Source organism: Echinops telfairi, unplaced genomic scaffold, assembly GCF_000313985.2.
Source record: "Echinops telfairi isolate 266 unplaced genomic scaffold, ASM31398v2 ScPeMD7_7424;HRSCAF=8462, whole genome shotgun sequence".
Classification (NCBI taxonomy): domain Eukaryota; kingdom Metazoa; phylum Chordata; class Mammalia; order Afrosoricida; family Tenrecidae; genus Echinops; species Echinops telfairi.
The window spans coordinates 66,095,648-66,156,644 of NW_022111324.1; the positions used below are offsets into that span (position 1 = coordinate 66,095,648).

At 42.3% G+C, this 60,997-nt stretch overlaps 1 protein-coding gene and 1 pseudogene across 1 annotated transcript; one reads left to right on the forward strand and one right to left on the reverse strand.

Moving 5' to 3' along the window:
- Window positions 1–23,084: 23,084 nt before the first annotated feature.
- LOC101639499 lies at window positions 23,085–23,556 on the reverse strand (annotated as a pseudogene).
- Window positions 23,557–24,017: 461 nt separating this feature from the next.
- RRP15 (ribosomal RNA processing 15 homolog) lies at window positions 24,018–51,262 on the forward strand. The gene is given in 8 exon segments (XM_045298197.1): window positions 24,018–24,050; window positions 24,117–24,225; window positions 24,228–24,409; window positions 27,938–27,966; window positions 27,968–28,018; window positions 39,401–39,581; window positions 50,903–50,961; window positions 50,963–51,262. Coding segments are annotated over 8 exon segments (687 nt in total). The 3' UTR covers window positions 51,006–51,262.
- The last annotated feature ends 9,735 nt before the right edge of the window (window positions 51,263–60,997 follow it).

Here is a 60,997-nt window from a genome sequence, read left to right on the forward strand (position 1 = left end):
ATACTGTTCTATAATTTGAGCATTCTGTTGGGTCACCTTTCTTTGGAGTAAGCACACATATGGATCTTTTCCAGTCACTTGGCCAAGTAACTGTCTTCCAAATTACCTGACAGACAATTGAGTGCTTCTAGTGCTTCATCAGCTTGTTGAAACATTTCAATTATTATTCCATCAATTCCTGAAGCCTTGGTTTTGGTTAATACTTTCATTGAAGGCTGAACTTCTTCATTCAGCACTGTTGGTTCTTGTTCATGTGCTAACTCCTGAGATGGTAGAATGTCAACTAGTTCTTTTGGGTACAGTGATTCTGTGTATTCTTTCCATCTTCTTTGATGATTCAAACATCATTCAATATTTTGTCCATAGAATTTTTCAGTATTAGAACTTGAGATGTGGATCTTTTTCTTGATTTTCTTAAGTTTAAGATGTGCTGAGTTTGTTCATCCTTTCAGTTTTCTAATTCTGGGTTTGCACATTTCATTATATGTGACATCAGTTCCTGATAATCTGCTATTTACTGTTATAATATTTGTTAAGTATTACAATGGTGTAGTGATGTATGTATTTCTTTCATCTTCTCTTGATGTTTCCTGTGTTGCAACTTCTTCAGTATTGCAACTTGAGACTTGAATTTTTTCTTCACTTATTCCAGCTTGAGAAGCACCGAATATATTTTCCCTTCTGGTTTTTAAAATATAGGTCTTTTATATTTTATTATTGTACTTATAATAAGTATTTTCTTAAGCATTCCTTTCAAATCTTCTGTTCTGCTTTTACTTCATCATTTCTTCCTTTCATTTTAGTCTTTCTACATTTTAGAACAAGCTTCAGTCTCTACTGATATCTTTATGGGAAATTTATTTCTTTCTCATAGTTTTTTGGTTTCTTCATGCATTTGATCTTATTCCTCAAGTTGTCTAATCTTCAGTCTTCAGTGTTCATCGTGTCAAAAATGTTCTTGAGACGGCCTCTAAATTGAGGTGGGATATTCTCAATGTTGTATTTTGATTGGACTTGCTTTTATTTTTTTCAGCTTTTTAACTTGAACTTGTATAAGGTTTCTCAAGTGGGTAATACCTCGGTTCGTGGCTTCACACGATGAAAGAATTCACAGCAAAGCCTGTTTTGACATCCCAGTGGGTATTTATGAAGAACTGCACAAGTTTCAGGTTTTGTAGCAACCACAAGCAACCATGTGGAAAAGAGCACCCACACATGAGGAAGTGAGGGGGATGGGTAGGATCACATGAAGCCCAAAGCCCAAGAACCCTTGAGGATAAGAGCATGTGGGCTCAGAGGCTCTAGGCCCCGAGTAGACCTGGAGTGGGTGTATGTGGGCCCCAAGCAAGCCCAGAGGAGGCCCTGAGGGGGTACGCCTGGGTGGCTCATGTGCACTCCCACCCTCCAACCTGCCACTGACCAGGAGCAGGGTAAAATGGAGTAAGAGAAACTGTGAGCCCTGAGTAGACCCAGAGCGGGCATATGTGTGCCTGCATCAGGGAGGGAGACCCTCACCCTTCCCTGCAGCTAGGAGTCAGGTAAGAGAGCCCCCTTCCCACAGCCAGGATATTTCAAGCCTCTGGGTAGTAGCATTGTTGCTTATATTGGTTGCACCTAGACTGGGTTGAGCCCACCTGGGTGATTTCATGGGTCTGGGCCTAGTTTGGACCACCCAGGTGTATCTCCCCCCTGGATAAGGGGCTTGAGTAGGAGCATGCTCCGTTTGGGGTCTTCATAGGCATCTAATGATTGCCTGATTTCTTTCCAACCTCCTCTACAGGGACCTTGGCAGGAATGGGAGGGACAACACCCCTGTCCCTAAATGTAGCTACCTAATGTTTTCCCAATGAAGAGTATGGACTCAAATATTTAGGGAACTGGGTGGTGACTTCTCTGGCTGCTTCTTGATGACAAAAGGGACAGAGCGTGGGGCTTTTGGGTCCACACTCTTCCTACTCTGTGAGGAGGGGTTGTCAAATTAGGGACCCACAGTGGATGAGGTTGGAGTGATCCAGGAGCTGGTAACCCTAGGGTTAGCAATCTTGGCTTAGGGTTGATTATAACCTGACAACTACTGGAAGAAACAAAACAGGTGAATAGTTTAGGTAAGGCTGGGGCAAAGCTGTGAGGTAGCAGTGCCCTTGAAAATATGGGTCACATTGAAAGATTGGAAAAAGAAATTGTGGTAGTTACATAATCTGTTGTCAATTTGAGACTTAAGAGTGAAGGGGTGGAGTTTAGCCTGTTAATCAGGTCCCAGCTTGATGACCTCATTTGCAGGCACTAAAGAGATACATAGCTCGCTGGAGCACAATCCTGTTGAGAAGACACATGGAACTACCCTAGAGTCCTGGAGCTGAGGGAGCCACATGGAAACCCCTGCCAATGCTGAAATGCTTCCATGGTCACTGGATCCATAAGATTTTCCAACCAAGGGCTGTGATCTTCCTGCAAATAGTGTTTTTTGTGAGTCTGAAGAGGAATGTATACATTGGTATCAGACATACAGGCTAATATTTGACTCACAGACTTGATTTAGACTGGGTTGAGATGTTTTCTTAATATACAATTACTCTTAATATAAAGCTCTGTCTTATACACATGAGTGTCTATGAATTTGTTTCTTTAGTCTACCCAGACTAACACAGAAATCTTAAGACTGACAGGTGTGGGTGCCAGTTTGCATTAAACCCAGGAATTGTGTGAAAGCATTTACTAGCTTAAAGACTGTTGTGGGTCTGAGGGAAGATTTTCTGTGGAGCACTTATCTATCTCATGGTGGTGGTGAAATACCATCTTAAGACCATCCAGTAGTTCATAGGAGTACTTATCCGTTTGCTCCACTTCTGAGAGGTCTGGCTGCAATGGCTTCCACGGTTTCACCCATAAATTGTGGATCCAAGCACTTTGTCCTGGAACTTTAATGGCAGTGGGGGTAGAGAATTACTTGTAAAGGACCATTCCAGACTGGCTGGAGCTGGGAATTGGGGGACCCATACTTCTAGATTTTTATAAGACCTAGGTTTCCTGGCAGGCAGAAGGGTGGGAACTTTTCTTCTCCTTGGGCCTAGATGAGCCCATACTGATGCAATTCCTCCTGGCATTGGGCTACCCTTATGGCACATTGCTGTTTTGAAGCTACCTCTGCATCTAAAGCTGGCTCTGTTACAAGGAAAGGTCACCCATATAAAACTTCACAGGGGGTTAAACGCCTAGGTGGCCGTGGAGCAATTCTGAGATGTAGCAGAGTTATTGGCAGTGCATCTTTCCAGTTCACCTGAGTTTCTTGTGTCAGTTTCCTGAGGGTTAGCTTGAAGTGTTGGTTAATCCTCTCTTCCTGCCCCTGAGGACTGCGGCTTCCTGGCACAGTGGAGATGATAGGTTATTCCTAAGTGTTGAGACACTGCCTGAGTGATTTGGAAGATGAAATCAAGCCTGTTATCACTGCAGTGATTTGGGAAGCTCAAATCAAGGAATTACTTTCTGAAGTAAATTTAAAGACACTTTGTGAGCCTTCTCAGTGTGGGTGGAATATCCTTCAATCCACCCAGTAAATACTTAAATCTTTGGATGCTGGAACCTGGTAAACTCTATCTGCCAGTCTTCCCTAGGGGAAGATCCCTTGTGCTGGGTGAGCTGAGCAAGGTGACTTCTAAGTGCCCCTTGGGGACTGCTGGTCTAGCAGGTGGGACAGTGAGCAGTTACTGACGTGATAGTCAAGGTTAAGTTGTCCCCACAGAACTGTTGAGTGAACACTGTCAAGGAGGGTGTATACCTAGGATGGGAGGACAACTTTCCATAGTAACCTTTGTGACAGTAGGAGTTTGTTGTTTTTCTCCCACCATCCATCAGTTCAAAGGCAGAATTCCTGAGTTTTAGCTTATTCCACTTCTTCCGGTGAGTAATCTGGAAGAAGATGCTGGCTTGGGGGAATTAGGCACTTATGGAGGCAAGGGTTTTAGGCCCAGCGCTACCTGTCTGGCTGCCCTGTTGGATGCTCGGTTGCCCAGGACAACCTGAGTTGCCCTTCTGGTGCCCTCAGGAGTGAACTACTGCCACTTAAGTAGGTTTTCGGACAGCTTCTAAGATTGCCCTGATTTGGCCCTGATATTTAATGGAGCTTCCCCGAGGCGTTAGATATCCTCCTTCCTGCCAGATAGAAGAGTGTGCATAGAGAACTAAAAACCCATATTTGGAATGCGTGCACAGCATTAATTTCTTTCCCTCTGCTAGCTTGAGGCCCCGTGACAAAACTATGAGTTCAGTCAGCTGGGCTGACTGAGGAGCAAGAGATTGGCTTCAATGATTTGGTCAAAGGAAACAATGGCAAAACCGGCCCGGCGCACTCCATTGGTCACAAAGCTGCTACCGTCAGAGAACCAGACACAGTCAGCTACAGCAAGCGGTTGGTCTTTAAGGTCTGGCCGAGGCAGATTGTTAGTAGACAGTAGCTCAAACCAGGAATGGAGGGGCTCAGAGTCCTCGCCAGGGCCAGGGAGTAAGGTAGCTGGATTGAGGGTGCTACAAGTCTGGATGGTGACATCAGGGTTCTCTATAAGAAGGATTTGGTATTTTAATAGGTGGCTGGCAGAAAGCCAGTTATAGCCTTTATCTTGTAGCATTTCATAGATCCTATGGTTAGTCAGGACCTCTAAAGTTCCTCATATGGTAATCTTAACTGCTTCTTGGACTAAGAGCTACTGCTCTTAGTATACTGCAGCTACTGCACATAGGCAAGGTGGCCAATTGGCTAGGGTAAAGAACATTTGGAAAGCTATAGTGGGACTAGGATGAGGGCCTCTGACTATGTAGGTGTGTAACTTAGACATTTCAGCCTAGAAGAGCAGCTTAACATTCAGGGACTGATAGGAAGCTGTGAGAGAAGTAAAAGGTGTCCATGAGGCACCTTCAGGTTTCCATAAAGTGTTTGACTGCAGGTTTTCCTGACACTCCCATGATAATGCAAGTGGGTGGTGCCAGGGGTGGTGCCAGGAAGGAGATAAGGACAGAGTAGGTGGCCCCAGTATCTAGGAGAAAACTTACTGACCTACCTGACACATCTATGCTAACTGAAGGCTCCAGACGAGTAATGGTGATCTCCTGCTGATGGGCTATCCGGGCCGGCTGTTTAAATCCTCATTTAAAAGCTGTACATTAGCCTGGGGTGGCTCCTCTCCTGGCTGTCTCCCATAAGACAGAGTGCTGTCAATGCCCACTTGTTTGCAGTGGTAGCATGGCCTTCATGGAGGCCTATTTCAGTTAAGGCAATTTCTTGCCTGTTGGGAGTCATCCCAGCCATGCTGTCTAGCAAAGCTACAGCCTGGTGGAAGAAGCTTCTGCAGAGCAGAGCTTCCTAGGGAGGGTTTCCAACATCCCTCAAATATTGGCTGTTGTTAAACCCATTCTTGAGAATTTTTGTGCATTGTCATGTTTACCGCACCTGGAGTGGATGCGAGGGCAGTCTTGAGAAGTACGAATGAAATCAGATCTAAAACTTGCTTCAATATGATGGGGCTTTCTTTAACTGAGGCATGGGAGAGGCTTAGACAGTGAGATATCTTTGGGAATTTTGAGAAGGATATATGAGAATTGAGTGAGGAAGAAACCCCAAAGTTGAGGTCAGAGGAGAAAATGAAACCCACTAATCCCCCCCACCCCCACCTCCGGCTTCCATTCAGATTAGGTAGTAGGGAACTCTTTTGGCCTCCCGGATATAGAGGACCTTATAGACTGCCTCCCCCAACTGATGCCCCTATACCTTGGACGGGGGCTTACATAGATGGAGAAAGAATGGTTAACATTAATAGAAAACACGTAAAAGGTGAAACATTAAGTCTTTGGCAAAGAATCAGACAGTTTGGCTCCCCATGGTGCCTCAGGAGCATAAAAAATAAAAGAGACATAGGTAGACAATGGAACAGTTACCATGGGAGGATTTGTAAAGGAAAATATTTGAGAAGCATTTAACTCTGCTTGCAGATATTAGGCTTTGAAGTAGCACATGAGGTAGTTTCATTGTGTTAAGTTAGTTGATGAGAAAAGGAACATTGTGAGCAAAAAATAGGGCAGTGAGTGGGATATGAGTCTAACCAAATTTTCTGAACACCTCAATCAAGAATAGCATGTAACTTATAAGACAAGCAGTACAGAAAGAAAGAACCAGGAAGAGGACAGAAAGTGATAGGGAAAAGTACAGACCTTATAACGGTCTTTTATCCGGTTTTAGTGGAAACAATAAGGGAGGGTGACTTTGGAGTTAATCATAAGGCATTGTTTTTATGTAGGGGTCTACAAAACTTTTTATGGTATGAATAAAGCTCTTTGGAAGAAATCGGCAGAGATTGCTTCCACCAGAACATCTGTTGTGTCTCTTCTGTGTTCGCTGACTCCACACCTCCTTCAGGTATCCAGTTCAACCTTACTAGAGCTGGACTCCAACCCTTGCCCAATGACCTGGGTGACAGTGCAGCATAACACTTGGAGTCTTGTTCAGGGGTCTTGGAAACCTGGGAGGCAGTCGATGGGCATTGGTTATCAATGGCAGTCAGTACCTGTGCATTTAATGTTCTTCCTTTTCTCCTTCTCCTAAGCTTGGACTTCCTGCTCTTTGTCCCTGTTGTCAAAGGTTGCATTGACACTCACTAGTGACCATCTCTTCTAGGGTAACTCCTTCAGGCTTTTGCACTAACTTCTGGACCTTTTTCTGAATGTCTGGTGCCACCTGTGTGAGAAATTTGTCTCCGAGTCTAAGTCTACCATAGTGTGATTCCTCAGGGCTTCTCTCAGACACTCTAAGAAACTTACAGGACTTTCATTAGGCTCTTGATAAATAGCTGTCAATTTAGTGTAGTTGATGGCTTTTTACCATGCTGACTTTAGTCCATTGTTGGTACACAGCAGAAAATGTCCCCACATCCACCTCTCATTGAGATCATAATAATCCAAGGTGGGGTCAGTTGGAGGCACAGCTATCTTTCCTATTGGATACTCACCATTCATCACGTGTAAACCTCCTGCAAACTTTCTGGCTCCCTTCAACACTCACACTTTCTCATAGTCTGTCCCAGAATGATCATTACATCCTTCCAAGCCAAGTCAAAGGCTATGGTGAGGTGCTGAATGGTTTCTATGTACTGTTCTGGACTGTCTGAATTACTGCCTTGGTCATGCTTAATCTGCTTGAGTTCAATTAGGGTGAAAGGCTTGTGAATTACCTGGGGACAAAACTACCCAGCTACCTCTATTAAGGGTAGGACTTTGACAGGGCCACCTTTCCACCCAGCTTCTACAGGTTTAGGGACCAAGGGTGGTGTGGTTGGGTTGGGGGTACAGGGGCCTTCAGCTTCAGGGACTCTTAGACGGTCCTTGTTACACTTGGAGCAAAGGTCTTTACTGCTTCTCAGGAAGAAAAATGCTTTAACATAAGGGATCTCCTTTGCAGAAACATTCTAGCTGAATCAGGGTTTGAAGGGAAAATGTGCCATTCTTTGACTAGGATTCCCCATCACCTAGAATGTACTGAGGCCAGATGGTGTGACAGAAAGGTATTCGCTTCTGTTTGTCTAGGGTCTGTGGGTCAAATTTATGCCATTTAGACAGGATATAATGTAATGCCAATACCATAGGGGCAGATCCTTCATTGCCCATCTAGAAAACAAAACAACACAAATGTTGCAGAGCCTCGTACCTTGGGGTCATAACTGGAAGTGCTACCATGTGCCACACTTAGGGCGCCATGAAACTTGATCCTAGAACAGTCTCCACTGTCCGTGGGGTGCATCAGGGGACCCAGTCTCTGCTGCTAACTGGGCCCCAACCATTTTCTAGATGGCATGCAAGGAATTTGTGGGCCACCAACTCAGGTAACCTTACAGGGCTGACAGAATGTCTGTGGGTCAGATCTGTACTAAAGGACAGTTACAGTACACAAAACCATTCTGGGAATGGACTCTTGAATGCCTATCTAGAAAACAAATAGAAAAAGTTACAGAGCCCAGTGTTCTAGGTCATAACTTGAAGTCCCAGTGCATGCCACACCTAAGACACCATGAAATTTGACCTCCCAGACAGGCACCCCTGTTTGAGGGGTGGGTTGGGGGACCCATGTCTGCTGTTGGACTAGGGCTTGACTGTGTTCTAGACAGCAAACAATATGCAGGCCACTGGCTTGGGTGAAGTCATACGACTGACAGGAAATTACTGGCAGGAGTAATTCAACAGTACCTCTGAAGGCGGGACCACTGCTTGGGAGGGGCCTCACAATTGCTTTCAAGTGGCCTTTTTGCAACCTTGGAAGGAGACAAGAGACCTGTCAATTGGCTCAGTGCACACTCAGCTACTCTAGGGAAATTGGAATCTGTGGCTGGACACAGACTGTCACAGCAGAACTGTACCAGGAACGTACATGGTCCAAATCCAGAGGCCAAAGGCAGGGAGGCAGTTGTGCTTACAAGGCTTTCAAAACAGCAAGGTTAGCAGTTACTCAGTGGCCTTCATCCCAAATGCCTTTTGCCAAATCTCGGCAAAAGGGAAAACCAACCAGTAGGAGAACAAAAACAAGAAGCTAGCAAAAAGCCACGGCCAAACACCCAGACAGGCCCAAGCTACTTGTTTGTGAACAGGAGAAAACAGTTGGGGGAATACGTGGGAAAACCCAGGTCAAAAACTCTGGGAACTGGGTGGGGCCAAGCCCCATGGGAACTGAGCAGGGTCAGCCGCTAAGTCCCCACCTCCCCCACTTGGTCGGAGCACTGGATGCCATCTTGGTGAGGTCGGTAGAAGACCTCATGCTCAGTTGCCCTGCAACAAAATGGCAGAGGTGCCATCTTGGTGAGGTGCCATCGTGGCGAGGTCTGTGAAGTCACGTGTCCAGCTAGCCTGCAAGAGAAAGCCCGGGGAGCCAGCATCCTGCAGAGACCAATGGATTTACGTGAGTGGCAGCTTGCTGGCAGGAACACGGAGAGAACCACTGGAAACCAAAGGGCTTTGGGGACCAGAGTTCCCCAAAACTGTAGGCTGTTGTCTTCTGACTGTGTCACAGGAAGCGAAGCTGAGGGGAACCTGGAGGCAAGGATTTCACTGGGGAGCAGAAAGGCAGACACTCAGGGGGTAGGGGGAAGGGGCTCCAGCAGCCATACATTCCCCATGGCCCCCCTGGCAAACAGAACTCTGCAACAGAGTTGGCTCTCAGATGGCAACAGCTTCAAAAGGCAGGATGGAATACCATAAAATCAGCAGTCAAGTCTTAGAGGTATGGTCCAAAGGTTTTCCTTCAAGTCACACACACCACAATGTAAGATTTCTTGAGTGGATAATACCTCAGTTCTTGGTTTCACACAATGAAAGAATTCATACCAAAGCCTGCTTTGTATTCTGGTGGCTTTTTATGAAGGACAGGACAAGTTTTAGGTCTTAAAGCAACTACAAGCAATCACGTAGAAAAGAGCACCCACGCATGCGGAACTGGTGGGGTGGGGATGGGGATCCTGGAGACCAGAAATCCAACAACCTCACCCTCCTCTGTCACTAGTACCTCAGTAAGAGAGCGGCATTCCCAAAGCCAGGATAGAGGCACGGTTGATGGTATTGGTTGGCCCCACTGCATGGGGTGAGCCCACCTGGGTAATGTCATGCCTGGGTCTAGTTTGTACCTCCCACCTGGCTCAGGGGCTTGAGTAGGAGCATGCTCAGTTTGGGGCCTTCATAGGCATCTAATGGTTGCCTGATTTCTTTCCAACCTCCTCTATGGGGGCCTTGACAGGCATGGCAGGGACAACACCCCTGTCCCTAAATTTAGCTACCTATCACACTTGCACATAAAGAACTGATGGCCTGGGATGGAGTTGATCCCTGGCCTTCTTATTATTATATTGAGTTTTTCCACCACCTCTCTTTACAGAGGTAGTGTAGTAGATTCTATAAAAGTTTATGCAGGTAGAAAGCTTCACATTTCTCCTCATAAAGCAGCTGGTAGGTTTGAACTGCTGACCTTCAGTTAATAGCTCAATACAGAACACACTACGCTACTATAGTGCTTTCCAATATTATTGATCTGGTTAAACTACAAGATGCTTGTCCTGCGAAAGTTTCTCATGCCGGTGTCCTTCCATCACCAAGGTGACATTTCGAACTGTTGATTCTCCCTCTTCGTGTCCCTTTCACATTCTAACTGCCAGGAATTATTCATTCCTCTTGACTCCATGTTTGATCAATTTCAGATGGCAGAAATTGGTAAAAATCTTCAACACCCTCATCTTTGACATTAGTGATTGGTGAGTAAATGTGAATAATAGTCATATTAGCTGGTGTACCTTGAAGGCATATGGATACTATTGTTAGGTTTCTGGGTTAAAAAAAAAATTTTTTTTTAACCTCAGTTCTGGCTTCTCATTGATGGAAGAATTCACATGGCAGAAGTGCTTTTGCAAATCCAGGTAACTTTTATGAGGGAAAGGAAGTTTTGGGTAATACTGTCTCAGATAGTACACACTATCCCTGCAAAGTGTGCAAGACTGCATGGTGGGGGCCATGCGAAAGTCCATGATTGAAAATGGCTGCTTCAGGAGAGTGGGAAAAATCACATGGAACATGGCCATTAGGAGGAGTCCACAGAGCCCAAAGAATGCCTGGACCAAAAAAAGAAGAAACGTTCGGGATAGAGAGAGTGCAGGCCCTGAGAGGACCCCTGTGCTTTGCGTGCACATGGGAGAGGTCCTGTGCTCAGACCTGTAAGCAGGCACATGAAAGAGAGAGAGTGGCGTGCCCTCAGTCTGCAATTGAACCCCTCCTATCTCCACTGGCTGGGCTGGAGGGGGCAATCTTATTTGCTGAGTTTGGGCACATGTGTGATATAATATTACTGAGGCCTGGCATGGTGTCCAGGCTTCCCTTCACCTACCCCTAGGTGACTTTGGTCTGAGCATGCCCAGCTTTGGATTTTCCCATAGGTGTCTAGTGTTTGCCTGATTCCTTTCCATCCCCTTTATTGCAGCAAGGCCAGCTAATTTTCATTTTGGGTAGACATTTGGTTGAGCCAACCCCCTTTATCCCTAATCTATCTACCTGTCACTATCATTTCACTGTAATCCTATTCTTCAAGATAAAATTGTGTGCGAAACTAAGAAACTGGATGAAAATATAACAGGCCAAATTCTCTACTCTCATAGCCACAGGGTTTGGAAGGTTTGTGAGGGAAGGCTCTCACAGTTATGAGATAGTGAAGAATAATAAAACCTAATACCATTCAGCAGACAGAAAGAGTTCTTTCCACAACTGCCTCCCCTTTAAGAAGCTAATGTAAAGGTGTTCATTTAAGGGCAGCTGGCTTTTTGCTACTTGGCTGTAAATGCCGATCTCTAAAGCAGACAAGACTCCTTTTCTCCCTGCTAAGGAATCACCATTCCTTTGTATCTTAGCTGCCTAGTACTTAGTAGTGAATGATCCACTCCTTTCCTGTAAATTGTCAGGAAGCCAAATGCATAGGATTCTTGGGGAACAAACTCTTGACATGTAGTCTATATAATATGATGTTACTTCCTACAGATATCTAGTATTTCTCACATACTGTTAAGAATATACATATCTCTGTAGCATCCAATGTTTGCTGTTTACTATCCTCATAAAGTGATTGTCACCATTTTGACACCATTTGTTTCTTACCTTCCAGCCACTTCCTTTGAGATGTTCCCCCAAAAGAAGTGGGGCTATCTGAGATTCACACTTTGCTCAGTCTATTGTGTGTAGGACTGATGGAGGTCTGCGTACCTCCCTACTATATATATACTATTTAATAAACTGGCCCCTCTTTCTTGACTGTGATATCAGGATAGGTCCCTGTTGCTTTGCCCTTTACCTGTGTTTTTCTTCCACAGCCACACATGCTGCTCCTCAGGACCCATTCAGTTGTGGGGCTAGACCCCACGAAATTGGAAATATTCTTTTTGATGATGCACATGACTTTTTAATTTGTCATTTCCCCACAAAGCAGACTATAGAATCGTCTGATTCAAATGGCTGATACCAATCAACTCTAGTTTACTAATGCCTATGATGTAGATCTTTATTCACCCTGTTTCATTTTTATGACTAATAATTTCCTAGATTCATAATTTTAAATTGCATATTCCAAATATTAATGTATGGTGGGAGCCATTTCTTCTAATTTTGGGTCTTGTCACATTGGTAAGTGAGGGTCCCAAAACCTTTCCTTCATCCGGATCACTAAGGTCAACTCTACTTTGAGGAGGCAGCTCTTCTTTAGTTGTATTTTTGAGTGCCTTCCAATTTTTGGGATTCTTCCCCTAAGCAATGTTCCATAGTTTATCCATTAGGTCTTCAGTGGACAATTAATTTAGAAGTAGATTTCCTGGTCCTTCTTAGTATTATCTTAGTATAGAAGCTCCCCTGAAACCTGTCCATCATAGGTAACCCTGTTAGTATTTGAAATACCGATAGCATAGCTTTCAGCATCATCACAACATGCAAGCCACCACAATCCAAAAAACTAACAGAGGAGCGGTGGATTTTGAACATTAGAAATATTGCATCAACGCCTTGTTTTCTGCCCTTTTCCTCAAATTAATTCTGATGTGATTTTGGTATAAATAAATAAATATCTTTAGAGTATTTATTTGGTCTTTTAAGAAAATGGCGTTTTTCTTTTCTTTATAAGTTTTCCTTTACATCTATCCTTATTGGCCAGGTTAACTAAATTTTGATTATTTCTGCTGAGAGCAAAGGAGAGTTTAATATTGATGACAATCTGCACTTAGGAGGAACCTTTGCTATTCGGGCTTAAGGATTTAGCATTTCTGTGGTGTAATGAGCTTCCTTAAATGACCTTTCTTTCTTTTCTTTTTTTTAGGAAAATAGCTTGAGGAGCAAACCTTTGCATAATTTTATATACTAAAGGTTTTGCTGCTTTTAGCCCAGTTGAGTAACATTTCCTAGACAGTCTCTAAACAGCTTGTGGTTATGATAGCTTGTGTGGTCCTGAGATCCTCCTGTCTGCCCTGTGATTGGACCATTTTACACACGTGCAGGGATTCATCAATATACTTAAGCATGTGAAGTGACTATAACCCACTATGCACGTGAAGTATCTGTGGCCTAGCGAGAGGGGATTGTGAGTTAGTAGCCATCGAGCCAGGACCAATATCTTGAAACTGACTAGTTATTTGCTTATGTATGTGGCCAACTCCACAGATGAGTTCATGGGACGGAATAGAAGGAGGAAAGAGGAGAGAAGGAGGACAAAGGTGACAAAAATCCTCCTAGAAGAACCCCTCAAAGGACTGTCACAATGAAGACCTGAGAGGCCCACAAGGGGTGCTGCCATGGGTGGCAGAGCTGTTGATGACAGGCCTGGATGGGGCTAAAGTCAGTGTTGATGGCGAAACCAGCTGCTGCTTTGATTATGAATCTTCACAGGAGCAGACAGCTTCATCTGTCTCCTCCTTTAGGGGCTACCTGTGCGAGTGGCTGGTGGGTTTGAGCTGCCTTTTCGTGGGCAGGTCAGTGCTTGAACCCACAGTGTGAGCAGGGCTCCACGAGTACCCCCAGAGCTGAGAAACAGCACACAAGGAAGAGGCCCACTGTCCACTCCTGGCTGTGATCCATACCTTGTTGAAAGGACAGAATTTGGCTCACTGACTGGCAGAGTAGTTGTTGTAGCAGAACTTGCTAGAAACCCATCCTCCGGAATTGTCTAGAAATCTGTGCCTCATATAAGTTGTTGGGAAAGGTTATTGATGACAGGTATCCCAAGAGGTGCTTTGCTAGAAGGCACTTCCTGCTAGAATAGGAATTACTGTAGAAGGAATTTATGGAAGGACACTGCAGGTGCTGCTGACCACTGTGAATTGCAGGGACAGGTGTTGGAAGAGCCAGAAGAGTCTACAGCGGGAGGAGCCTGCTGCTTGAGAACCCCCAAACCCAAACCCACTGGCACTGACTTGTTTGCAGCTTAAAGAGAACAGGTAGAACTGGAACTACTCCTTAGGGGTTCTGACCCTATAAATCCGTGGAGGGGCAGACAGCCCTGCCATTTTCCCTGAGGAGGAGTTTGAGAGTTTGAGCTGTCAACCTTGTGGTGAGCAACCAACACTTAGCCCACAGCGCTACCAGGGTTCCTGAGAAGCACAGGCAAATGCTAAGAAGTCACAACTGGTCCCTTTAGAGGTCCCTTTCTAGTGAAATGTCTCTCTAGTGCCCTCTACTGCAAAGTCTGAGACAATAGCAGTTGATAAAGAAAAAAAGATTTAAAGGAACTAGCCCCATTTTCACAGAGCAGCCCAGAAGGATGAATTTGGAGATTGGAGGCAATAAATTGATAATTAGCTCAAGTATGTTTACTGAAACCCTCACACTGGCATATAGGTGACTTTTACTCTTTCATTATGTACTGGACATGCTGTTTAAATCCTGACAGTTACCGTATTTTAGTTCATTGTAAATATAGAATCCTGCTTCCCTCCACCTCCATTTTTGAATTCTAGGTGAGCCCTGGTGGTGCAGAGGTTATGCGTTGGGCTGCAATTCGAATGACCAACAGTTCTAAACCACCAGCAGTTCTGTGGGAGGAAGGCTGGGATTTCTACTCTGGTAAACAGGTACAATCTCAGAAGCCCACAGAGGTTGCTATGAGACAGCATTGACTGGATGGCAGTGAGTTTGGCTTGGTTGGGGTGCTTGCTAGATTTGTCCATCACTTACTCTCAGCACATACTTGTTAATTGCTAAAGTATACCAGTCTGCAAGGCAGTGTAGTTTGGCCTTTCAGCAGACTCTGTAGCTAACTGCTTAGTTTTGAGTGTGAGTCTGCTTCTGTGACATTTAGCAGACATTTAATCTCTCTGTGTGAGTCTCATTTTCTCATCTATAAAGTGAAAACAATCATCATACTTGAAACTCATTGTTTTATTGTGAAGTTTAAGTAAGCTAATGGAGGTAGGTCCTATGTAAAATGAGTAACTAATTTCTGTAAGCTAGAGCTCTGCATGAAAACCCCACTTTTAAATGGAAAATGTTGAAAATACAATGAATCCATCCAGGAGCCTGAGTAATGGAAGCAGTTTGCAATCAGCAGCTAAGCTAAAGGCTAGTGGTCAAACTCACCGGTGACTCCAGTGGGGGAAAGACATGACAGTCAAGAATACCTTGTGGCGCAGTTCTAGTCTGTGACACACGTGGTGACCAGGAGTTCCAGTGGACAGCTGCTAATAAGAACCCGTCAATGAAATGCCCCGCCCCATCCCCAAACATTTTCTTTAATTGCATCTCACTGCTGTAGTGTGGATTAGACTCATAGCAACCCTACAATGGGTTTCTGAGACTCTTTTATGGTAACTCTTTATGGTATTAGAAAGCCTCATCTCTCTCCCTGCAGAGCATCCGGTAGTTTGTAACTGCTGACCTTGGAGTTAGTAGTCCAACAACTAACACACTATACCACCAGGGCTCCTGCTAATTGCAACATAACCCATTAAAATTCCTGTATGTAAATAAAATATTAGATCAGGATTAGTTCACAGGAAACATACTCAAAACACTACTTATTTGTCATCAGTTATTAACAAACAATGATTCATATGTAGGACTATCTTTTTCCATTACAGTCTTTTTTTTTTCTCATTTAGCGCTCTTTAATGCTTTCCCAACTTTGTGTGGAACTGATTGTCTAGCACAAGGCAAGAGTAAAGTAAATAGAAAGGCAGCAGGAAACAAGCTTAGAACCTTGAAACCCAAAAGTCTCACTGCGGTAGTCCATTTCAAATTATATGGATGCTATAGTACAAGGTCGATTTCTGAGTCAGGAGTAGAATGCCTTGTCTTTCTAAAACTGAGTGGATGGTGGTTTTGAATTGCTGATTATGTGGTTCTCAGTGCAATGGTAACCATGAGGCCAGAGTAGCAACAAAAGGGTCACACTGACAAGATCACTTCTGAGCACCAGCATCATCCAGAGGTCCACCTTTAAGGTGCTCCTCTTTTGTTGAGAATAATTGCTCTCTCCCAAAGGTTCATGGCAGATTCTAATCTTTTCCTAATTCTATTTAGAATATACATTTTTCCTTTGATGTAAAAATTATTCTCTGGAATAATTGGGAAGTAAAAAATGTCCCGTATATAAACATCAGCTGGAATGTTAAATTGGGAAATTCTCTTAGGAATTTGGATATTTAAAATGACGCAGCTAATGAGAAAACGCTAAGTTTAGGGAGTTTTTAGTAACACCGGGCTTGTAGAGCACAGCTAATCTAGTCAATAGTTGTATTCATTCATTCAAAAATTATTTCTTTAGCTCCAGCAACCTGTCAAGCCTCATGGTAACCTTGAGGGCCCAGTGGCGTTTGAGACGTGACCACGCCTCTCAATGACCCAACCCTTAAGGGTCAATTCTGGAAGCTGCTGCAAAAGGGTGAGGGGTTGGACGGTTGGAGCCAGAGGCCGACCTCAGGGAGAAGCTGGCCAGTGAATCAGAGCTCAGAGATGGCATGATCCAGCTTGTAAACCCACAAGCACCGCCATAGGCCCCGTTAGATCAGGCACCACAAAGCCTGGGCTCTGGAGCTAGGACCGAGGGAGAGGAATGTGGTGGATTCCGAACAATTTAGAACACAGAAAGAAACTGAGATTATATTCGGTTTGCAATTGGAAGGAGACACTGAGAGGGCTATTCATAAAGGAATCTAATGAATGCTTTAAGCCAAGATCTTGAGTGTTGTGAATGTTGTGGGGTGGTGATGAGGGAGACAGTCCACTATTAGTTGTCATTATGTAGGCTCCGGGGATATCATGTTCTAATGATGGTTCTGGAACACATTGTCCTCGCTTTCTAGGGGCGTTGTCTCAAAAAAAACCATCTCTGCCCTCGGGTCGATTCCACCTGTAGGCTCCACAAATCCACACTACACAAGGCCGCGGAAGAAGGAAGAGGCCTGGGGAGACGGGGTGCGGAAGATCCTCCTGGCTCTGGATGGCAGGGTCATCGGCCGAGCCCTTACGCTCACTGACTTTCGTCCTGGTCCTAACTCTCCCCACTCAAACCCCTTTCCAAACTACACGCTGAAGATCGTCCCGGAAATCCAGTGGCGACTTGACCCCGGACCCTTGTGCCCCGGAAGTAATGCTGAAGTGTCTGACCTTGCCTCCGGAGGCAGCAGCGACGCCTGTGGTGGTGAAACGTTCGGGAATCCGGTGTGAGTGTGGGACATGAAGATGACAATGGTAGCCAGGGCCGCATCGGGCCGGCTGGAGAAGCCGATGAAGCCGCGTGACAGACGGGGGCACACACTGGGCTGAGGGTGGTGGGATGAAGGGCCTGCGGAGGTGGGGGCCAGCGCCAGGGAGGAGTTGAAAAGGAGATGGTCACGTGTTTATGCTTTCCGGATGTCCCGAGGAGCTCTGGTGGCGCCGCTGGTGAGCGCTGTTCTGTCTGTGAAGGTCGGTGACGAAGGTGAAGGTCGCTGATGGATGAGGCTGATGGCCAAGGCAGTCGGCTTCCCTGAAGATAGACAGCCCCAGAAAGATACAGCCGCAGAAGCCTTTAGAGCGGCTCCACCCTGCCCTAGACAGTCCAAACATCGGAGTTTTTGGTGTCTCAGAAGTGCCTTTGCCTCAGTGAGGGGACTTGGGGAAGTGGATCTGTCAAGTGTTAACTTTGAATGTTTATGTGGTTTTTATTAGACGCTTCCGGGGTCAATGTTATTTAATGGGACAAACTGATGGTGCTGCGGAGAAACCGTAGCAAAGATGGAAAGAAGGGTGATGTCTGCTGTTGTAAAGGTGGCATCCTTCATGAGGTGTGCCCTAGGTGCCTTCTGATTTGCATAATGACAATCCTTGGTATTCTAGAAGCAATTTTTTTTTAACTTCAAAAGTTCATGGAAAAATTTCCATTACCGTTTAATTCCATTTTCTTTCTTTTTTAAAATCATTTTATTGGGGCTCATACAACTCTTATCACAATCCACACATACATCAATTGTGTAAAGCACATTTGTACATTCGTTGCCCTCATCCTTCTCAAAACATTTGCTCCCCACTTAAGCCCCTGGCATCGGCTCCTCATTTTTTCTCCCTACCTTCCTGTTCCCCCCTCCCTCATGAACCCTTGATAATTTATAAATTTACTTTGTTTAGAAGTAAATTCTATTGTTTGTTTTTCTGTGTTACTGGGATATCTCACTGCATAGGAATGATAAATTTATTTACATAAAGCATCACCATTTTCATTAGCATCAAATGCTTGACTAAAAGCCCCTGAACGATTTTTATAAAACAATAAAATAACAAGTTGTGAATTTTTTTCCCCTTGGTACGGTGAGTGCAGGCTGTGTAATCTGATGTTGTTAAACTTCTCACGGATTGAGTACACTAGTCAAGCCAGATAGGAAGCATATCAAAGACAAGAAGCCAAGGTTTTGAAGTGCCTTATCCAGTTGTGAAGGCTGACAGAGCAATACATGACAGTCTGCGCCCTCAAAGATCACAGCCTTGGAAAACCTGTGGGGCAGTTCTGCCCTGCCCTGCAGTGGGCTTGCTGAGTCAGGATCGACCCAATGGCACACAACAATTCACAATCATACAGCCTGTAATGGCCTTTACAGTGTGCCTGAAACACCTAAGATTTGCTGCAGTTTTTGTGTGAATTGAGCAGCACAAAACACTAGATGTCAGTGTTGTAGTTCTGACAGTTTACTAGGATATCAAGACTTTTTCTGCTTTTAATCACCCAAGTAATTCTTTAGTCTTGCTTTTTCATGTTTAGAAAAATGCTTGCTTGAAGCAGTGTTTTGAAAGAATTACTTGTTTTATTGCTAGTATCTGTGTGCTTCTGCTGACCCTGGGGAACAAAACGTTTGTCAGTTTTGTATAAGTAGTTTTCTTTTTTCCCCAATCATTTTATTGGGGGCTTATAGAACTCATCACAATACAGCCATTGTGTCAAGCACATTTGTACATCTGTTGCCATCATCATTCTCAAAACATTTTCTTTCTACTTGAGCCCTTGGTATCAGCTTCTCACTTTTCTACCTCCCTCCCCCACCCTCCTTCCCTCACGAACCCATGATAATTTATAAATTAGTATTATTTTTTTGTGTCTTACACTGTCCGATGTCTCCCTTCAGTTACATTTCTGTTGTCCATCCCCCAGGTAGGGGGTTATATGTAGATCATTGTGATCCGTTCTCCCGCTCCCTTTTTCCCCTTACCCTCCTGGTATCACTATTCTCTTTATTGGTCCTGAGGGGTTTATCAGTCCTTGAGTCCCTGTGTTTACCACTCTGATCTGTACCAGCGTACATCCTCTGGTCTACCTGGATTTGTAGTGTAGAATTGGGATCATGATAGTGTGAGTAGGAGGGAGCATTAAAGATCTAGAGCAGTGGTTCTCAACCTTGTTAATGCCGCGACCTTTTAACACAGTTCCTCATGTTGTGGTGACCCAGCCATAAAATTATTTTTGTTGCTACTTCATAACTGTAATTTTGCTATAGTTATGAATCAGGAGACCCCTGTGAAAGGGGCATTCAACCTCCAAAGCATCGCAACCCACAGGTTGAGAACCGCTGAACTAGAGGAAAGCTGTATGTTTCATCGGTGCTATACCGAACCCTGACTGGCTTGTCTCCTCCCTGTTCTTGTGTTGAGGAAGTACTTGAGTGGAGGCCCAATGTCCATCTGCTACCTTAATACTAAACCTATAAATATATGCACATAGATCTATTTTCCCATCATCCTATATAAATATATTTACATATGCACATACCTGTATTTAGACTTCTATAAATGCCTGTTGCCTCCTAGTTCTTTCCTCTATTTCCTTTTACTTTCCTTTTTTCCTACTATCATGTTCAGCCTTCATTTGGGTTTCAGTAATTCCTCTCATTACATTGCCCTTGATCAAGCCCTACCAGGCCTGCTATACCCTCCTTGCCCTCAATTTTGGATTACTTGTTCTTCCCTTGTCCCTGGTCTTGTTAACACCCACTTCCTTTCCCCACCTCCCCATCTCCCATTTCTCCCCGGAACCATAGGTCCCTTTGTTTTCTCCTCCAGATTGTTTATCCTTCCTGTCTTATCTAGATAGACTTGCAGAGATAATAATATGCAGAAAAAGCAAGAGAGAGCAAAACAAAGCAACAACAGAGAAGAAAACAACAGTATGTGTAGTTTTCAATGAACAACATTTTCAAAAGTTTGCACCTCAATGCGCTTTCCAGAAAACACTGGTCCTATCAGATGCTTGCAGAGGAAACATTTTTATGGCCCTGGAATCTGCAACATAGTAGACAGGCAGTTTTTGTTGATATGAACGAGAACACTATTAATTTTTTTCTTAGAAAAATGGATACATTTAAAAAAATACTCTAGGTAGTAATATAATTCTTATATCATCCATATTCACACATTAATGCCTAGGGCTATTATACACAAAAGTTTCAAATTAAAGCATAGTGTGGGGTACCAGCCCTCAGAATTGAATGGGTCCAAGGGGTGGTTGTGTAATTGAGGGGTAAATAAAGGAGACATCAGACAAGATAAGGCATACCAGGCCTCACCTCCAGGACCTCTGTGACCTAGGTCTCCGCAAAGAGAGTGAATATATTTCCAACCAAGTCTTATATACACTTGGGGGCATGCAAGCCCTCCTAATCACAGGTAACCACATACATAACAAAGTGGGCTGTACCCTACCCGGAAAAGTCCCTGAGTAGATTTGAGGAGTAACCTAACACAAGTGCTTAGGGCAGAAGGTAAGGGGGAATGACTGTCTACAGAGCCCAGAGAGCAATAGTGTATGCCTGCCTCTCTTAAAACTGCTGTCTACATAGCCATCAGCTATGTGCTTGTAAGAGGTAATTTTAAGGTAGCACTACTATGGGACAATCTAATGGAGAACAATATTAATTTGAGAAAGTAATTGGGACTCATCTCTAACTCACAATGGTGAAGGCCTCCCTCTACCCCAGAAATGCAGCCTGCCAGGCTTCTTCATATATGAGAATGAAGAATTCATCAGTATACACTCTCTTCCCATTCTCTGTTTCCCACTACATAGCAAATGCGTTTCCATTTTAAAATATCTTTCTCTTTACTAAGAAGCATACAGCTGCATTTTTGAAGTAGGATTATTAGTTATTTCTTGGTTTTAACATTTCTGTAACATTTTTGACACATTATAAATTTCATATTTCAAGATCCGCTTAAAATTTTTTTAATTCTTTGTTTTCAGTGTTTAATTCTCATTTTACATAATGTTTACTTTTTTGAAAATCTTAATTTATGCCCATGTGTTTGAGGTTCATTTTTGAATATGTATGTTATTTGCTATTTCTGAATATGCTAAAGATTTTTAAAAATTAGGAATGTAGTATTAAATGTTTGACTCCTTTTCATTTCTTGAATTCTCAACACTTCACATGAAAATATTTAAGTATAAATAATAAAAAGATTACATGTTTCAAAATCAGTACCTGAAAGTCAGATATTTTTATTTTTTCTTCACTCATAGCTTAAAGTCAAGTGAAATTAATCAGATATATTATCTTCCTGTAACATTGGACATGGTAATACACTACTACAAAAAAGACTAGTAGCCCATGAATGATTCCTATGGAGCAGAGATCAGACATAGCTCCAATCCCCAACCTTCTTCTATTTGGACCTCAGCCAACCAGGGCAGTCTGTTTCTGTGCTAGGTTTGGTAGTCCATGGAAAAGGCCACACAGATAATACTAGATTCATGATTATGGAGCTAATTAGGGAAGCTAACAGGTTACAAGAGTCAGGATCAGAAATATTCAGGAAACATTTCTACAGTCCAATGTTTTTTTCCAGCCACATTGACACACAAGCCTCTCTGATCCTCAACCATGAGACCCCTTGGCATCTGCCCTGGGTGTGTGTGTGTTAACAAAGCTCTTTTATTGCTGATCATTGCCCAAAGGTATCCCACTCTGCAGGGCAGCTTGCTGCCCGAAGTCACTTAGCTTTTCTCATTCCTTGGGCAGAGAAGCTTGCTGCTCTGTCTCAGGTTGTGGCTGCTATCACTTTTCTGCATGGATTTCCTACACACTTCACTCGTGGCTCTTCTTTTTTGATGGTTCTGGGCGTCTCTGTGCCTGTTTCCTAGATGCCTCATTTTACACCCAGTGTAATGGTAGCATGGATCAAACCTCTCCCTTGTCAGGGGTTGTCTCCTGCTCATAGTGCTGTAGGACAGAGGGGAGCTACCCGATAGGTGTCCTAGGTTGTACATTTGTGTGGAAACAAATTGCCATGTGTTCATCCCATGTATCAGTTGGTGGAATTGCACCTCTGACCCTTCAGTTAGCATTTGAGCTGTTTACTTCTACACTGCTGGCAATCCTTAAAGGTAGTAAATAATGTGTACTTTTTATCAGCTAAATTGCTTTCTGAGGGTCATATGTATTGAGAATAGTAAAAAAAATCTACACTTTGACTATTTTGAGCATTGACAACCTACATCGCGTGGTAATAAACACGGAGGGGCGAGGCAAGAGCACCACGGACTGCTGGGTAGGGTTATTTCTTGACTCGTCCAGACCCTTCTCAGAGCTTTGGCAGTTACAGGTGATGGCATCAGACAGTTATAGAATGATGTAGTCATCCTTTGTTTTATGCTCTTTTGTGGTCATCCACCATTTTCACATAACGCCAATTTTGTAAAATGACCTAACCACGTCGACGATAACTTACAACTTTTTTATCTTCACCACAGAGCTTAAGATTTTCATTCAGCTAACCAACAGTGCAGTTCCATCATCTGTATCTTGGGCAGAGGGTTACTTCATTAGATCATTTCTTTCCCCAAATCACTCAATATATATATATATATTTTGCTTGGCTGGGGGATTTATTAGCATTAAAACACAAGGTCCACAAGACCACCTCCCCACCCTTCCACATTTATGAGCATTAAAATACAAAATCCAGAAGACACCCCTTTCTCTCTCTCTTCATGAGCATGTGCGCGCGCGCAGGCGCGCGCGTGTACACACACACACACACACACACACACACACACACACACACTGCTCAATTTCTGCGGCTAAAGCTCAGGCCTTGGAAGTGGCCTGAGTGGCTCCCAGAGTGGTGAGCTACTGAATCTTCTGGCTCATCATCTCCATGACAGCCTGTATCACTGCGTGCTTCTCTTGCAGGGCTGGCTGGATTTTCTCCATCTGCTTGGTGCGGAAGTTGATCTTCCTGTTGAAGGAGTCCTTGGCATCCTTAGCTGCCTTCTCTACATAGTAGCCCATTCCCACATCGATGAGCACATGGTCCACGTCATGGAGCTTCCCAGGGACATACATAGAACTCGTCAATGGGACACGCGATTCTTTCCCCTCATTGGTCTGGTGCAGCACGTTCAGACAGTCCTTGGCTTCCACAAACTTGGTCTGGACCACCTTGAGCTGGGTGATGGACGTGGACAGGAACTCCACTTCCTGGTCCAACTGCTTCTAGCTACGGCAGGTTCAGCTCCATGATGTTAACCAACTGCAGCATGTTGGGAAGGAGGACTAACCGAATCACTCAACATTTTTATGCAAGCTACATACGGTAAGATTATTTTCTAGTTTTTCTTTCCCATGGTTTTATTATAGCATTCTTGTGAGTAGAGTAAAAATCTTAACTGTCAACTAATCAGAGAAGTTAATTGGATAATATTGTACCATTTTCTTGCTAGATTATTGTTTCTGTTGTCATTTGTGTATAGAATAATCTTCATTAGTCTCTTCTGGTAAGGTTGAATACCCTAACTAAGGTCCATGGATTAAGTAGCACCCTGCACTGGCCCTCTGTCAGCATCTCTCCTGGCAGCAGGAGGGCAGTGAGGGCAGTGGATAGACTTCTGTCTGGAGGCGAGGTTTTGAAGCCTCTCTGGCTCCCCCTGTTATCCTGATTAGTCAGGCCTTGGGGAGCTGATGGCAGTGGGTGAGGAGCTCTCTTGTTTTCCACTGATTCGGCAATAATGGGACTTGGAGATGTCCCCTCCTAGACAAGACAGGTGGAGAGCTGTAAGCTTCATGAAGGGCCCCAGAGATCTGGTCATCACCTTGGCAACCTCCACTTAGGGTATATAGTTTCATTTGTGTCTCCTCCTGGGTTCTGTAAGAAGCTGTGGATTGGAAGAGGATGACTTTTCTTCTGATGACGATACTATAGAAGTTGACAATGAGGAGGATGCTGAACCCGTGACAAAGAAAATGAAAATGATGCTGAATCTAGTGTTGGGCCAAATATAGGCTGGACAGATGCCATGGCTAAAATTCTTAACCAAAAATCTCCTACAAGTCAGCCCACCATTCTGATCAAAAATAAGGAGCAGGAAAAGGAGAAAGAAAAGTTAAAGCAAGAGATTGAGAAAGGAAAGCAGGTGGGTCCTAACCATTGTTTTTTATATTAGATGGTTTGCCTGGTGGAATTTTATCTGTGCCAGATGGTTCTTTGCAGTGTTTATCTGACTGACATTCTGCTTTTGTATTTGCTTTTTCTATGAGGGTAAATACCAAGATAAAGTTAGTCTAAATTACTCCATTTAGCATTTCGCTTTTAATGATCTAAGCAAAGCAACATAAATGTAAACTCCAAGGAAATGTACACTTTCAAAACCATGTAATTATAAATATGGCAATGACTACTGTATCTCAATATATTATTCTAAGTAGTTGTTCATATTCTCCATTTTTCAGGCCTTGAACTAATCTTGATGTTTGAATGGGTTGTGTAGGAAGCATGTTGATTTGTTGTTGTTGAAAATCAGTTTTATAATGTATAGTAACTGTGGTGGTGCAGTGGGGATGGGCTTGGCTGAGAACGAAAAGGCTAGCAGTGTGAACCCACCTTCTGCTCCCAGGGTGAGTTCCTGAGGTACCCTGCTGTTGTACAGATTACAATACTGGAAGCTTCTGTCCTCTAGGGTTGCTGTGAATAGCATATCTGTGAGGATGTCATGAGATAACGAGATTATTCCTTGTTACATAGACTTGAATCCATTATGCTTTTTGTTCCATCACTCACGATAGAAGTCAAACTATTATAATCTGTTAATTAAAGTTCAAAAGTTGGACATGACTTTGCTATTGTATATTGTAAGCATAAAGAAACCATGATATAGTATATGCTTATCCCTTATTCTTGATGGAGTGTCTCTGTGTTGAAATGTAGTTAGTGATGTAAGCATACTTTCCTAATAGAATTAAAAACATGGTTTTCTAAAATTGTGCTGGCAGTTTAGCACTGCTGATTCTAAGAGCACCCAGGTTGTGTAACTGGTTCATGTGCTCTCCTGCTAGCCTCAAAGGTGCCTTGGAAGAAAGGCCTGACAATCTAGATAAATAAAAAAACCAGCTGGTGAAAGCCCTATGCACAGTTTCTACCAGAGCACACTTGGGGTCTCCTTGACTGGGATTGGTATGAAGGCAGTTGGTTCGTTTATTGGTAAAAATAAATGATAAACAGATCAGAATTGACATATATTTCCATTAATATTCACCACCCCCTTATTGCATTTAAAGGTGAGCATTTCTTTACTAATATTGGTTGTTCTGTGTGAAAAACCATACAAAGATGAAACTTTTTCTAGCATTGCTCTTAGCAACAGAAAGTACCCTGTCACTAAGTTTATATTCACATAGTGTTTTAAGATAAATTTTGTCACTAAATCTTAGTGATAGCTTTTCAACTGAAAATCGAATGCGTTTATTTTTAGCTAGAAGCTAGTTAGAAGAGGCTCTACAAAAAACAGTGCTTACACTTACTTCTAGTCCCAATGTTCCGGTGTGGACAACATTCTGCAGTCAAGAGGAGCATGTCTCTAACTCCGCTCTAGGTCATAGCTGTGAGCATTAGAGACAATGACGCCCACATAGGGCATGAAAGCACCTGTGTTACACCAGACACATGACAGCAGGTTTCAGTGTCAGTTGTATGCATCGGGACCTCAAAATGCTTGTGGAAACATGGGACTGAAAGAGTGGGGTTTTCTGTGAGCTTCCTTGTAGGAACTCTCAGCCGCTAGTCAAGATGTTGACAGCTCAAGCACACGAGCCCCGTGCAGGAGCTAGAGGTGGTGGTTTGCTTCCATAGACATTGCACGTCACCTCGGAAGACCTTGTACAGCCCCTGCCTTACAGGGTCACTGTGGGTCAGAATTGACTCAGTGGCAGTGGGTTTGGTGTGGTTTGGCTTTGAAGAGATTTCTTAAGTGGTGTCAACATAAATTCTCATTAATTCTTAATGTTTGAATTTTCAGTTTTTCAGCTACTAATTTAGAATCATAAATATAAGAATACCTTTCAGAGTTAAAGCAAAAATGTTTGGAGGATCTTGCTTATTATTGAAAGAATACTGAAGATCATTTTAAATTAACTTAAAACTCTTAAGATTATTTTTTTCAGAAATCATCTGAATTATTATGACAGCAAGATTTATGAGAGTAAAAATGAATTCTCTGATTTAGGGAAGAATCTATACACTTAGAAAGCAATCAGGCCAATCTTTAGAGTGAGAGTAGGAGTTAGGTCCACTGTGATTAGAAATTTTGATTACTATAAAATGAGAAATACACAAATGGAGGCAAAGAAGAGATAAATGGAGACATATTTTCACGGATCCTCTTTACTGGTTTTGACCCTTACCACCTTTGGTGATGTTTGTCGCAGTCAGGGCATTTGCGGGTTGGTGAGCCGTTGGCTTGAGAAGGGGCCCTGGAGAACAATGTCCCACATCCGTTGCTTGGCCTCTCGCTGCTGCAGGGAAACAGTTTTACATGGATTATGGGGCCCTCAGGATTTTCCTACTTGCTAACTCTCCTTCTGCTTCTGCATGACAGCACAGTTTGCCTTTGTTGTAGTTTGGAAGTGGTGTGCCTTACACAAGAGGGCTTCAAACCGTTTGTGGGAAGATTCCATTAGCGTTCAATTAGACCTTTTCCATGCATTTTTTTGAAGCCTCCTCCTGTATGTCAAGGCTATGGGCCAGGCGTGTTGGCCCCAAACGAGTTAACAGAGTCTGAAGGCAGTGGACTGTTTCCATAGACACCAGATGCCCCTGGAAAACGAGGGTGGTTGGGCACCTGGGCTACAGATGACTTGGATGCAGTTCTGGGAGCAGGGCCTGACCGAGGGCACTGTGCTCCTTCTCCAGGACTGACACCTTGAGCGTCCTGATGAGGCAGTTTGTTGAGAACCTAGTGCTTAGTCTGCTCCCTTATTCCTTGTTTACTTTGGAGAAGGGCAAGCGTGCTTACTAACCCATGCCCTAGCTAGCAGAGAAAATGAGAGACCATGCAGGGCGGCCATCGGCACAGCACACAGCCAGAGGTGTCAGCCCTTCACTGGTGTTAACCACACTTTCCGTGTCCGTGTCTTTATTTCTGCTTCGATCCAACACCGCACGCTACACAGGTGCGCCACAAAGAGAAGAAACACATTAAGATGATTTACTCTAGACAACAATAATCATTGTATAAATAGGATTTTTCTGGAAATGATACTACTCCTATAAATGTGAATACACGTTCTTTAAGTCATTTTCTGCAAGTCAAGAGCAACTGTGTTTATCGTTGTGCTTGCCAGAGAAGGTAGTTTGCAGTCGTACTTGGGGTGATGTGGTGAGAGCAGAATAGGCATGTGGCTCTCTCACACCCTGCCATGCACGGCCTGCTGGGATACATTGGCAACCCTCCAGACCTCTGCTTTCAGGTCTGACAAAGCTCCTGGTGTGCCTCTCATATGACATGCCAAGGGCTAACCACAAGCTCCCTGAGCAGTACCCTCAAAATTGTGTAAAACTAAGTCAGCATGATTTATTACCTTTGTCCTTTCACAGAATATCATATCAAAGTATGCTGCAGTTTAAAAAATGCCTAATGTTCTCTAGCATGACAATATTTATAACACAGCTTGATAAGAAGCGGGAGCGGGAAATGATGTCCAGATGTTGTCAAAGAAAGAAACAGAAATCTTCAGAGGATTACCACAAGGTAAGACAGTGGTCTTGCCCTTTAAAAAATAATCAAATACTAAAGCTTTGAGGACAGTCTCGTTTGGCCAGATTTGATTCTGTGGGCCAAGTAATTTATATCTAAGCCTGCCCAGTCAATAGTGTAGCCAACCAAAGGTTTTGCAGTTCTTGTGCGGTATGTGTATAATGTGCTAAGTGAGTGCTCCGCATGAACCTATTTCAGATCATCTTGTTTTTATAGCCACAACAACAGTATTCAAGAATCTGCTATGATGCTTGTCTAAAATTATGATACTAGATGATTATTTTTGTTAACCCGTGGCATAACACATAATGCATGCATAGCAAGAGTCTCATGCTTTCTTTCATTCTGCAATTTTTTATCATTTGATGTCCACTTTGTCCAAAGATAAATATGATAAGGTCACTGCTGGTTGGCCCCTGCCCACTCATCTGTGGGCATTACCATTACCATCTCTCCTAGAATAGAGCCAGATCTTATATGTTGGAGACATAGAACAGGAGATTATCTGAGGACTTGGAAAGTTTCTAGATAACATATAGGCCTCTACATAAAGAATGTAGCAGTTATGTTTACTGGAAGTGGTTTTGAATTCTCAATTACCTGCCTTGTTTTGGCCATTTTCTAATCCATTGAGGCATTGCATCATGAAATTTAGATGTGAACCTTAAGAATGCCCAGATATAGATCCTGGCCTCAAATCCCAGTGCTGAGTTTTATTGACTGCATGTCTTCTGTCATGATAATTTCTTTTTACTTAGCTTTACTTATCTCTAAAAAGAAGATAACATACTAACCTATAGGGTTTCATTGATAACCTGAATGAACACATAAAAAGCACATAGAAAGTACCAGGTCAGTGCTTGTACAAACCTTCTTAAATTTTGTGCCTTAGACACTTCCTTGTCACACTCTTGTCCTGGCCCTGGTTCGAAGGGTCTAATTTTACATTCCTTCCACAAGTATGAACCCTGGTGGTGTAGTGGTTACAAGGTGGGCTGCGATCCACTTTATTGGAAGTTTGAAACCACCTGCATCTCTGTTGGCAAAAGACTGGGCTTTCTACTCCTGAAAACAGTTACAGTCTTGGAAAGCCACAAGGGGTCACTATGAGTCAGTATTGACTTGATGGCAGTGAGTTTCTTTTTCTTTAAAAAACCAAACTCACAACAGTGGAGTTGATTCGGACTCATGGGTGCTGCTGTTAATGCTTGGTTGCTAGCATGTGAGAGTGACCCAGACTCCCACAACTATTTGGGTGCTAAGGACCGGTTGTATAATTAAGAAGAAATTAAAGAGACAGACAAAGAATATAGAGTGCTTACCTCCTCCATGAGGTCAGGATTGAGAGAGAGAGCGAGTGTATTATTTCACCAATTTATATAGTCTCTGAACAAGCAAGCCCCCCTAGCTACAGACAATTACATACATAACATGGTGGGCAGTGTCCTAACGTAGATGTCCCTGAGTTCATTGGGGGAGTAATGTAACACCAGTGCTGGGGGCAGGTAAAAAGTAGTTGACTGAGGGGAGAGAACAATTGCATATGTCTGCTCCTATAGATAAGGGTTGCCGGCTGCATAGTAATCAGCCATGTGCTTGTAAGAAGTAACCTGAAGGGAGCACTATCATGGGAAGATATGGTGGGGTTGATTATCCCCCTCCCCCCAATTGGTCTACAAATTGTATTCTTTTTTAAAATCATTTTATTGGAGGTTTGTACAACTCATCACAATCCATACATCCATCCATTGTGTCAAGCACATTTGTACATTTGTTGCCATCATCATTCTCAGAAAATTTGCTTTCTACTTGAGCCCTTGGTATCAGCTCCTAATTTTTCGCCTCTCCCCTCCCCTCCCTCTCTCATGAACCCTTGATAGTTTATAAATTATTATTATTTTTACATGTCTTACACTGACTCATGTCTCCTTCACCCACTTTTCTGTTGTCTGTCCCTGGGGAGGGGGTTATATGTAGATCACTGTGATCGGTTCCCCCTTTCTCCCCTACCTTCCTCCTTACCCTCCTGGTATCTCTACTCTCTTATTGGTACTGAGGGGTTTATCTGTCCTGGATTCCTGACTTTCCCACTCTGATCTGTACCAGTGTACATCCTCTGGTCTAGCCAGAATTGTAAGGTAGAATTTGGATCATGATAGTTGGGGGAGGAAGCATTAAAGAACTAGAGGAAAATTGTATGTTTCATCAGTGCTATACTACACCCTGACTGGCTCATCTCCTCCCTGTGACCCTTCTGGAAGGGGATGTCCAGTTGCCTACAGATGGGCTTTCGGTCTCCACTCTGCACTCCCCCTCATTCACAATGATAGGAGTTTTTTTGTTCTTTGATGCCTGATCCTATCAACACCTCATGATCACACAGGTTGGTGTGCTTCTTCCATTTGGGCTTTGTTGCTTTTGAGCTAGATGGCCACATGTTTATCTTCAAGCCTTTAAGACCCCATAGGCTATATCTTTTGTTAGCCGGGCTCCATCAGCTTTCTTCACTACATTTGCTTATGCGCCCACTTTGTCTTCAGCAATCAAGTCAGAAAGGTGAGCATGATGGAATGCCAGTTTAATATGTGACATGGTGGCTAAAATACCATCAGAGGCCTTGTGCCATTTGAAATTATTGACATAGTCACTTGATATAAAATTGGACTCTTCAAAGCAATTTGTTAGAAAATTTCCATGGGGCCATCCCTAGTCAATGAGAGTTACAGCATCATTTCTTAGTATTTTTCTGTGTGGCCCCTGATACTTGAGCCATTTGAGTTTAACAGCTTTGAAGTGTCGGTAGCTCATGATCTTAAGGTTTCTGAACCACTTCTTCCTTCCTTGGTATTGGAGTTCTCATGTTCTGTAAATGTTCCACAACTACCATGTACAAATCATGACCAGTGTTGTTAAATACCAGTCAGTTATTCCAAGCTTGTGATTTAATGGTTAAACAGCTAGGGCTGGTACCACACTTAATGGCAATGCCTCAAAACCTATGATAAAGTTAAGACTCCTACCTTTTTCCTCAGGATAACTGAATATCCCATTTCCCCAAGGCCTTGGGGTCCGTACAGAGTGTACTAGGTAGGTTGGATCGGCAATAGTCATTAGCTTGGGAGCTTAGCAAATCAGGCCTGGATGGGATATAGAACTCAACCAATGCAAGGCAACAGGATCCACCAGCTTCAACCTCAAGCAATGTACACACCAGCAGTGTGGCGAAGCAGGTCTCGAAGGTCTCAAGCTCCAACAACATGATCCACAGGTTGGCTTGCCTCAAAGGTAGTGTAACACACAGGTTGAGGCAGAGAACCAGCTTACCCAGCAGCACACTGCTCTGATCACCAGAGAGCAAAGAGAGAGGGGGGTGGGCCTTGCAGAGTTATTTATCTCTTTGCCCTCCAATCAAACTGTGACCTGAGTAATTCCACATGTTCCTATTGGCCAGGTTGGCACAACAAACCTAATTATCGCACAGAGTCATGTACAAATATGGCAGGGCCTATTTTGGTCCACTCTACAATTTCCAGTAGGGGGTGATGGGGAACATAGGCCCAATAAGAATGGTTAGCACTTACCTCAGTGGCAAAAGATGTAATTACAATCGCTGCTAGAAACATACTTTCATGGGTCATCAGTCTGCCAGTGTTTTCTAGTGTCATCTGTGCTTTGTGTTTCATCAGTTTCACCTGTCCCCAGCTGGCGTGGAGGGATTGTTGGTGAGCACTTGGTGCATTTTCCTTTACCCCGGGTTTCTTTCTTATGACTAGGGCTGCCATATCTTTGGTGGGAACAGAATTGGGGTCAAAAGGACTAGCTAGATTCTTTCTCTTCTCCCTCATCTTTCGCAACATATGGTCACTCTCTTCTAAGGATATCCATCTGTCTTTTCCATCAATTGAAAAAATAAAAGCATACATTCTGCCCCTAGGCATTAGTAACCCTGGCTCCCATATTCTGTCATCATTTTTTCACCAGATCTTCTCTGGATTGGCTTTTTCTGTGGGACTAGAAAAATGTTTCTCTGCCTTAGTTATGTTAGAACCTTCTGGAAAAGAGAAAGAATTTAGAGTTACTAAAGCTAAGTGAAGTTTCTCATGTACTGAAATCACCCTTGGTGTCCCTTTTCTATTTTAATAATTGAGATTTTAGCGTGCTGTGGGCCCATTCAACAAGGACCTGGTCCTGAGGGTTGTAAGGGATGCTTGTTATGTGATGAATATTCCAATCTTGACAAAAACTGTAAAACCTTTCACTGGTTTAAGTGGGGCCATTGTCCATTTTCAGATGTGTTGGAGTACCCATCACAGCGAAGCAGGCTAGTAAATGGCTGATGATCTGCTTTGTAGATTTAGTAGTCATCTCTGATGCCCATAAAAATCCTGAGAAAGTATCTATGGTAACATGTACCACTCCCAGGCATCCAAATGAGGGTTTGTGAGTGACATCCATTTGCCAGTGTGCATGTGACTAATTTCATAGATTAACTCCATCACTTCCCTCCCTAAGTGAGGTTTGCTGACAGTGAATGCATTCGCTGACAGTTTGTCTGGCTTGGTCCCTTGTTAGATGATACCTTTATTTTAGGCTAGCAGTGTTGTATAAATTTTGATACTGAACTTTTGGGAGTGTAAGAATACTAAATGCCTTTGAGTTAACGTGTCAGCATTAGAATTTCCCATAGAAATTGGCCCTGGCAACTGCATGTGTGCCCTCCTATGCCCGATGAAGAATGGATAGAGGAGGCATCTTATTTGAGTCTGTAAGGCAAGGAATAACTTATCAATGTCAGAGGGTGGATCTGATTTTAGTTTTGCTGTTTCAATGAAAGAACAGACTTGTACAGTATATGCTGAATCACCAATAATATTGACTACTTCACATCTTTGAATAATAGAATGAGAGTGAATATTTCTGTCTTCTGAGCAGAGGTGTAACAAGTTTGAAAGGATGGAGAGGAGGGACCACCATAGGCTGCTATGCCATTACTGGAGCCATCTGTCATGTAAGTGGGGGCTCCCTCAAACGGCTTGTGGGAGGAGACCTTGTTAATTATTCAAGGAATCCATTTTAGGAATCCCCAGATCTTCCCTGTGGTTAATGACAATCTAACTTCCCATAAAATTCGGCTAATGCTGTTTGGAAATCTATAGAAAATTTCAAAAGAGTTTTTATTTGCGCGGGAATATAAGGCAGAATTATGATTGATGGATCAAACCCACTCAGTTGTGGACAGTGATGCTGGCCTTTGGAGATCAGCTGTGCTATTTGTTCCCAATAAGGCCAAGTAACCTGAGGGCCCATGCTGCCCTACTGTGTCCACTCTGGAGGCCTGTCCTTCTGGGTTAGAGTGGGGGTGATAGGAGTGTGAAAGATAGCAAGGTGAATAATTTTATCTGGATCAATGCAATGAATCTTTCCCTGGGTGATGCACTCTACAAACTGTACCTTGTGGCGAGCTTGAAGGGTCAGCTCTCTAGGGCTGTGGAGCTGTGGGAACGGCTGGTTAAGGGTTCCCATGGGCTGTGTAGCTGTGGGAACGGCTGGTTAAGGGTTCCCATGGGCTGTGGAATGGAACTCATAGCTCTCAGGTCTATGGACATTCTCCATTTGGCAGGTTTCTTTCTACTTACAAATAGGGGGCATTCCAGGCACTCAGAGTCTCTGCTATAGAGCCTTCTCTCAGCTCCTCTTAAACTAGGTCATGTAGGGCCTGCAGTTTTTCCCTGTTATGGCACCATCTTGTATCCATATTGGGACATTTCACTTCCAAGTTAGTTTAACGGGTGCAGGCTTTACAACAGCTGTCCTAATTAAAATTTTGGATAGCCTAGGCTATGGCATTCATTTTGGGGAGTGATCTCAATTGGAAACAGATCACCTTGTTCATTTTTTCCAAGGCCATTTCCTTAATAAACTATATTCTTACATGATATTTTGTTCTTTGGAATTCTGTGGAGAAATGTAAAGCCTGGCTTCCCACTGCTGCAATAGATCCTTCCCCATAAGTTAATTGGGGTCAGAGTCACCACAGGTTTAGTTAAACCTGACTGTCCTTCAGCGCCTGTGCATTGTAGGACCTTGCCACTTTGTCAGAAGACTTTCTCCTAAGGTTAACCTGCCCTGTTCCTCCAATGGTAAAATTAGCGTTGGTCAGAAGCCAAGCCTTTGGCCATTGCTCATGGCTCATAACCAGCAGGTTAGCTTCTGAAGCTAGTCCTGAAAATCTTTTTCTTTGATTTATTAACTCCATAAGTGGGTGCTCTTGTTTCTTCATATTAGTATTCCAAAATATCCCATGACCTATGGGTAGATCTGAATTCTCTGGCTCTTTTTCATGAGTGGTGTCAGTTTTATCAATAGGAACATAAGGAAGCAATAGTAATTGGTCTATGCAGTCTCCCTTCTTTATAACCCACAGTACTGCAGATTTAATCACTGCCTTAATTTCCTCCTCCATAATTCTGACCAATAACCCCAGTAACAATCTGAACACCTTGAGAATTTAAGTTGGATCTTCCTAATAAAAGCCCTATTGTTCTTTTAGGCAGCTAACCACAGATAATTTTAATAATTTCTGGCTCAACTTTTAGTTGATATAAGCTGACTGGCGTCTTGGCTAGATAATGCTATGGAGGAGTTCCCTCTGGGGGCAGGACTGAGACATAGGCCTCATTGGTGCTGAATGCATTCTGTGCTGAGCTGGGCAGGAATTGCATTTTCCAGGCTGTGGTGATGGGGTTCGAAGCACACCCTGCTCCTCATTTCTGGGATAGGAAGTATTTAACTGACAGAACTCCTGTACTGTTGAATCTCAAGCAGCATTAATTTGCCTAATGATTCCCCTTTCTGCAGCGGTGGCATTCTCTTGACCCAGACCTTGGCCCTGGTCCTTGCTGTGGTCCAGGCCCTGCTCTGCTTGTCACCACCTGGATGATTGGTGGGCGTTGCTGGCACTACCTATGAAACTGACCGACTTTTCTGCAGCTTGATGTGGTTGGCCATCAGGGCTGATAGAAGATTTGCTTTGAGCACTCAGATCCCACTCCCCTGCAGATCAGAAGATTGTTTAAAGATGTGCCCTGTTCTTTGTAGAGACCGTCCAGATTGGCATTTTCATAAGCAAGGGTGTGCATCAGACTGTTGCTACGCCTACATTGCTGACTTTTTTGCACACAGCATCCTGCAATCAGGACACAAATCTATATAGGACTCATTATTTTGCTGTCTTATAACAGTGTAACTGGGCCATTTCTCTCCTGATAGTGTTATTTTTTCCCAGACAAACCTCACAAATCTGTGAGAATGCCTGTTCAGTAAGATGCAGTGGTGCATCCATGGTAATGTAATTCCAATCCCCTAATAACTGATCTACTCCTATAGCTTTTGTTTTAGCTCCTTAAGACCACTAAATTAGTGGAAGTAATCTGACAGAGAAAGGAAAGCTACAGTTAAAGCTTTCCACTCCAAGGGAATCCAGCTGTCAGCGTCAGCTAATGATTTGATCATGCTAATTATGAAAGGAGGGCCAGCCCTGTATTTTGAGACAGCTTGTTTGAATCTAGCTGAAAAGGGAAGGCACTATAACGTTAAGGTGACCAGACGTCCCGCTTTTGGCAGAACAGTCCTGATTTTTAACAATGTTTTCCGTGTCCCACAGCATTTTTAAAAAGTCCCGGTTTTTAGAAAGAATGCACGACAAGCTAGGGTATGCAGTTTTTGGCTGCCATGTGCCTATTTCACCAGGATATGAGTTTTATCAATGGTGTCCCGCTTTACCAATGTTAAAATCTGGTCACCGTACTATAATGACATTCCTGAAGTCCTTGTTGATTTTCTGCGTTGGGTGCCACTCGATAACAGGAACAGGGAAGATTAATCTACAGTAGTTTCCCAACCCCCTTCTTCTGCAATTCCTCTCTCTCTCTTTGAAAGTCAAGGTGCTTTGCTGCACTTAGTGCCCTCACCTGATCTCTTGCACTGGCTAACTCTTATTTATTTATGGCTCCCAGTCCGCTCTGCTCATTCCTCAGGGACACAGTCATTGGCCAGGAGGCTTCCTTCTGAATCGGACTTAGCTTTTTCCGTTTTTTTTCTAAAATCTTTTCAACTGCTTCATATTCATTCTGAAGGACTTTTGCCTGCTTTTGTAACCTTGGATAGTTTACTTCAGACTTTTCGCTACCTTGATGATCCTTTTCTTTTCTTGCTCTGTATGCAATGGTTCTAAAACCATTTTAAGTTTTGCCCACAGAACCCAGGTTCCCATGGCGATCTTCTCCCCGTCTCTGCTTGCTTTCTTTAAGTGTGCAGGTATCATCTCCCAGGTCTCTTGAAAAGTTTCTTCCTCGGGGAATCATGGCTTATACTTTTTCATTACTTGTAGAAACCCTTGCATCTTTTTGCTTTTTCCGTAGATGGGTGGGAGTAATACAGTAAGTTTTATATTTACTTTCATTTTGTCCCATTATTCTTTGTGAGAGGAAGCCTGCCTCCCACAACCAATTGGGTTCTAAGGAATGATTGTACAATTAAGAGGAAATGAATGAGACAGATAACAAATACAGTGTAATCACCTCCTCCAAGGGGTCAGGATTGAGAGAGAGCAAATGTATTCTTTCACCAAGTTATATAGTCTTGGGACATGCACCCCTCTCTAGCTACAGACAATCACATATGCAACACGGTGAGCAGTGCCCTAACCTAGATGTCTCTGAGTTCACAGGCGGAGTCACCTAACAGCAGTGCTGGGAGCAGGTAGAAGGGAGGTGACTGACCCCTGAGCTAGGAGAACAATAGCAACATGTCTACTCCTATAGAGAATGGTTCCCGGCTGCATAGTAATCAGCTTGTGAGAAGTAACATTAAGGTAGCACTATTACGGGAGGATATTGTGGGATGATTTTTAATTAGGAGAATGCAACTTGGACTCTTCTCCAACTCACAAATGTGAAGGCTTCCCTCCACCCAGAATCCTTCCTCCCAGGGTTCTTAATCATGAGCATAGAGAATTTGTCCATCTACATTCTCTTCCCAGTCCTCAGTTTCCCTCACTCACAAAAGACAAGAGACTCTTGAGTCAGAGATAAGGACTTTATCTCTAATGGCAAAAGCAGTAGGCAGAATGTCATGTCTCCAGTGCTTCTTGTCCCAGAGGGGCCATGCAGGCTCCCTAATAGATTCTCCTGCATTTGGTTGCTTATATTACAGAGGAGGGGCCCTATTCTTGCATAACTATTGCACCGTCTCCAGTATTCTTAGTTTTTCCCTCAAGGCTGCTCACTGGAAACACAACTCTAGAAAATGTCCCGGATGAAAGTGTTCCAGCCTTCCCAAACCCAGTAAAGCTATGTGGGAATGCTTGGAGCCCAAGGTGGATTGCCAGGCCCAACAGTTATGATGAAGACAATTCATAGATTGTACAGTTTCAAAGCTAGCAGAGGTTGTCATGGTCTAAATTAGTACTGTCGTGCCTCTGTGTCAGCCAGCTGCTGACTTCCAGGCCAGCAGAATGACAGCACCAGCTGCTTTAAGCTCTGCTCTCGTAAAGAGTTATTGTCTCAGAAACTAGCAGGGCTATTTCCTCCTCGTTCTTTATTGTCACTGTGAGTTGGCATCTACTTAATAGCAGTGAGTTTGTGTGCTAAATATATTATGAGCCACATGTATAATTGTATTGCTCACCTCCTCTTCACCTTGTACCCCATTGGTGAGGGAAGGAGTTTTGCCTTAGCATTATGGGATGGCTAGCCCCCACAGCATCTGATACTGAGCAGACCAATGGCCACATAAACGCACCATCCATGGGAGGAAGTCACCTCATTTGGCAAGGCCACTCCCATCAACTTTGGGAACAGAAGCAGCAGGCACTGGGGGCCAAGAGCTTTGTATCACAAGAGGGTGAGGTAACACCCCCACCCCTACCCCCACCACCCCTGCTGGAGGATGTGATTGGCTTGTTTGAATAATTCCATGAGCTATGGGGAACTGAAGCCTGCTGCTACCCAGAGAGAGGCAGGCCCTCTGCCTTATTCCACTGCTAAGGAGGGATGATTTGGCTGGGAGAAATGATCCATTAGCACAATTGGGAGCAGAGAATTCCTGTCTAGGCCATATAAGTCCCTCCTGATTTCAGATAACAGAGCAACATAATGTGAACTCAAGGTTTTCCAGTAACTGCATGGAGAAAATTAAAGTAAAATTAATTCCAATAATATATTTTACTTAACCCAATGTATTGAAATAATAACATTTCAGTGTGCAATCTGTATAGAACAGTGATATGTATACTTATTATTAAAAGATCATTTTATTGGGGGCTCTTACAGCTCTAACAACAATCCAGGCATCAATTGTATCAAGCGTATTTGTACATATGTTGCCATCATCATTTTCTAAACATTTACTTTCTATTGAGCCCTTGGTATCAGCTCCTCTTTTTGCCCTACCTCGCCCCACCTATCCGCATGACCCCGTGATAAACTATAACTTATTATTATTTTCATATCTTAACTGACTGTTGTCTCCTTTGCCCCACAGTGAATTATGTTTAATTCTCTTTTTTATACCAAGTTTTGGGTGTGTAGAATGCACCCAATTTTGGCTTACCACCTTCCTGCTCTCGCCAGCCTCTGGAGCGTAGTGGCCACTGTGTCAGGCAGCTCCTTCCAGGGCAGCAGTGTGCCTAGGCTACAATAACAAATCCCTTTAAAGAGCAGAAACTTGTGTTCTTTTAAGAGCAGATCTGGAGGCTAGAAGTCCAAATAAGGACATGCGTCTCTCCTCGCTTCAGTGACTGGGTAATGTTGGCGTGTCCTGGCTTGTAGATGCATCTTCACGTGGAGTCTTCTTATCCTTGCGCCTGTCACATTCAGCTCTCTGTGCTTGTTCTGCTCTTTTTAAACCACCGTTCAGGCGGCAACAGGAGCGCCCTACCCTGGTGTGATCTCGTTAACTAGCATCGTGCAAGAAAGACTTTATGCCCAAGCACAGGTATGCTTGTTAGGACGTCTACCATCTTTTTGGAGGGAACACCATCCAATTCTTCAACTATTACAAAAGTATATTTTGAGAAAGAAATATTTGTTTGAAAAGCAATTTTCAGTTCAAATTGCACAAAAATTGGTTTAGAAAGAACAAGGCTGAAAAAAGTCACACACCATTCCACCTATATTTATTCTCTGCATTTGCAGTGTACTTTCATTCATTGAAATGCATGTTCATTCATATGTATTTATTCATTTCATTCTATCATTTGAGTACATACTGTAGTGTTTTCCTCTTTTCTAGAGAGTGGAAACACTTTGTTGCAGCCCTGATAGACTTTACATTCCAGTGTAATTGTTACATAACTGCATTGTTTTGGGTTTAGAGCAATTACTTAACGCTGTTCGTTCGGAAGCATGTAAAGAACCTTGATGGAAAGGAGAACGAAGCCGGGGGCTCTGTTAGAAAGTGTGCTAACTTGGAAACAACTGTCTCTAAGAAAGATGTCATCAGTGTTCTCAGGGGAGTGGATGGAAGTACAAGTGAGAAGAACTCAAAAGCCAAACAGGCCATGCTTTTTATATAACATTCAGTACATCAGACTAAGGAGGTTTAGGATGAGAAAGCACAATGTAGAATATGGATTTTAAGTTTATTCAATTTCCTATATGCCCACAGACTAATTTATTAAGATTCTGAACTCCTTGGAAGTAGTCAGTTATGGTTATCATAACTCAGGACACCCATAAATTCTGGTAAGTTCTTTAGAGGTAAAGCTGGTCTCCTACCTGAATTCCTCTTATTTCATCATTTGGAGACCATAAGCCTAAGTGAGAGATACAGAGCCTCTGGTTCATGTCATTGATCGCCATTCCCACAGTGTATAATATCATTTACCCAACTCTGACTCTCTGCTTTCTGTTTGCATTCTGTTTTTCCAAACACTTATGAACTTTGGGTGAATACTATTATCTTGATCTCAAATTGTTGATAATTCTAAGAAGTGCTACCTCCCTGGTGTTATTGTTCCCCCTTAGAGATTGGCTTATTTTGGGATGAAAATTGAGCCCTGAGTCTGAGTTCATTCAAGACCTGAAGTGTGACTGACGGCTATACCTTTGGGGGTTCCATTATGACCTATAAGGCTGGTCTTTTTTTTTTTTTAAATGATTTTGAATTTTGTTCCACATTTTCTCCCACTTTACTCAACACCTTCTAAAGTGATGCCTTGCAGAGCAGTTAGTTAGGGGTTGGTGGTAACTGAACACTATCTACTTCTGATCTTTGTGGAGGTTGATGTTTGCTTGGTCCGTTAGTTCATTGGACGAATTGTTTCCATGCATCTCGAGTTTCCTTCATTTGTTTTTGCTTTGAATAATTAGAGACCGATAGTTGTATTTTAGATGGCCTCTCATGATCGTTTAAGACGCCAGTCACTACTCACCAAAGAAGGATGTTGAACATTATCTTTGTGGACTGTTACACCAGTTGACTATGGTGTGTGTCCTACAATTTAATTCCTGGAATATAATCCCAGAGGTAAAACACCTCTCCTCTGTGTGCTGACTGGGGGAGCTTTTAAAATCTGCTTTCAAACACAGTCTGCCTAAGGCAAATCTGTTTACATTGCCAGATTAATGGTCAGGCAGAATTTAATGGAGACAATTGATGTTAAATCTCAAAATGGAGTAGACTTCCCAGGTAAATAGTCTGCCAAATTAAGTGCTTAGAATTTAAACTAAGTTACCTTAATTTCTGCCCTGTCTCCACACAGCCTTCTCCCTGCCTCTATGTCACTGCCTTCCTTTCTGTTTTATGAGGACATTCAGTACTGGATTTACCCTAATCCAGGATGGTATCATCTCTAGATCCTAACCTTAATTATGTCTTCAGTGACTTCTTTTCCAAATAAGGTCACATGCTAAGATTTTGGGTGGACTATCTGGGGATACTGTATTTTACTCACGACCAAGACTGTTGTCAAAATCAAAGCAAGGGGCGAACACCTAAACTGAGGTATAAAATGTTGTGTGCTGTTTCCACCTTGGGATATTCTTTTTTTTTTTTTTAATGTCACCATAGCAGCCTTTTCTAAGTTTGTTAACAACTGTAGCCTAATCCCAGTAAAGCCTGATAACAATCATAAGAATTCATTAGGAATTTCACCGGGGGTGGGTGGTGGTGGTGGTGGTGGTGGTGGTGGGGGTGGGGGTGGTGGTGTACCATTATACCCATGCCTTTACGAGTCCATATAGCGATGTAGTATTTATGTATAGGTACATAGTTAAGAGTGCATTTGGATGCCTGAGTAAGAGCTGTCTGGCAAACGACATGATGGCGTTCTCTTTTCACAGATCTCGTTGGCACGTCCCATGCAGGAGGGGCTGTGGCCGCATGGAACTAGGGCAGCAATAACTGCATTCTCAAAGCAAATCACACAGTCGTGCCTTCGTCTTGATTCGGGATGTGTTGGGACACTCTTGAAATTGCCAGGTCTTTCACCAAAATGGAGAGAATGAAAAGTGGAAGCAAGTATTGGAGTTACAGGTTTCCCCATTATCTGAAGCTAGACCGATCCTGTGAGACAAAATGGTGTGAATCAAAAAAACAATTATCATTCATTTCTGTGAGAAAATTTTGGAACCTTCCTAGATCCAAAAGATAACCTATCAAGTCATACTGAGTAACAACATAGAACCTAAAATAACATAGTCATACACTGTTCACTGACGGCATGTAAACCTCTGACAGCTTGATGCTGACAAACGGAGTGCATTTCCTGGGGCAGGAGCCCGGGAAGGCCACTCGGGCTGCTTTGGGTGTGTTCTGCCTCTTTAAAAAGGTTCACCGCAGAACAAACACTGGTTGCTGGGTTTGCTTTTTCGTAAAAGTGTGCAAACCGTCTTAGAAAGCTTTCCTGTTACCAAAACCAGGGATTACTGCAGGTCTTTTAGAAAAGCTAAGCTGCGTAAAGGAAGGGATGCTTGTGAAGACTTCGGAAGGCAGTGCTTGCTCCAGGCTGCGGTCAGAAAGACAAGGGGGACCGGAAAGACCAGTGGAGAAGCAGTGGTGTGGGAGAGGCACTTGTGACAAAACAAACCAACAAATGAAAGTGAGACATTAACAAAGGAAACAGGTGGCCTGGATTGTCAAGAATATTGAGGTTCTTTGTTAAAGGAACGCTATGAGTTTCCACAGCCCTCTAGGAAACTAACCTGTATCAAAATAAAGGATAGATAGAGATTTTTCATATGATTAAAAATCTGTGGGTTTAGAGAATTAATTTTTTCATTACATCTTTTAATTAAAAGTTATTTGGAGAGAATTCCCTAATCCTGCTAGTCTTTCTCTTAGACCAAATAAATGAAGCATCATACTGAGCATTATGGCAAGATCCACTTACTAACCTCTTGATGTGTTTAAGGGTACAAAAGAAGCCCCAAATCTTAAATATAGTTTAGAGAGAAAATTTATGGTCCTAAACAAGAAAAGACAAAGACACATCATTCAAATGAGGGAGACCATTAGTATGAAGTTATGATACTGTTCAAGGGTTAATCAGAGACTTACATAGGACATGGGCGGGGTGGGGGTTGGCAAAGGAAAACTATCACAGAAACATGATTGTGACAGATTAATACATCACAGTTATAGGTAGGACTGCGGAAGTAGGAACAGGACCCTGACCATGACCTGTATATTCTAGGAAAAGTGTTTTCAAGATTGTTTCAGGTCCCTATGGTCAAGGCAGTCAGGCACCCCAATTTCCATTGCGGGCACACCCAGGCAACTCCTTCAGGCCATACCACCCTCCCTGGATTAACTAGGGACAGTCATTCATCCTAATGTGCTCTGTCTGGGGGTAACATATTCCTTCTGCTGGTTAATGGTCAGAAGGAATTCAATGGAGGCTTAATTCCTGGGGACTCAAATGTATCTAGAACTTTCACTGTAAATTAGCATTTTTTGAAAACTCAATGCTCAGAAATTTAAGATGCCAATACTAAAACTTTTTTTAAAGATTAAATAATATTTTAGATGCTCTGTTTAAGGGAGCAAGCAGCCCTACTGGAAATATTGGACACACTTTGGGCTGTTCACACCCACCAGCTGTTCTGAGGGAGAGAGATGAGGCCCTACTGCTCCCTTTACAGCCTTGACACTTTTATGTAGCATCACTGTGGCTCATAATTGGCTTGATGGCAGGCGTTCGTTGGTTTAAGGAAGCAACGAAAAGACGACACATTGTTTAAAAAGGTTCTTACGTATATTTTTTTAACCTCTAAAGGGGTAATACATACATGCCTTCTCCCAGTGAAACCACAATGATAATTTTGTAGTTATGGGAAATCCGAGCTAGTTTCTGTTAGAAATGTATTTCCTCGGCAATTTCAGGATAGCACAATTTCAATAAACATTCCTAGGGAACAACAACAAAAAGCCCATTTCTCTCTGGAAATGTTTTTGTTTTGTTTGTTTTTTCCCTAGAAAAAAGGAGAGATTAGCTTTTTCATCCTCCTTCATTTTTGTGACATGAGCACTTTAAATTCAATGTCCGTCATGCAGATAAGTCATGGTTCTATTTCCTATACATTGTTCCTATATAGCAACTACAACATTTCTTCACAGCAAAGCATATATTTAATGGTGGGACTGCTTTTGAAATTCCTGGCTTCTTTGATATCTTCGTAATGCAGGCCCACATTGCAAAGGTTCATACACCTACTGGATTCCTGGCCCACATAAAGAAAGCTTAGGACTGGGGGCACTTCCTCACACAGGTCCAAGCAGGGGGGAGGGGAGGTGTTCCACTGTTCAGGACAGGAAGAGTGGAAGGCAGACCTTTGGGTAGAGAAAGATGCTGTCCTTAAATTACCCCTGCACATCACAGCAACTGCGTTTTATTCTCACATAAAAGCTCCTTGCACAAGAATGATTGGAATATCAACTTTGTAGATAGTTCAGTTTAATATTTGTTTACTGAAAATGCTCAGATTAGACTTTAGACAAAAGAGAGAGTTCTGCATTTGAAATGAGAATGAGCAGACTTGTTCACATTCAATTCACGGAACCGTTTAAAGCCAGTTTCTCCTTGTTTTCACTTCCTTTAACATAAGCTCCTTAGTTCTAATGGAGAGTGGTTTCTGATTGAACAGCAGTTGCTATCCAAGTGCACTTATGCTTTGCAGTGTGGCTTGTGCAGCCTTTTGACATGGAGGAGCTATTGAATGCAGAGTGATAACTATTGTACAGCACCTGTGGACATTGTTACATACTGTCAAAACAAGCACCGCCCATCCGACCCTAGTTGCAGACCTGCTTTCAGGTTTTGAAGCCACTGAGCCATTGATTACCTGTATAGAAATTTCATCAATGGAATCAGGGCTTTTCATTTTTATTTATGTATTTTGTTCCTGTATAAGTGACTTCTCTACCTTGTGTGGTCTTATCTCTGGTATGTTTCTTTCTTCTTTTTTAAAAAAAGGCAATTTTATTATTCTTTACTAAAATTGCCTTTATGAGTTACAGGTCCTTGAAATGTGTTTAGAGGATATATTATGCGTAAAAGATAATATATGTGCCTAGAGTGCCAAGGTTCACAAGACTTTGCCTGCTATTTATTATATATGACCTTGGAGAATGCTGCGCCTCAAGGTTTTTAAGGTGTTTAACACCGTCCTTCTAGTAGTCAAAGCAGCCCCCACTTCATAGGAATATTGTGAGAACCCAAGGAGTTAACATAGTTAAGGTGCTTAGAATAAAGCGGACCTTAGTCCTCCTAAGTACCACCCTTGCTTCTCACCACTTTAAAGAGGCCTTGGGCAGCAGATTTACCTAATGCAATGTGTCCCTTGATCTCTTGACTGCTGTGCCCATGGCCATTGATTGTGGTTCCAAGCAAGACAAAATCCTTGACACCTTCAGTCCGTCTCCTCTCCCTGTATGTATCACGATGTTACCTACTAGTCCAGTTGTGCGGATTGCCGTTTTCTTTTCATTGCATTGTAATCCGTACTGAAGGCTGCAGCCCTTCATCTTCCTCAGCAAGTGCTTCGAGTCCTCTCCACTTTTCAGCAAGCAAGATTATGCCATCTGCATATCACAGGCTGTTAATAAGCTTTCCTCCAATCCTGACACCGCATTCTTCTTCACACAATCCAGTGTCTATGATTTTTTGCTCAGCAGAAAGATTGATACAACCCAGACACATACTTTTCCTGATTTTAAACCACGCAATAGCATTCCTGTGTTCTGTTTCCACAACTGCCTTTTGATCTGTTTACAGGTTTCCCATGAACACAATCGGATATTCCAAAACTCCCATTTTTCTCAAGACTATCCATAGTTTGTTGTTATCACATAGTCGCTAGCCTTTGCATAGCCAGTGAAACACAAGGAAACATCTTTCTGGTATTTTCTGCTTTTAGTCAACATTCATCTGACATCGATGATATCCTTGGTTCTACGTCCTCTTCGGAATCTGGCCTGAACCTCTGACAGCCTACTGTCAATTCACTGCTGCAATCATTATTGGATGATCTTCAGCAAAATTTTGTGATATCAGTGACATTGTTCTATTAATTTTTCCATTCTGTTGGCTCATCTTTCTGTGGAATGGGTACAAAGAGAAGTCTCTTCCACTCAGTTGGCCAAATAGATGTCTTCCAAGTTATCTGGCATTGACGAGTGAGCGCTTCATCAGCTTGTCGACACATTTCACTTAGTAGCCTATCAATTCTTGGAGCCGGGTCTTTCGCTAATGTGTTCAGTGCAGCTTGGACTTCTTCCTTCAACACCATTGGTTCTTGCTTATATGCTACCTCCTAAATTGGTTGAATGTCCAGTAGTTCTTTTCAGTACAGTGAATATATATTCTGTCCATCTTCTTTTGATGCTTCTGGCATCATTCAGTATTTTGTGCATAGGATCTTTCAATATTGCAACTCGAGGCTTGAGTTACTTCTTGGGTTCTTTCAGTTGAGGATATGCTGAGTGTGTTCTTCCTTTCTGGTCTTTGCATGTTTCATTAGAATATTTTGCTTTGTCTTTTCAAGGTGACCTCTACCATCTTCTATTCCTTCTTTTCCTTCATCATGTATTCATTTTGCCTTAGCTACTCTGTGATAAAGAGTGAGTGTCAGAGTCTCTTCTGACACCCGTGCTAATATTCTCTCTTGCCTGTCTTTCTAATTGCCTTTTGCTCTCTTCACATCGGATGTTCTTGTTGTCATCCCACACCTCATCTGGCCTTCTGACATTATTGTTTACTGTGTCAAATTTATTTTTGAGATCTTGAAATTTATGTGGGGTATACTCAGATTTATTTTGGCTCTCATGGTTTTAGTCAATTTGATTTCGGTGTCTTTTATCTGGAGAAGTCCACATGTGTGGTTGTCTTTGTGTCGCTAATAAAAGGTATTTGCTATTAGCATGCCATTGGTTTTGCAAAATTCTGTTGTGATCGCCACCTTCATCATGACCATATTTGCCAACTACTCTTCCTTCCTCTTTGTTTCCAACTTTTGCCTTCTAATTGCTGGTGATTATCAATGCATCTTGATTGCATGTTTGATCAATTTCAACTCTTTAAAAAAAATTTATTGAGAGCTAATAGAGATTTTATCCTGTAGTTCAATTGTATCAAGTAGTATCGTACAACTGCTACCACAATCAATTTCCAAACATTCTCTTCTTTCTTGAACTCCGTCATACCAGTGCCCCTTTACTGCATCCCTCTCTTCACCCTGCAGAAACCCCGATTCACGTGCTATCTCTATAGGTTCAGCAATCCTGCATGATGAACCTGTAGAGATACGGGAAAACAGAAAAACATACCAAAATTCAGGATGATTATCCCAATGACAAGCGACATCAGATAAACCCCACTGCGAAAGAAAACAAGCAAAACCAGGAAATGTTAAAAACTAGATCAAGTCCAACATGCATCGGGAGGGGGGGTGCTCAACTGACAAGGTTTTAACCAGCCGTTCAAGTCGTGTTTATCATTGTGATCTCCTGTAGTCATCTCTCTTAACGCATTCTGTAATGGGTTATGCCCTTTCCTCTATTAGGAATCAAGGGAAATCACCCGAGGCTTATTTCCTATGTAGATCTCATATTTGGATCCCACTGTCATCCATAGCCTTCTGCAAACCAGAATCCCACAGTTTAGACACTGATACCATTCCTTCCTTTGGCTTTGGATGATATGATTTACAATCCTTCGGTCACTGATGTTGGTGTGCTTCTTCCCTGTGGACTTGGTTGAATCTCACTCAGATGACAGCTTGTTTGGAAACAAGCCTTTAAGACCCCACACATATATACATGGTCTTTTCATCTAGTGTTGTTTGTTTATTTAGGCTGATTATTTGAAGGTAACATCTCCATGATTCCCAAAGATTTTTTTAGGCAGCTTTCTTGAGATGTGTGATAGTTAAGGTTTATTGTGAAGAGATGTTACTTGAGCCTGTGAACTGGTACCTACTGCTGCAGACTTCATGGACGGTCTGTCCTGATTTGACTTTGCTTATGGATGCGGACTCAGAGGTTCCAACTGGAATGAAGACGCTTCACATCAAAGAATATAAAAACCTGCATGCTTATAAAAGCATTGATATTCTTACTTTATTTCTAAGGATTTGGGTTCTATGTCACTTCTCTTGCTTCCAACCAGAAAGCAGTTTTTTGTATAACAATTTGTTGTATATCCTTTATTATTTAGTAAGAATTCTTAGGTAGTTTAATCTCTTGTAGGCATATTATTAATTCCAATTATAAATACCAAGCTCAAGTTTGTCATCAAGTTGATTCTGACTTATAGCAAGCCCACAGGACAGGGTAGAACTGTCCCTGTGTATTTCCTGAGACTGTAACTCTTTTACTGGAGTAGACGGCCTCATTTTTATCTTACAGAGTGGCTGGTAGTTTTGAACTACTGGCACTCCAGATAGCAGCCCACTGCTTAACCACTATGCCACCAAGGCTAGCTTAGTGACAGTTTACAATAGAGGTTTAAGATTAATCAATGCTCGGATTTTTAAATATATTTTATTAAAAAAGTATTGTAATGAAAAACAAATATAACAACTCATTTGCTCTTTTAACATTTTTAAACACAATTCAGGGACATTTATTACAATCACCATGTTGCATAACCATCACTACTATTTCCAAACTTTTTCATCACTTTTAACAGACTTAATACAGTTTAATGAGAACCTCTCAAGTTAAATGAAACAAGACTAAAATTAGAACTTTGAACAGTCTTCTTGAAGAAAACAGTGAAATGAGCTAATGTGATTGTATAATAGAGTTTTGACGATATTGTTTGCTTTCGAGGATTTGACTTTAATTTTTCCCTTCAAAATTGAAATGAGGTTAAGCTCTTACTGGTTTGGTAGTAAGATAATGAATAATTCCAGAATACTATTTTCGGTTTTGTTTCCTCAAGCCACCAGTGCATGTTTCGAATCTTGAAATGGAAGTTGATCGAACATTTCAAGGGTTTGCCTTCAACTTCAACATTGACCCAGCAGCTTCCGGGCGGCACAGGGGGGTATGAGTTGGGCAGCTAGCTGCAAGGTCAGCGGTTTGATGGCAGTGCGAATGAAATGTCATGGGATTCTTGCATATTCCAAGAGACTTTTCCCGTGGTCTATTCTGTGAATGGAATAAGTAGATATGCAGAAATGGTTAGCCCCATGAGGAGAGGACCCTGTCTTTTACTTCTGCCTCTAAGAACAGTGCTTACGACGGCACAGTGACTGTTGTCTATCTTCCCGTTGATTCTGACTGGCAGTGAGACAGGGTCGGGCAGAGGCTGCTTCTCACCCGCACACACCAGGTTCAGATGATTTTGAGGTATCTCCTCAGACCCATACCTGTAGGCTCACTCACATGCACCCAGTTAACATTTAAACATGTGGCATATTACAGTAGCTGACCACATTTTCCATTTCTTACCACCTGTAAAATTCCTGTATTTTTCTTCCTGTAAGAATTATGTGTTTTAGGTTCACTCCCTGATCTGCAGCATTCCGCATTTGACCCGTTCAGATTTAATATCAGAGCAGGAATAGACCAGGCACCTTTGACCTCAGTTGAGCCCAAGAGCACAGAACACCCAGGCAGGGGACTAACCTGAGGAACTGGCTGCCAGGTGCTTGCACATCATCCCATAAGAAGCAGTGATACCCCACCCACCAGCCTTTGAACAGTCATTCCATGCTCACTGAATTCCCATAGCCCTATCTATGTGAACTCAATTTCTAGAATTCCCCATCTCCTTTTATGAATAAACCTAATGCCCTTCTTGAAACTTCCTTTGAAAAGCCTCTCCTTTTCCTTTGTTAGGCAAGATGGGGTCTTTAAGTTGCTTTAGGCCCCTGCCTGTCTCCTCTGGCAAGATGTGTCTCTATGTAATAAGCCTTTCACTGTTCCCCTTGCCAGGTATTTCTCGCTAATAATCATTTTGCTTGTGGGGCAAGCATGTTAATCTCACCGAGCAGGGAAGGAGCTTGCAATTGAAAGCTTGCTGTGGTGACAACTGCAAGCCTAGAGGACAGACCACAGGTGCCACCTAGGGCCTGCAAGGCTTTCATCTCTGCAGAAGGAAGGTGATGTGATGAGTAAAGCCTGCAAACCCTATGGAACTGCTGTATTCTAGCCTATCGGTTGTTAGGAGTTGAATTCAACTCAAAGGCAGCGTGTTTGGGCTTTCATTGTAACAGTGGCAGTTAATCAGCTCTTTTCATCCTTGGTCAGCAGCTGGGTGCTTAACTACTGCACCACTAGGGCTCTTTTTACACACACACACACACACACACACACACACACACGCCTCACTTCTCAGTGCTGACTCATAGTGACCCCACAGGATGACCCATAGGGTCTCACACACACACACACACACACACACACACACACACACACACACACCTCATTTTTCAGTGCTGACTCATAGTGACCCCACAGGGTCAGAAGCCACTGCGGGTTGCTGAAACTATTACTCTTATGGGAGTAGAAAGCCACATCTTTCTCCCTCTGAGTAGCTGGTGGTTTGGAACTGCCAACCTTGCGGTTAACAGCCCAACGGATAACCACGATGTCACCCACGCTCCTGTTTGGGGACCCAGTTCCTAGTAAGTTAGTGTATCCGAAATGAAAGAAATCTCACAGCTGAGAGCAGGGCTGCATAAGTTGCAGTACTTAAATAATACCACGAGGTGGTAATGTTGTACCATGAAATGAGAGTGCACTGCTTGGCCTGACAGTATTTCATAAGTCTTATGAATGAATTATTTGTAATTTTGTCATTTGCTTAATCATATAACTACGTGGCTGAGAATGTACCTAAGTAAAAGGCATTTGGCTTAAAATTTTATGAAATATTTAATGCGATAAGATGTATAAAACTTTAAGCACACTATGAAGTTAGCTTCCTTTTCTCGTTTATTTTGTGGTGAAAAGCTCCATTTAATTCCTATTTCTGCTGAAATGTTTTGCCATCAGTTAATAATACATTATCACTGAAAGTTAAATAACATCAGTCTCTTTTAGTTGTCAGACGATTTTAAAAACGATACCAGCCTCGTTTTGTTATAACTTCCTAGCATACACACACACACAGAAAGTATGCTTGTTTTGTTTTTAGCTTCCATTTTTCTTTTGATATTTCAATTATGTTATTAGCACAGCGCTCTTTTTATAGACATTTGAACATATAATGTGATCTTAATGTATAAATAAAGTCAACTTATACTTGGTCTAGGTTTCACCCATATTGTAAAACCAGGTATTGAAAATTTTGTTTTGTAGCTTGGACTTCTTTTACTTCCTCTTTTGAAAAATTGACTTTGAATATTTAGATTCTGTCATGTCCTTCAGACTGAAGTGAAATCAGAAGGGAGTCCAGGATGGCACATCCTGCGAGACGATTTCCTGCTGGAAAGACTGGGACGAGGTCAGTGAGGGGTCAGATGGCAGCTGACCGGCTTCTGCACGTGACACTGACGCATGCCGTTAGAAATCATGCACGTTTTCTTAGAAACTTGTTTCATGTTCCGAAAGATGAGAACTTGTAAGAATACCATTTATAAGAAAACCTAAAAACTTTTTATCAATTTTAGATATTTCCCTTTTTTACATGAAACGTTGTCTACTAAACCAAAGTATCAATGATATTTCACCAGGGTCATTACAAGTTTATGTATTGGAAATGGGCATTGGTGTATTGTTTGGATATCACCATCGTTTCTAGAAATGACAATACTAATTCATAATTAAAGTGAATTATTTCAAGTTAATATTTCTCTGCCTTCAAATTTGTAGGTCTAGTTTTTTAAGGTATATTTGGGAGTGAGTGGTTTTGTTTGTGTGTGTGACTATTAAGAAAACAATTAGTAAAATTTAAAGTTAGAGTGATTTTGGGTACAGATTTTGCTTATAGATAATCTAGCAAGTATAATATAATAAATACCCTGAATGTCTAATTTTCTTTTGTTTTATATACTCATAATATAAATAATGATTTAATTCTTTTTACCATTTTATTGGGAATGACTTCATTTTTTAAATGTTAGATTATTTTTGCAGTTTACTGAACTGGAAACTCATATTTAAGTTATATAAATGAGACATTTTGTGTGTGTTTGTAAAGGTATAATTTTAATTTTGGTGAACTCAGCAGAAGCATAAAAAAATCCCATCAATTAACTCAGCCAGGAGTATTATGTATGTTTCTGATTATAGAAATTAATATTCGTGTCAGAGTATTATTTTAGACATATATACACATACAATAGGGTTTTTTGTTGCTTTTTTGCTTTGTTTTTTCCCAATAGTTTTATTGGCAAGTAATTTCCATATCATAATTCAGTAGTTCAATCATTCAATCATATCAAGGAGAATTGTACAATTACCCTCACAATTGTTTTAGAACATTCTCCCTCCCCTGGTCAAATTGCCTCCAAGATGAGTTATGCAACCACAATCCATTCTCATGCTCCCTCTCCCCTCCTACCTTTACCCTTTACTCCGGAGATCCCCTTACCCTTCCCATCACCCCTGCCCCCACCCCTGTATTCCCTACAACCCTTTGTGTCAGTTATTCTCATTTGTAGCCACTCCTCCTGTGCTTCACAGCTGGGAAACCCAACAGAAAACAATAAAAAACAAAACCACACTAAAACATAATAGTAAACAGACAAATAAACAAATATGCGTATGAAGGGACAGACCCTTACAATATTCAAAAAGCCAGGGAAGAAATTTTTGTCATGAAACCAGCAAGAGATACTTTCACCCAGAACAGATTCAGGTCCTGTCTGTAGGGTGGTCAGCTGGCCAAGTATCAAGGTCTGTCCAGCATCATCAAGATTACAGTGGTCCCTGCCTGTTAGTAAGGCTGGTTGAGACGCTTCCCTGTGGCTAACGCGGATCTGCTAGTGGCTCATCCTGACTAGGTACTTTGCAGATGGGTTTGGGGCTCCCACTGTCCCCCATATGAACGCACAAATTGAGGGTTCATAATTTTTGTTCTGATGCTTTTCTCTCACTATATTTGAATTTTGTAGTTGTCATTTCTGTATCACACAAGCTGGTGTGCTTCTTTTTCTTTTCATTTGTGAGTGAGAGAGTGAGAGTGAGTCAGAGTGAGTGGGGAGTCAGTGAGTGAGAGTGAGTGAGTGTGAGTGAGTGAGAGAGTGAGTGAGTCACTGGTGTGATTCTTCCATGTGCATTTAGTTGAATCATCGCTTAGATAACTGCTTGTATGAATATAAGCCTTTAAGACCTCAGACTATTCCTATTGATAGGCAGGCACCATCTGTTTTCTTCACCACACTCTGCTGTAGCACCCTCATCTTCAATGATAATTTCATGAAGGTGAATATGGAGCAGAGCCATGCGGTAAAAACTAATTGGTCTTAAATTAGACCTAGGATTTAGTGAGAGTCCCAAACTCACTCCTGTATCTCTACATTTTTATAAAAAATTACTGTAACTTGGGAGCCAATACATATGTCCTGTCATTCCATAATTCCATCATGTGAAACATAATTGTGCAATTTCTTTCATAATCATAAATCATCTCTCATTTCCCCCACCCCCAGGTCAATTCTGCCCTCCCACTGCATGCCACTAAAGACGCTCCTTACCTAGTACTCCCAAGAACATCCTCTGACTCTCTTCCCCACACCTGGCAGTCAGCCCTCCTTCCCCTCCTCCCAACAGACATGCACCTGTGATGACCCAAACTTGACCATTCCCTCTCCCCTCTCCTGCGCTGCCCCTCCCCTACCAGTAAGCCTCATCCCTCTGACAGGGCCACTTCCCTCCCTAGGAGAGCTCACCCCAAATCCACATGTCAATACTCATAAGACAGCACCCCTCCCACCTTTCCCCTGACCATGTGGACTCTGCTGTCCTGAGATGCCCTCCAGCTAAGTGACCTACACTGTACTTACCTGAAGTGGATACCGTGTGGTTCATTAGTACTGGTCTACCTCTTACCAGCTGTGTGATTCCCAGCCAGCAGACTGGATGCCCTGCAAGCTTGAGCTTGTGCCCGTTCTGCTGCTTGTCCTACCGCAGTAGACGCATCCGGTATTTGCCCATTTGTGCTTGACTAACTTCACTCAGCATAGTCTTTCAGATCCCTCCATGCATTGAGGTGTTTCGTGGATTCGTTGCTGGTTTTAGGGAGATGTAGTGTTTCATTGTGTGTATGTACCAGAGTTTCTTCATCTACTCTGCTATTGATGGGCATTTAGGCTGTTTCCAGCTTCTTGCCATTGAGAACTGTGCTACAATGAACAGGGGGAACAAACGTCTGTTTGTGCTCTGTTTCTTATTTCTTTGCAATATATGCCTAGTAATGTTATTGCTGGGGCTTATGGTAGTTCAATTTCCATCTGTTTTAGGTATTGCCATATCCCCTTCCATAGTTACAAGTCCACCAGCAGTGGATAAGAGTTCCGATCTTGTCACACCCTTTCCAACATTTGTTCTCAGTTTTTTGAAATTGGGGTATAGTAATGAGCGTTAGATGGTATCTCATAGTTGCTTTGACTTGCATTTACCAGATGGCTAGTGAACAGGAGCATTTCCTTGTGTTTATTAGCCATTTGAGTGTCATCCTTTGTGTATTATCTGTTCAGATCTTTTGCCCACCTTCGCAGAGGGCTGTTAGTGTTTTTCTTATTGTAGGCTTGTGAAATTCTGTAGATTTTAGTGGTTAGTCCTTTGTCTTTTCCCAATCTGTAGGCTCTCATTTTACTCTTTTAATAAAGTCTTTCGAGGTACACAGTGCTTTATTTTTAATAGGCCCCTGTATTAGTCTGGGTACTTTGGAGAAACAAATCCACAGCAACTCATGTATAAGAGAGTTTTATGTAAAGAAAGTGTGCATCACAAAAACATCCCAACGCAATGCTGCCCAAGCCCACAAGTCCAACATTAACCCATTAACCCAACACCTGTCCACAAAGTCCTCCACCTCACAAAACAGAGGCAATGATGCCGACTGCAGGAGGAAAGCTGAGTCCGTGAACGAACAAGCATCTCAGCACTAGCAGGGGTCTCCACACGGCTGCTCCAGCACCCAGGGCTGCATTGGGATAGGTCCATGTAGCTTCTCCTTGGGGATGTCTTGTAGGAAGTCAATCTTGCAAGCTGAAGCAGGGAACTGCTAAGGCAGCTGCACCCTGTGCAACCATCACAAAACAAGAGACCTGAGAACTAGAAAGGCGAGGCTCATCACCCATTTATCCCTCCGCCTGTCAATTAGCCCCACATGTGATTATCAGCCAGGCTGGCACAATTAACTAACTCAGCCCCTTCATGTATGTATCTCCCACGGAGTGTGCTTGCTTTGTGAATTCTGTTAGTCCATGCATTCCTTGCACTAGGGCTCCTAGTTTTGTCTCAATTTTCTCATTGGTGGTCCTGATAGCCTTGGGTTTTACCTTGAGGTCTTTAATCTACCTTGAGTTTGTGTTGTTTATGGAGTGAAAAATGGGTCTTGTTCCATTCTTCTACACGTGGATATCCAGATTTTCTAACACCATTCATTGAAGAGGGCATCTGCTTCCCATTTGAAATGTTTTGGGGGCCTTTGTCAAAAATCATTTGTCTATATGTGGATGCTTTTATTTCTGGGTTTTCTGACTTAATCCATTGGTCCGAATATCTATCATTATACTAGTACCAGGCTGTATGACACCTTTGGCTGTACAGTAGGTTTTGAGGTCAGGTAGCGCTAGGCCACCTACATTATTCTTCTTGAGGAGTTATTTGCCTATACTGAGTTTCTTCCCTTGTCATGTGAAGTGGTAATCAGTTTTTCCATTTCTTTGAAGAATGATACTGAAATTTGGATCAGGATTGCTTTGAAATTGTAGATTGCTTCACTATATTGATTCTTCTGATCCATGAACACCGATCAGAAGCTTTATGCAGATCCCCTTTGGTCTCTTGTAATAATGTTCTGTAGTTTTATTTGTACAGGTCTCTTTTTTGGGGGGGATAGGTTTATTCATAGGTACTTCAGCTTTTGCATGGCTATTGTGAATGGTCCGGATTCCTTGTTATCTTTTTCTGTGTTTCCATCACTGGTATATAGGAATCCAATTGATTTCTGCTTGTTAATCTTGTATCCTGCTACTCTACTAAACTCCTCTATTGGCTCCAGCAATCCTGTTGTGGATCCCTTAGGATTCTCAATATATAAAATCACATCATCTGCAAATAGCGAAAGTTTCACTTCTACGTTACCAAATTGTACACCCTTGATATTTTGCCTTTGTCTTATGGCATTGACTGGGACTTCCATCACAATGTTGAATAGAAGTGGGGATAAAGGGCATCCTGATTGGGTTCAGCTTTTCTCCATTGAGTGTTTCCTTTATGGCTATTGTATTGAGGATTTTCCCATCTAGTCCTATCTTCTTGAGAGTCTTTATTAAGAATGGGTGTTTGATGTTATCAAATGCTTTTTCTGCATCAATTGATATGATCATATGGTTCTTTTCCTTTTTCTTGTTGATGTGGTGGATTAGGTTAATTGTTTTTCAAATGTTGAATCATCCCTGTATCCCTTGTATGAATCCTACTTGGTCATGATGTATTATTATTATTTTTATATGTTGTTGGATTCTATTGGCCAGGATTTTGTTGAGAATTTTTGCATCTACGTTCATGAGAGTTAACGGTCTGTAGTTCTCTATCCTTATGGGGTCTTTGCCCAATTTTTATATCCGGGTTATGCTGGCTTCAGAGAATGTGTTTGGCAGCTTGCTATCCCTTTCTGTGTTCTGGAAGAGTTTGTGTAGGCTTGGTGTCCGCCTGAATGCTTGATAGAATTCTCGTGTGAAGCCATCTGGACCAGGTTTTTTTTTAAGTTGGGATTTTCTGGATGGTCTGCTCTGTTTCTTCTTTTGATATGCGCCTGTCCAACTTCTTAATGTCCATTTGTTAATTTGGGAAGAGAGGGAATTCCAGGTATTATCCATGTTCTCCAAATTATTGACTTTGTTGGAATACAGATTTTTGTAGTAGTGTGTAATTACTTTTTTAAATTGGGGTCTATTGAAACTTCCCCTGTTTCATTCCTAATTCTAGATGTTAATGTTTGGTCCTTCTTTTCCTTGAACTTTGCTAGCACTTTGTTGATTTTGTTTATCTTTCCAAAGAACCAACTTTTTGCTGTTGATTTTTTCCATTGGTTTTCTGCTTTCCAGTTCATTGATCTCTGCTCTAGTTTCTATGATTTCTTTTGCTGTTGGAAGAATTATGCTGTTAGTCTGTTCTAGCTGCTGGAGGTGTTGAGTTAAAGTTGCTGACCATACTTCTCTTTTTTCATGTGTGCCTTTATTGCAATAAGGCACTGATAGCTGTCTTTGCTGTGTCCATAGGCTCTGGTATGTTGTATTGTTCTCACTGGTTTCTAGGAAGTTCTTCATTTCCTCCCTAAGTCTGGGCAAAGCCCATGGGTTTTGGAGAAGTGGGTTGTTAAGTCTCCAGGAGTTGTTATTTATTCTTTTGTTCATTCTGTTGTTAATTCCCCACTTTATGACGCTGTGGTCAGGGAAGATGGTCTGAATGACCTCTTTGTGCTTGAGCTTTCTCCAGCCTGGCGTATGCCCCAGTTCGTGGTCTATTTTTAAGTATGAACTGTGTGCACTAGAGAAGAGTATGTGTTTTTTTATGTTGGTTGAAGAGCTCTGAAAATTCCTATTAGGTTGAGTTGTTCGATTGTACCATTCGGGTCCTCCGTTTCTTTTTTTATCTTTCAGTTTCTTTATTGAGTTCCATATCTGTTTCTTTGAGAGTGGTGTATTGAAATCACCTACTATAATTGTTGATCTGGTAATTTTGCTTTTCATTTCTTTGAGAAATTGGCTGACTAATTTCAAGGGTCTTTTGTTGGGCATATATGTTTATTATGTCTATGGGAAATGATATAATAGATGTGCTCCTTTTTCAAAAGATCCATCCCTTTTTCCAATCATCTAGAGTAAATCTAGTTCCCTCCGATTACCCATAGACCTTATCTGCAATATGCTGAAGGATAATCCTGCCCAACAGTCAGTGCTAGAGCAGAGATGTGTATAGTAACCCATTGGAGGATGAGAGGTGTTGGATAGCTCCACTTAAGTTCATGTGTGGCCTGATGATTGTCATCATAAAGAAACATGTGCACCCTAGATGTACATGGATAAACGAGCAAAGAACAAGATGCATTTGCATATTTATCCCCACTTTTGGACGTTAGTATCGTCTTAAATTGCAGGACTGCATTTCGTCAGAGTCACAGAAGTAAATGTTAGAGGAATATTTTTCATTAGTAATATGACAATGTTGATATAGGGAAAAGTAAAAGAAAGAATTGCTTAGTGAATCATAGAAACCTTTTGTTAAAAGTATTAAAATGGGAAAGCATTGCTTCTCCACATGTCCCCCACTGAGGTTTACATACTCTGAAGGCTCTGTTTCCATCTTTCTAACTCTTTGCTGAACTCTGTGATCTTGAATTTCCACCACATCCACATGATTGTTTGGGCATCCGTAAGGGACTTAATTGTGTTTATTTGAAATGATCTTTCAGTTTTAGGAATAAAAAGTAGTCTGCAAAGTCAAGGCAGTGGTTGTAAGGGTCACGGAATCAAGGTTCCCAAGAAATGCCTCTTGGGACAGCTCTTGCTACTCGAAGCATGCAAGTGGATTGTCAGGATGGGAAAAATTCCTCAGTGCAAATTTCATGGCCTTTTAAAAAAAACAATGTACTTCTCCATTTCTTGAAGGCTTATTCCAAATAACTCTCTTGGTTATTCTGTTTCCTTTGAGAAAGTTTATCAAGGTTGCCTCTTGGGAATCCCCAAAAACAGACATTGTAAGTTTCTGAGCTGACCTTTCTTCCTTGAATTTAACTGGCCCAACAGATCCCGCTAGGGAATCGCTGTGCTCATTGGACATTTTGAAGGCACCCTAACAAGACTCAGACAAGTGGATTCCTGAGAGAACTTTTCTGCAGCCCGTCGCTGATGGGAGAGACATGTTTAAAATGTTTTGCATGGAATCAACCAATGCATGTAGGAACTAGAACCCTAACAGAAATGCTTGTTTACTTAACCTCAAGCATCTCACTATTCTTAATATAGAGATAAATGTGCATATATACTATTTGTGTTACCTAAACATTTTTTCTCCACAGAACTAAAGATCACAATTTAATTCTTGTTATTAATCTGCTCTGAATCATACTATCATTTCATACAAAATTTTCTGAAGTATATTTGGATGACACAATTGGAATGTTTTATTTACTGAAAATTTACTTTGGGAACATATACATGTATTTTAAGTCTTTGGCTTAATTTAAGGGGAAAAAATCAAACTGAGTAAGAAAGAATAAATATGTGCAGATTTTCTTCTTTCAGCAATTATTTTATGCCAAAGTAAAATTGAGTAGCTATTTAAAAATGCATTATAAGGCTATGAAGTATATATGAAAGAACTTCAAAAAGTTTGTGCAGAAATTCCAGGTTTCCACGAGCTTTCTGAAGCCCCCGTGTTCACATTTGAAGCCCTGGTGACATAGTTGTTACACATTGGGACTGCTAACTGCAAGGTCCGCAGTTCGAAACCACTAGCTTTTCCTTGAGAGAAAGATGAGGCTTTCTACTTCCTTAATGAGTTATAGTCTAGGAAACTCAACAGGGACAGTTCTACCCTGCCCTATGAATTTGCAATGAGTTAGCATTAACTCAATGGCAGTGAGGGTTTATATATATATTACATGAAATAGTTTTATCAAATAAATCAAAACTCAACCCACTGCCATCTAGTTGATTCTAACTCATAGTGACCCTGTATAGTATGTCCAAGTCTGTACATATTTACGAAAGTGGACAGCCTGATCTTGTTCCCATGGACGCAGTTCATAAATTTGAACTGCTTATCTTGTGGTTAGCAGCTTAATTTGTAACCTACTACAGATTGTTAGGATGTTTTATATGTATTCATATTTTTTTGCATCTTGGCTATAAAATATTTAAGCAAAATAACCACCATGTATAAATGGAAATATGTGGGTTACTGTATTATTTCAGAAATAAAATCTTTAAGATGAGTATTTTATAAAGCTCAAATAAAACTCTTGCCCCAGAATCAATGACAACTCACTATGACCCTCCAGGACAGCGTAGAACTGCCCCACAGTCTTTCCAAGGCTGTCAATCGGCCTCATCGTTTTCCCTCAGAGCTCTAGGGGCTTCAACCACAAACATTGTGGCACCTGATGTGCCACCTGGGCTCCTTATACTTTATACCAGCATTTACGTTCTTATGACACCAGACATAAATAGTGTGTCCACTCCGTCATTCTACGTTGACATTCAAGTGGTTATGGAGGGAGGAGAGACCTGTGTTCCTATACCAGCCATGCAACCTTTCACTCTCATTGGCTGAAACATAACAATATTAGAACTTCGTATTTGTAATATAGTAGTAAAGAGGTTACTCTGTTTAGAAAGAACTATGGAAAATTACCCACCCACCCCCTGCCATCAAGTTGATTCTGACTCAAAGTGGCCTATGGGACAGAATTGAGCCACTCTTTAGGCTTTCCGAGAGGAAGCAGACAGCCTCATTTTTCTTCTTTGGAGCACCTGGTGGGTTTTGACCCACCAACCTTGTAGCTAACAACCCAACACATAGCCTCTGTGCCACCGGGGCGCCTCTGGAAGCTATTAACAAATCATTGGAAAGTGCTTTCTTCTCTTGGATATGTGCTCAGATGGCTGAGTTGGTGGTCCCTCATATTTAGCAAAGTCAACATTGGCTGAAGTACTGAAATCTGAAAGACAAAGGTCATACGTGTTAAGACTGAAAATAACTTATAGTCAATCATCTGAGTCGCTTAGCGCTTTAGAATGGAGCTAGAGTACTGGATTTTTCCCCACGTGACCTAGAAGTCTGTGTAGATAGAGCATGATTTCACTGAGTGAAGAATGCACCTTGTATGAAGACTCATCTCCAGTACGGGCTCATCTCCAGTACTCAGAGGGGAAGACTCTAGAAGGTTTACTTTCAGAGTCTGCCAAATCCTTCAGAATATTTTGTGCCCATGAAAACCAATGGGTGGCAAAAGGAATGCTGATATTCCGGAAGCCCTCCTCGGGAATTTTAATGATGTGTTTTGCACCTGTGAAGGCACATAATAATTCACTGGCCGCTAATTACTTTGCCTGAACACACTATGTTTGCCTTTAACTGGTGAGGGTGAGTGAAGCACTTAATTATAAAGCCATTTGATCACAGTTTATAGATGTCTAATGATGTCCTTGCTAAACCTATAATAGCAGAGAAGTCTTTGGGCTGGTTGAGGTGTGAACAGAAACAGGAAGATGTCCATTGTGTTGCAAGGAGTTCAAGGATCATCCAATCCGAGAAATGCCTGTGAAGAGTAATCTTCAGAGACAA